Source organism: Sceloporus occidentalis, unplaced genomic scaffold (assembly GCF_023333645.1).
Source record: "Sceloporus occidentalis isolate IW3139 unplaced genomic scaffold, rSceOcc1.0.p SCAF_106, whole genome shotgun sequence".
Taxonomy (NCBI): Eukaryota; Metazoa; Chordata; class Lepidosauria; order Squamata; family Phrynosomatidae; genus Sceloporus; species Sceloporus occidentalis.
Window position 1 is genome coordinate 1183631 of NW_028317086.1, and position 72089 is coordinate 1255719.

The 72089-nt window shown below is 37.9% G+C and overlaps 1 protein-coding gene across 1 annotated transcript; it reads left to right on the top strand.

Moving 5' to 3' along the window:
* The first annotated feature begins 14099 nt into the window (after window positions 1–14099).
* LOC149283317 (LIM homeobox transcription factor 1-alpha-like) lies at window positions 14100–52429 on the top strand. The gene is made up of 8 exons (XM_089497728.1): window positions 14100–14175; window positions 17358–17544; window positions 43192–43424; window positions 47090–47253; window positions 48206–48283; window positions 49174–49249; window positions 49736–49903; window positions 52269–52429. The coding sequence occupies exons 1-8, from the start codon at window positions 14100–14102 to the stop codon at window positions 52427–52429; spliced, it is 1143 nt and encodes a 380-aa protein (XP_089353854.1).
* Window positions 52430–72089: the final 19660 nt, after the last annotated feature.

Consider the following 72089-nt stretch of genomic DNA (forward strand, 5'->3'; position numbering starts at 1 on the left):
CAAACAATCTAAATATATATGGATCTCACCTCCTCCTCACGTACACCCCCTCCAAAGACCCTCCAAATGTCCCCGAGACTCACGCAGAATGCAGGACATGCAGAGAAGGCAAAACAGTTGGGACAGGACAAAGAGCAAGGACCTCCCACAGTACAGAGCTCGGCACAGCCTCGCATCTCTTACTGCCTTTAAAGTGTTAAAGACCATAGCTCCCCCCACTGAAAGCACAGTGTAAACACAGCCTTAGTCCTCCCCACAGCACAGCCAGCCAAATAATCACACTTCTACTTTCCCATTAAAAGCTCACGGGAACAGAGAGAAAGCTTCCATATCTCATACTTATATTCCTGAATAAACCCACGCCGCTTGGCATGCCCTCTATGTTTGAATATGTTTATAGACAGTTAAACAAACCCACTCCATGCAATCCAACGCACAGGTACTCTGATAAACCATCATACTACATTACATATTTAACAAAAATATTAAAAAAAATAAAAAAATAAAGGCTATTTTATATTAATAGCTATGGATGTATCGCTCCTGGCTTGAAAGGCTTGTTTCTATAACTCTAATCCCCCTATATTTTTTTTGCAGTATTAAATATAATATTAAAACATTTTCTGATTTGCCATATGGCAGCGCTACTGGGTTTTTTTTCGTTCTGGCTTTTTTCCCCTTTATCTGCCATTAAGATTCATTTGTTTGTCTTTCGGTTTCATTTTTTGGTAATAGGATCATTTGGTGGAGTAACAAAAACCACGTGACTTAAGTGAAAACAAAACTAAAAGCGATTTATATTTTGAAAATAATTTATTTGATAGCTGCAGGATCTACCGGTTGCCAAACGCCACCTTTCTCAACTAACACAGGGATCTAGGTGGACTTCGTGGAAGATGCATCTACTCGGCGCTATCCTTCTCACGTTAATACTGGAAGCAGGAGGATCAGGTTGGTAACTTCTAATGTTTGGATTATTCGGGGTAATTCTGCCATCATATTATTTTCCCAAACGGACACTTTTTTCCAGTTAATAAAAAATAAGAACGTACAATGTGAATTTGCCACAAAGGTCCTTATATTGTTTCCTAGTTATATGAGGGATGGGGTTAGCAATGCCTTTATTTCGTGAAAACATATCAATAAATGTATATATATCTTGAATTTAGGAAATTTTTATGATCCCTTGTAAACCCTATCGTTTGTTAATCCCAACAAAGATTGTTTGTCGAAGCTCCTCTGTTCAGACCAGAATCTATATCATAAAAGACAAACGTAGAAGACTTCCTGTGTCCTCACTTTGGTTGCTAAACCAGATCTTCTCATAAGTGTTGATATATTTTATTGCATACCTGTTGCAGAAAAGATATGGGCTCAGACAGCGGTTAAAGAGCAGTCCAAGGTAAATTATTTGAAAATGATTGTGTTTTTTTAATTTGCATACAGACTTCTCGCGCTGCTCCTTTTCTAAGATGGAGGTCAACGCAACAGCTGGGTCTACTATTCTTTTGCCATGTCATTTTCCATCCTTATGGGATTTCCTTACAGACGGTAAAGTGTTATGGCAAAAGCAAAGAGAAGGAATGGAGGATCTTGTTGTATATTTCCAGAATGGACACAAGAAATGCGGAAATCAGAGCGAGGACTATGCAAACAGGGCCTCTATGCACATGGACTGGGTGAAGCTCAGGGACGCTACCCTGGAACTACAAAGTGTGAGGGTAAACGATTCAGGAGAGTACGTATGCTGGGTGACGAGACTACGTCAACGTCCAAGATCTTTATGCAAGCACAGTCAAGTTAGCCTCCATGTCGAACCAGAAAGAAGAAGCGATAGAGGTATTTTCATGCTATTTAATGGTCATAGCTGGGTACAAGGCAAAGCAACATTAATAAATATTCTTACATGAAAATGCAGGATTTAAAGTGAATTATCATTAATTGTCATCGAGGGTCCCGCCAGACTTACAGGGTCTTGCTAATTAAGGTTTACTTAAGCAACTTTTTGATCAACCAGAGCTCCATGTGACTTCTGGGAACACCTTAGATTAGATGGGTGGTATGAATGAAGGCATGCTCTCCTTTCATATGATTACTGCATAACTAGTAATAACCAAAAGGTTCTCCTCCGCTCTCTACAGATAGCCAGAGGCAGCTGATTGTGTGCTGGGCCCTGTATCTGCTAAGTCTCATTCTCATCCTCAGTTACCTGAACCACTGCAGGTCCCAGCAAGTGACCATCACGTCGACAACATGACACGAGCCATCATGCGCGATTCACAAATATCTCCATATATGCAACGTGTGCTTGAGCTGCTAGATTATCTGCTATGATTTAGAGTGTTTTTTTGAAGGTATGCAGCCTTTAAGTATTTTTCATTGTGTTTGGCATGCTTTTTACATATATCTTACAAACTATGGAGAAGCGCTATGGAGAATGAACTTTTTAGAATGATTGCACTTTTATACTCTTAGAGGATACTCTATAAAATACCGTATTGGCCCGAATATAGGCGGCACTCCCCCCCCCCATGCACTTTAGGTCTTTAAAGTGGGAATGTTGTCCATATTCGAGGTTTAGCGCAGGGATGCGCAGTTCGTGTTGCCCGACGCCCGGGACATGCAGCTCCGGACGCATTTTTTTTTTCTTTTTCATTTAGCCCTGCTACAGGTAAGCAGCAGGGTTAGGATCCAGACCCCCCACACCACTGCAGGGGACCTGGATCCTCCTCTCCGGCAGTCGTGGAAGTCTGCGAGATGCACGTAGACAACCTCCGCTGCCGGCACATCCGCTGGTGCTTATCCGTCATCGCACAGACGTCCGCCGGCCCCGCTAGACACCAGGGAGTCTGGGGGTGCATTGGTAAGTCAGGAGGAGAGGAGTGGCACTTCTAGGGGGCATAAAACATATCTGGGGGGCAGGTGGGCATATTAGGGGCAGAGTGGCATTCTTTAAAAATATTTTTTTCTTTAAAATAGCACCAAACTGTAAGGGTGCGGCCTATAATCCAGCCAGTACGATATTACTGTATTCTACTTGCACTTTTTTGGTAATAAACTCAACCAACACTCAAGGCACTCCTGCAACAATGTTTCTGAGATCCATTAAAGCAGGGGCGTCCAACATGCGGCCCGCAGAACCTCGAGGTGCGGCCCGCGTGAGATCGACAGCCAGGATCATAAGAGCCCTGCCGCTTACTTGTGGGAGGGTCTATTCTCTGCTCCAGTCCTGCCTCCTCTGTGGGGAGAACGAGGGAGGCCGCGCCCCCTGCTGAAGTCTGTGAGCGGCATCGAGAGCTGTAGTGCAGGTAAGGGGGTGGGGAAGGTTGTGTGAATGAGTATGTCTGATTGAGGGAATTAATCTGTGAATGAATGAATTTGTGTGTGTGTGTGTGATAGCATGGATGTGTAAGTGCTGGAACCTAGGCATGATGGGACTGTGATTGCTGTTAGCAATCACACTCCTATCATGCCAAGTCAGCCAGTACATGCTGAAACCTGGATAGCTGCCCCCCTTGTGTATTGATGCTGCCAGCAGTATGGGGTCTGCACTTACAGCCACCCTGTACCAGCATGTATTGGCTGACTTGGGATGATAGGAGTGTGATTGCTAACAGCTAACAGCAATCTGCTAACAGCAATCACAGTCCCATCATGCCTAGGTTCCAGCATTTACTGGTTGCCTGGGTATAAAAAGAGTGTGTTTGCTGTTAGCAATCATACTCCTATCATGCCAAGTCAGCCAGTACATGCTGAAACCTGGCTAGCTGCCCCCCTTGTGTATTGATGCTGCCAGCAGTATGGGGTCTGCACTTACAGCCACCCTGTACCAGCATGTACTGACTAACTTGGGACGATAGGAGTGTGATTGCTAACAGCTAACAGCAATCTGCTAACAGCAATCACAGTCCCATCATGCCTAGGTTCCAGCATTCACTGGTTGCCTGGGTATAAAAAAGAGTGTGTTTGCTGTTAGCAATCACACTCCTATCATGCCAAGTCATATTGTTGATTTTTTTTTGTCCAATTGTGGTGTGTACTTTTAATAAAAGTGTGGTTACACACTAAAATTGGACAAAAAATACAATGACCAGCCAACCAGTACATGCTGAAATCTGGGTATGCCTGAGATTGCTGTTAACAATCATAATATATAATTTTTTTGTACAATTTTGGTGTGTAACTTACTTTTATTAAAAGTGTGTGTGTGGGGAGGGTCACTTTCAGTTTCGGCTAAGTGAGCCCTGAATTTTCGGTTTTGGTCCAGAATTTTCATTTTAGTGCATCCCTAAAATAAATAGAACTATTTTATTTTTACTTATCCAGAATCCTGAATTTGTAGGCCCAGAAATCCCAGAAATCAGTGAGAGGAAAAGTAAAGGTTTTGTGTCATTTACTTTACTTTAATCTGCATATCTTATTAAAGGCCATATTTTCTCTCAGTGAAAAATGAGTGCGGCCCTCGCACGTATACAATTCTGATGAAGTGGCCCACTGCAGAAAAAACTTGGACACCCCTGCATTAAAGGGATACTCCGATGCCCCATGCAGCCTCACCAATGAAGAATGCATTTTAAATAACTTTAAGTACTTTAACAGGCATTGTTAAAAAAAAAAAAATGAACTTTCGAAGAAGCTGCAGCTCCAGTGCAACACCTCCTTTGGGATTCAGTTTTCATGCCAATAAATAGCCGGTCAATGGCAAATCAGTTGTAGCTCTTTCTGCGCATGCCCATAGGGAGTCTCATTAGACCACCCCATCCACAAACTCACTGCACTCGAACCGTCTGGTAGCGAGCGTACCACTGGGCACAGGCATTTGCAAGCGGGAGCACATGAAAATTTGGGGGCCACTCAGATACTGTAGACGTTTCAAACTTTGTACCAGGATATTTTTTAACCCTAACCCCAATATGTAAATTTTAAATACAATATAAGTAATCAATTAGTTTAAAATGCCATTTACAAATTACACAGGCAGCTGCGACAATTACTTAGAATACTAAAATATGATTCGGCCCGACCAGGAATAGGGTCTCTTTATAACACCAACCTTAAACACTATTGTTTCGGGGGATGTGATCAGATGTGTCTACAGAGACATAATCTAAAACTAGAGGGTCAGAGGCTTAGATGTAATGGTGCGTTACCTTGCTAAGAGGGTAGTAGATCAGTGGGACAGTCTCCCATACAAAGAGGTACATGTTAAATATAAATGGGATACGTCTATGTGTATCCAGAACTCCAGTGACTAATGACTGATTATGGTTTGAGTATTTAAAACAGGGGGAAAACCAGGTAGACTAAATGGGCCTAAGGGGTCTTAAATGGCATCAAATTCAATGTTCTATGTATGTTTCCCATTTAATGAAATAGAGAGCAAGCATATTCTGATTCTATACTGCACCATACCTACTCTTTTCAATGTGAAGAACAGGGGCCTTATTAAAACCCAGATATAGTAACCCAAAGCAAATAAGGCAAAGTAGAGCATCAAATACCCATAAGACCCTGACGAGGCCCCGCCCCCCGTGGAAGGAAGGCGAGAGGCAGCTATAGTGAATGAGACCAGCCCCTCCGTTATTACAATTAAATCCTCCCCACGCGAAAAAATTTAAATGCACGCAGACTATATCCTCCTACAGGTGCGGAAAACGCGTCACGGTGCCATTCTACGAACATAAACGCGATACATTCCGATAATATATCAACAACTCTCACCTTCCAGTAACCTTAGCGGCTCCCAGATACCTCTGTTACTTTGTGATCGCGTTAAACGAACAATAAAGTTCATTCAATCTTTTTTTTTTCAATGCAACTTTATTAAACAGAAAAACATTTTTCAACTTACTGCTGGGACAGGTTTTACTGACGATGGTAGGGATAGGGATAGGGATAGGGATAGGGATAGGGATAGGGATAGGGATAGGGATAGGGATAGGGATAGGGATAGGGATAGGGATAGGGATAGGGATAGGGATAGGGATAGGGATAGGGATAGGGATAGTTAGCACAGCTACAGCCTAACATGGAGGGTAGTAACAATGAAGTTTTGTATTGTTGTTCAGTCCCAGGTTTCAGGCACAGACTGGGTACATATTGGTAATATGGTGAATTCCACCTTACAAGCCGTAGAATAAACTTTAACAAAATCCCTGAAGAGCTGTCATAGATTTGTGACAGACCTCTATGTTTAGTATTTTTTGGTTGGTTTATTACTAGTAAAAGTTCCACAGGTTTGAATGAAAGCAACCAACGTAACATTATAGAACCATTTTTAGGAGTTGGTGTCATTTGTGTGAGCCTGCGCAGCTTTCCAAAAATAGATAATATCAAATATATCCATAACTGGTTTTCTTGCAAGTGATATAATGTGTTTTATATCTTAGACTTTGGAGTTGTCTGTAGAGTTGTGATTTAACTCCATGTCTAGAAAACTTCTGCTGCAAGAAGAGCTTGGATTGTCATGTATAATTTAGAATAATTTGTTGCATAAGCGCTGATGTAACGCTGGGGGATCTTGTGTACCCTTTATCCCTTTGTTGCATTTCAAGTTTTAAGTTGTATAGCTGTTAACAATAAACTTGATTGATGGATCTGCAATGACTGTCTGCGTTATTTCTTTTATTTTCTAAATAGTATATTTACTATGCCATTAAAACTGGAAATTTTGCATTTGCAGAAACAAAATTAAATGCATGTTACTCTTTGTCCTGGAACATCAGAGTCAATGAACCATGGCACACAGACATAGTATGTCAATGAAACCTGGCACACAGAGATAGTATGTCAATGAAACATGGCACATAATTGTATAAATAGGGTTCTATTGGCTAAAGGGAGAGCTGGTAGGAGAGTTTGCAGGGGAGTTGTGGTAGGCTTCTGCTACTGGCAGAGCTTAATTGGCTCTCTATAACATATTGTTAAATCAGCAAGATTTCATCAAAGTATCCTCACACATTGAATTATATTCTTACTGCAGAATATACTGAGCTGTTATGTGTACAAAACACCACTAGAGGGCAGTCATGTGTAAGGTTGTTGAGTCTTGTTACCGGTATAAATAAAAAGTGTTTTTATTTGTGTTGGCTGGCAAAGTTAATTATTTTAATGATGAATCGTATTACTTATGAATTCCCTTAAACCATGATGAAAACACACAAAATAATGTGTCTGCAGATTAGGGCCATTTGGCTCATTTATGCCTACTATAAAACCATAGAGCTAATTATATTGTGGCTTTGTCTTATGCCCTTATGTCTAACCCTATTACTGGGATATATGTCTTGCTCAGTACATGTCAAATAAGGTTCAAATGTGTGAGGTCTCTCTCCCCTTTATGTATGCTCTATAAGAGAAAAGCGTAAATAGTGAGATATTGCACTTATCATAAAATAACAGCTTTGTCGCTGACAGTATCAACATAAATTATACCCCAAATTGATCATTAATCATGACATTTTAACATGGATACAGTTTTACCTGCCCTTTAGCCATAGTTCTTTACTTGTAGTTCCACACATAGCCACTGGATGGCGATAGAACAACAGAGCCATACATACTGACCACCAGTGGACTTCCTAAGTGTCCCTTTGTTGAATTAGAATGATGTCTGTTAGACAGGACTTGACAAGCTTCCTGAACATGTAGTTGTTGTCTGCATGTCAAAGCCATTGATAACCTTCATAATGATGAAGATGCAACACTGTAGATTCTCGGGAGAAGCTACGAAAACGACACTGACATGTCACCAGAAATGAGAGGACAAAATATTACCCCTATGATCTTAGAGCAGATTAAGGTTCATTTTTCAAGGACAATGAATTACACCTAGGCATGAGATGTCATAAGGGTATTACAGCTTTTTGGTAGAGAAGGTCTTATAGTATTATATCTATTGATATGCCACAGTTTTAAGCCACTTAAAAAATATTCTCCTTGAAATACAATTAGTAGTGCCTTCAGTGAATTTATAGGTCCTATTTTTGGTTAATTTATTGGGAATAAAAATTATTGACTATACATTTATTACCAAGTGTAGTGATGGACTCCTAGCACACATGGTGGAACAACTAACTCCAAGTGGCTTATATTCTACAATACCTCCCATTGAATGGTAAACTGGAATTGGTGTTAGAAACTATATGTAGAAGATCTCTATGGAGAAGATTGCCGATATTGACAGCCTCTCCTGTTACCCATGAAGCTCATTGTTCAATCTAAAACACAGAGCCATCTTGTGCTCACACCCCGGATTATTCTATCTCAAGGGGATGGACCAGCAGGTTAAAACTGTACCATATGTGCTGTTCAGTACCAAGGACAGGGGTCCATTTATTGTGGCCTTCAGGTTCCACTGTATTACATCATTACAATTAACATGAATCAAAAGATTCACTGATTAGAACCAAAAAAGGAGAATTTATTTTCTTTCTATAATTGCCAGTTATTTTTTGTAAATATGGACAAATTACGCTTTAGTAAGTTGTAACTTTGCCAAACTAGTTTATGTTGCTTGTGGATAATGTACATTTCAACAAACTAAAAAGTGAAAACTTGCAACATGAGTTTTCCTTGCAATGCAACAATGTTTCTGTCCACAGAAATTGCTTTTCCAACTGAAGTATGTTAGAACATTTTAAAGGGATGGTCACATATTTTTTACATGTCTATTTCAGTATGTCTTTGTAGCAGGCAGGGGGTTCATGTATAAAAGACAACTAAGCCCTTCTCCTTTCAATGTACCAGCATGCTAGCCAATTTAGCTTGCCAGAGGCACAGACAGGTCACTGCTGGGTTCATGCCTTAAAGACAGGGGTGGGTGTTGAGCATATCAGCCATGTTATTCTTCCCTCCAGTAGCTCAAACACATAAAACAGGAACACATTTATTCTGCTGCTATGGCAACAACGTTGTTAAAACTATCTGCAACATTTTCACAAGTCACATGGCTAGAAACCATAATAATCAGTTTCTTTAAATATGAATAAGTTCTCTTCCAAGGTTTGGCCATGTTTTATTTTTTATATTATTTATATGGAGAAGATGGAATGGTAACTTTAAGAGGCAGATGCATTATTAGTGACTGAAGGGACAGGCCAGGTTTGAAAGTTGAAATCTTGAAAGTTGTGGATGGGCACATCATAGTAATAAACATTATGTATTAAGGTAAAAAAAACATCATGAATATATAAAAACTGACCCTTTGACAAATACATTTTACCCAAGCATGAAAAAAATAATAATAAAAAATAATTTTTCAAAGAAGTAAGATGTATTTGGGATTCCAAACCATCCATTATATTATTTGTAATCATTATTTTATGTTTAACTTTACCTGCCTTATCTATTTCATTGTAGTTAAAAAGTGTTCAGCATAATGAATGAATGTACCTACTGCCTATACAGATTGCCTTCTTCTTCTTCTACAATTAGGGTAATTTGTGGCTTGATGCTCTCTATCATATAGCCATATAAACCAGTGAGAGGTCCAGCCTTATTTCCCTTTTTATCTCTCTCTTTCTCCTCTTGTAGCTTTCCTATACCATCCCAATGTACAACACTACAGAATATGATGGCGCTATATAAAGCAATAAATAATAATAATTATTACAAGCAGCCTGCTTACTACAAAGTAAAGCCAGACACTAACCCACTCCTATTGCATGCTGAAACCACTTCCATCTACTGCTACAAGAGAGTTACTCTTACCCCCCCCTCCTTTTGCTGCAATTGCCCATACTACTCCCTTAGATTGTAAGTTCATGAGCCAGGCCCTCAAAAGGTATTTATGAAAATACCATAAGGCTAGACAGCAAACGCAAGGGGCAAGGCTCCCAACCAGATGTGTCTATATGTATTAATGTATATTTGTTGTGTATGTGTTAACTGTCCAATTTAATTTATACAGCACTGCTTAATTTGCTGGCGCTTAATAAATAAAATGTAATAATAATAATAATTAATGAATAATAAATGAACTGTCCTGGTAAGATTTTTTGAGTATATCATTAACTATTTATTTAAAAAAATGTCAGTATACTTCATGATACATGCAATGACCAAAATAATGTTATGTTCTTCCATCTAAGTAGATGTGTTTGATAACATGGTCACTTTAACAGATAGTCAATGTCATTTTAATCCTCATCAAAAATGTCCTAAATCCATGATTTATTTTCATTGCTGGCTGAGTATTATTCACCATTCCACCAATCAGTTGTGCTTATACACTTGGTCATTGCTCATCTACCCCTGGGAACTCTCCTGTCCCATATAATTAGGGTGACAGCTCTATACACTCTTTAGAAATGTCCATCATAAACTGACTATATAACCTTGCAGAGACTCTCTGTTGTTTCTACACATACACAACTATATACACACAGCTTCTTCTTTTACTGCCCAGATATCTGCCAAGTGTAAATCCCACTGCAAAGATGCATTGCTGCATTGGGTATTGGGCTCCTGCCAAGCAGGATCCAGTTTTGACAGTGCATGAGACAATGGTGCCCACCTGCTTGGTGGTGCTTTGTGTGGCTGTTAGCACAAAGGAATATGGGCTAGTATATGCATCTGTGTATCCCAACTATTTGGTGTGTGGCATCCTATGTGGTATCTTTTCATCCCTCTGTCCTCATTTGGAAAGAGCAAGCTCCATGCTCTTTGGTATTCTGCAAACTGTAGGTAACAATTTATGAAACTAATTGTAATAAATACATACTATGCCTTCTTGCATAAATAACACTTAATTTAACCTGCTTATGCTAGTCATTTCTTTCTAAACAGCATTCATTTGCATAGGTTTAGTTGAGAATTAAATAGAAATATACAAATATGTGTGGAATTGAAGTTTAGTGGCCTTACAAGCCAAAATGATGTCTATTACAAAAAATTAAAGGGACAAACTGACTTTCTATACTAAGTATGTACACAATTAATGTTATTTGTGATCCTCTAGATTGTGATATTGATTTTGTGATGCACTACTGATTATGTCCTGTTTACCCATTATACAGCGCTGCAACATGTGATGGTGCTATATAAAGTATCACCATGTTTTTATTTATGGAGTATATCACTAAAGTAGGAGTTTGCAGGAGAGCTGAATATCTATGTTTGATAAGTAGTGCTTTTGACTTGACAAAGGGAGGTGTATACTCTTAAAAGCTCGTCCTTAAAATGGAATGTGGAATGGAAAGGTATTATTTTATGTTGCAATACTCATATAATATTTCAGGTTTTTATTCCACCTTCACAGTGCTGGTGGAAAAAGTAAGTGAAACCTTGGATTTAATAACTAGTTGAACCTCCTTTGGCAGCAATAACCTCAAACAAGCACTTCTGGTGGCTGCGGATCAGACCTGCACAACGTTCAGGAGGAATTTTGGAACCTTATTTCTTACAGAACAGCTTAACCTCTGTCATATTTCTAGGATGTCTGGTGTGAATGGGGTAATTCCACAGCATCTCTAATGGGTTAAGTTATGGGCTCTGAATGGACCGCTCCACTTTTGTTTGCTTGTTAAGCCATTCTGTAGTAGATTTACATCACCCAACTTCTACTGAGATTCAGCCGGCAGACAGCCACCCTGACATTATCATGTATGATAACTTAAGAAACGTGGGCATTCATGGTCCCCTTGATGACGGCATGCTGTCCTGACCCTGGGGCAGCAAAGTAGCCCCAATTCATGATGCTCCCTCCACCATACTTCACTTTTGGGATGATGTTTTCATGTTGGTATATGGTACCCTTTTTATGCCATACGTAGTGCTACGTGTTCTTCCCGAACGATTCAACCTTAGTTTCATCAGTCCACAAACCATTTTTCCAGTAGCGCTGTCAGGTGTGTAATTGCTCTTTGGCAAACTTCAGGCGTGTAAGTATGTTTTGTTGGAGAGAAGCTCCATGGAGTCCAGCCGTGGACTCTATGCCTGGTCATTGTTTTGCATATGGTCTACTCATGCACAGTTCCAATGATTTCTTTAAGCCTTAAGATGTTACTCTAGGTTTGATTCAGTACAAATTCAAGAACACAGTAAAATAATAACTGTACATACAAAAAGTACAATGAATACTGTATGTAGTTTTGTTTCTGCTTCAGAGAGTATCTTGAAGTTCTTGTGTGTGCATTTCAGGATTGATTCACATGAAGATATAGAAAGGAATAAACAAAAATCAGGACATTCACAATAGACAATGTAAAAGGAGTTAGTTGAGGGGAAAGAAAGGTCATGAACAGAGCCAGGGGTGGGGCATGGAAGAGGACAGATAGAAGAAAGTGGGATTAGATGGGAAAGTTTAAAGACATCTTCAACAAAGTGTATTTGGGTCAAGATGGAGAACTGGATAAAGATGATATATCAGAAGGGCAAGGATATATAAACTAAAACGAGCTATTACATTTATTGGCACTATGGAGAAATAGGCAATAGAGGAGGAATGTCTCACTGAGGGTTCAGAAGTCTGAAAGAGAGAGGAAAGGCAGGAAGAAGTTAAAATATGTAAGTAAGGAATGGATATACAGTATGTCTGCCTGTGTAGTATTAAAGCAGAGGAAGGTCAGGAAACGGTTTTACCGACCAAGAGAGAAATGTGCCCTGATTACCATCCCCAGTGAGTGAGCAGTGGTTTCCTGGACTGCTCCTTGTGTGAAGCCGATGCTGACAGCTCTCAGGTACTTAAAGGCAGACACCCCACACAGGGAGATGAAGGCTGAGGCAGTTCCAGCTCCAGCCTCCCTTCCCAAAGCTCACAGACTCCAGGACTCTGCGTGGGCTCAGCTGGCTGGGCTGTGAGGAGTGACAGGTGTCAGAGGGTGGGTCACAGGACATCTCTGACAGCTACACGCCACGAATGGTCAGATCCCTCCTCTAACCTGTGGGGCAGTGAAGGATCCGAGAGAGAGAGAGTCAGTCCAACCAGCCAGGGAGAGAGACACGTCTCAAGACAGAGGCATCCAGCACATCGCATTCTACAGCACACAGCATTCTACAGCACACAGACCCTATACACTGCTATACAGCACACATCCTATATCTTCTGGAACCTTTAAGACAGGACCCATCCTGCCTACAGTATACCGCTGGGTAAGAATTATTTATGTCTCCTGCAATGAGCTGACTGATAAACTAACCTCTGATGTACAATGAGCCTTCTCAGTGTTAGAGTTTTAAGTACTAATCCCCAACATAGCAACTTATTGTATTGCCTATAACTAGCCCTAAATGCATAGAATCAATGTTTACAAGACATACATTCGCTGTCCAATTGTATTTATTTCATGCGAACACAACTATGTGCATGTGTTTGTAATATTATAACATTATAAGGCAGGGTTTAGATTAACATGCTTTCTACATTAATATTAAGCATTGCTTTCACCTATGGAGAGAGTAAAGTGTATTTCTTTGATAAATCTGGAGTCGTTCCATGCCTGTCTTGTCTAGATCTGTGTATTGAAATTTTGACAACATTTATGTTCGTATTTCTAAGAAAACTGATTATTATTTAAAACGCATAAAATTACGAATTTTCCTTTATTTCCCTCCTGTTAAAAGACATAACAATGTAGAATACATACTGGTGAAATACATCAAAAATATAATTGTATCTTCAGTATTTTTCTAGAAATAACACTAAATAATATTAAAATAGATTCATATTAATATAATTAAAATAAATAATATTAATATACAGTAAACAACAAAGAACTACTTACCATTAACTGTTAGGCATTTATATATGCAGAAAATAACCTAGATATAAACTAGATGAATTCCCAAAACTTTAATATTTTTTTATTATTATTTGTAAAATAGATTAATAAATGCGGGTTAATTAACGGCTAAAAGGATCAGTTATATAATCCTATTTGTTTGACACATATAGCAACAGTTATATATTCTATGTTGATAAAATATTGATATTTAGAAATATGATTTAAAAATGAATACATTTACAAATTGCATTTTTCTGGAAGCCACTGAAAGTGAGTTTGCCATTCATGCTAATTAGCGTGTAATCGCACAATTAAGAGGCAGAAATCATTGTCAGATCGACTTTCATTTGGTTTCTGTCTCTGTAGTTTGTCACAATGCTTGATGGACTGAAAATGGAGGAGAATATTCAGAATGTTATCGAAACATCGGCAGCTTTGTCCTCTCTATTTGGTAAGTTTTAACAGCCTTTGGTAAACTAGAAACACGTACATATCTAGATAAAATTCTATATTTCAGATGTATTTACTAATTTTATATTTAAGTGTTTCAATCAGTACATTTGAAATTAGGTTGTATTCAAGATGCAATCTAGAGGAACTCTTTCTAGATTAGACGTGGGTGTTCTAGATCAGTGCTATTTCTTCCCCATACCAGACCCGCTTATTATCGAGATTAATTTGTGTTCTCCGAATCTCATTTGAAATATAGCTGCTGCTTCAATATTCTAGACTAAATTCTCTAGATTTTACCCTTATTATAAAATATGAAAATCCCAAAGAGATTGTTCTATATTTCCTCCTACATAAATGTATTCTAGAGACACTTTCAATTAAAGAGCACATACACTGAAGATTTTTTTAAAAATATCCAGATAATGATGTACAGATATAATATTAGGTTTTATTTCAGAAATCTTTATAAACTGTTATGCTTTAAAAGTTAAATATAGGATATAAATAAATATAGTAAAATTCGTTTTTTGTGTGAAAAAAGTCTGATTTTATCCCATGGGATTTATTATCCTCACCATTTCCAATATCCACACTCCCCAGATGTTATTACTAATTAAATATTAACGTAAAATAAAATTACAGAAATTAAATTGCATTATAAATACAGCTAGAACCGTATAGTGATTACCTTTTTGGTAAGAGAAGTTCCAATTTTATGTTAAAATACTAAAATAAAACTTTTTTTTGCATAACCCCCACACACTGCATATGCATATTAAAAAACGATTTGAATCCTTAAATACATGTGTATGCTAGATCTATGTATTACATACATGTATGTTAAACTGATGTAAGTAAATACACATCAAAATGAAAAACAATGCATGTATTCTATTTTATAATGTACAGACCTTACATCACGCTTTTCCTGAATATAATAAAACGGGATTTATGCTAATAAATGAAAAATTTACTATAGTTCACATGTATTTTTACAGTTGTATCAACATGAAACAAATTATCAGAAAATAAACACAAATGCTGAATGTTCCAAAAAAGATAGGAATATATAGTTACTAATCACACATAAAATAAAGTGTATACATATGCAGTATCTACAGAACCTTCCATAGATAGGCTGATGGTGCTGTTAATCTAAAATATAGAAGTTTATTTTAATACAAATAGTTTACAATCAGGTAACATTAATGTAATTTTAGCCAAAAGACATAGTGTGTATTTATTACACTCAGTGATGATTTTTTTTTTTATAAATTGTAACCTAGATTAAATAGAAAACCAAGGAAAATGGAAAGTTATATTTTTCAAATGAGGATAGACAGATGGATGTATATGCAGACAGATATAAGACTGAGAGATAGATAGAGAGATAGATGAATAGATAAATAGATAGATATACTTATTGATTGGTAAACATATATGATAGATAAATAGATAGATATATACCGGTAGATAGATATACAGATAAATATGCATATCCATGGATATAGAGAGACCCATATTAATAAAAGATAGATAGATAGATAGATAGATAGATAGATAGATGTTTACCCTGTGAGGATGGGGATGATGTTCTAATTGATCGCTTGGAGTGGATCTAATACTGTGCTTTAAAACTCAGGGATTCCAGCTCTAATTATTACCCTATGTCTTCTATGCAGGGCATTATTCACTAAGCATTAACTGACATTTTGGATGCAAGTGGAGTGAGAATTGCATCGCTCACCCCTTTGGCACTGAGGGGGTTACATTAATCACGGTGTATAAAGTCTATGCCCCTCAGCCTCTCTGTCTGTCTGTCTGTCTTTCATTTATGGGAGTTATTAGAGTTGCCCACACATAATTAAAGCTCCTCGGCTAGGTTAGGAATCGCACCCCGGGCTACAAAGGAGCAGATTTAATAACGATGAGGTTAACCCCTTTTCTCCTGGATGCCTTCGGGTAATACGCTGTTAGCTTTCATATTATATTTTTGGAGGAGGTTCAGTCAACCAGGACCAGCAGAATAAGTTTGATCCACACATACTGAGCTGCAGGGATCCATATTGTATGTATACTAATAACTGAGAAATGCAATGCCTCCTGTGCTCCTATACTGACATACTAATTATAATTAACTTAGAACCGTGCACTAACAATAGCTAGAAATAAAATATAGAACGATCTATCATCTATTTATCAACCACCGTATATCAATCCATATTTGTGTCTATGATTGACAGCAGATCCCACTGAAAACAAAATTAGAATACTATGACACATCTATCTATCTATCTATCTATCTATCTATCTATCTATCTATCTATCTATCTATCTATCATATATATCAATTCATATATTATCAATCTTTTCTGTGATTGACAACAGATACCATTGAAGTGTTAAAGTGTAGAAAATAACATTTTAATGCTAAGGCACGGCTTCATTTATCTATGATTGACACCAGATCCCACTAAAAAAATTAAGTTTAGAAAACACAATTTGAACGCTAAAATAGATCTTGATAAAAAAAGTCAGACACTTTTTATTTGAAGCCCATTTCAGCAGTTTTACTGTTTACACTTTTATATTTGAACTTTCCATTGACATTGTGAGTAATAACTGTGAATGGTTAGATTCATATGTAAGTAAATATCATATGAGTTAGAATAATGAGTATTCTAACTCAATATTGATCCATCCATTGATCCATTAAATGGGAGATAATTTATACCTATATATAACAATTATATATATATAAGTATATATACACTGTGTATATATATATATATATATATATATATATATATATATACGGTGTATGTATATATATATATATATACAGTATATATAATATATATATATATGTAGATATAAATATATATATATATCGAATGTTATTGCAATGATTGTTGATGTTCCTTGATTAGTAGCATTGTCCATCACTTACAGGCAATCGGTTCTAGATATTTTTGATAATGTTTAATGATTGTTCATTTGTGTCTTTTCAAATTCCCAACTATTTTATAGTTATAGGTTAAGCCTTTAAATGTGAGCTCAGTGCACACCCCACTGACTCTTCTTTTCACAATTTATTTGGGCTCCTGGTTGTTGATCAGACCAATACCTATTAATGTAGATTATTGATAATTATTGATCATTGTTCCCCTGGTGTTGCAGGCCGAGGTTTGGAGCAGAAATGGGTGTGCGAGGGCTGTGAACGTGTGATCTGTGACCGCTTTCTCCTGCGGATAAGTGACAGCCTGTGGCACGAACAGTGTGCTCAGTGCTGTGCGTGTAAAGAGCCCCTGGAGAGCAGTTGCTTCTACAGAGACAAAAAGCTGTACTGCAGGAACGACTATGAAAAGTAAGTGCGTAGCAGTAACAGTTGTTCTAGTGTACAGTTGCTGAGCGTGATGAGATTGGTAGCAACAATCACAAAAATAATATATGGTAGGACGAATGACGTGCAAAGAACCCACACACATTGGTGCAAGTAAGGTCACTTTCTTTTGAACTAGAATATTTCAGAATGTAATAAGAATATATATGGAAATATTCCCAAAAAAGAACAAATCCAGCAACAGTTATAAACAATTAATACATGAGATCCAAAAAGTGAATAGTCGTAACAAAAGTGCAGCCCTTCTCCCCAAAACAAGGTCCCAAACCTTTGCTGATGGGGACAAGGCAAATGCTTGAAAATGTGTTTATCGTTATGCAATAATATTAGCAAGGCTTTCCAGTATGACGTCATATCTGATTTGTATTCATGGTAGTGAAACTATAATTTGTTGTGTGATTGAAGAACAGTTATTTGTGCTGTGATATTAAGTGGTGACAGACGAAAGACTACCACATACCACCGGAGGACTGGCAAGGGGGGGGCAGGTGGGCATTTGCCCTCTGGGCTGGCCTGATTTAAAGCTCTTATGCCACTACCTTAAACAGTTCTGTGTGCCTTATAGAAATTCTACATAAATAGTCACCAGGAGCTCTAGATTATGGAGGCTGTTAAATGGATTTCCTGCGATTACTGGATTATTTTATGGATTTTATATGGATGATAATTCTGTGTTTTGGACAGGACTGGCTAGTGCACATGGGGAAAATGCTCGCCAGATGTGTTTGGGTTACAACTGGGCCATGTGGCTTTATTCTATCATGTTTACTTATTTAGGAGACCTTACCCAGGACCTTTTTGAGATCTTGTAATCAATGTCCAAAAGGCTACACAGCATAAAACATTTTATAGGTTGTGACGTAACTGCTGTGGTGTCAATAAGCATTAGAGGATTCAAAGCAGTAGCAGGGTAATTCCCCATCTGATCAGTATGGGTGTGTAGAATATCTTACATCATTTATATTGTGAGAGGTTCCTCCCGTGCTTCTTTTATGTGCTTGCTAGGCAGTCATTTTTGGTGAACTTTTGTTGGATTGGACCAGACAATGTGCGTTGACCTTGTTGTCTGCTTCTTGTTGGTCCACCTGCCTGGGAGTATTTGTGGACTGGATTCTGCTAGCCCTCCAATGACCACTAGTCAAACTTAAATTATTATTATTATTATTTATATAGCACCATCAATTTACTCCGCACTTCTTACACACATAATATTACATAGCTATATTAAAGGGGTATGACTAGAATTGACAGACTAAGACAAACCCATACATTATGTAAAGAGGTCCCTACTCACAAGCTGTAGGGTCCTTAAAAATCCTCTCCTCTGTACCATCTACAAATATATATGATATATGGTAGCATGTGGATAAGTCTAATTTTCTAAGATCAAGGGACCAGTAGTGAACATGCATGTAATATTCTCCCAACAACAAAACCATCAAAAAAACAAATACTATGCCATAAAAATACATTGGCCTCGTTTTATGATTATTTTGATATGTCAGTGTGACATTAGCTTATCGATCTGTGACACTGGATCTAAGTATCACTTACGTATTTGTTAGCAGAGGCATAATTAGTTGGTCACAGTACAAAATACTTGGGTTGTGGGTATATTCTCCATCTAACAGTTTCCACTGTGTAATCTAACAGGGAAAATCCCTAACTGGGCAACCCCAAGCTGTTGGGTAACATCTACACACTTATCATGGTGGGACAGATGCTTATAGTTCCAGGTAATGAAACAGGGATAGTTATTCGGGTGGGTAAAGAAGTCACTGATGGGGACTCTGGATCACAAGCATTTGTATCTCTACACACCCGGATCACCGTTACTGCCTCATTTACACAACTTGATCACCACCTATTCTTTCTTTAAATGTGGCAAATCAGGTATGTATTTTTGACAAGAAAGATATGTCTAGGAATAGACTATCCTTTTGATAACTGTCACAATAATGAATGAATAGTAATGTTTCTCCCTAGAAAAGATAAGCTTTGGTACCTAGGGTAGAATTGCAGATTCTTACATGGTACAATCAGTATCTTAGACTAAGGTTGGATATAGTGTAATGATTTCCTTGATACAGGCAGAAAACGATAATGATAAAAAGAGGACATTTGCTTTTCCATAGTTTGCAGTCTGTTACTATGGTAACCACAACAGCTAATCCATTAGACAACAATAACCAACCAACTTGATCACACAGCTACAAATGGTATACACTTTAGAATGAGGCGTCATCTGGTCATGGCACATTTTATTAGTTCTACAAATTACATAAATATTGTATATATAATATATATATATATATATATATATATATATATATATATATATATATAGATATATATATAATATCCAACAATAGTTACCGGCACTCCAGGGACTTCTTCAAATAACTACACGAAAAACTCCAGTTTTCTAGTCAACGTTTCAGTCTATTTATTGTAGACTTTCATCAAAATATATTAAATAAAGTCATTTGCAAATGTTATAACAATTTCTTCAATTTAGAATACTTATATGCAGCTACAGATAACTAAATCCATCTATCTATCTATCTATCTATCTATCTATCATCTATCTATGATCTATCTATCTTTCTTTCTGTCTATCTATCTATCTATCTATCTAAATATCGTATGTATTTGTTTCTTCTTTTATGTTTTAAAAAGGAATGTCACTTGCTTTCCCTCCCACTACATATCTGTATAATGTATGCCTACGGAGATGTCAATAGTTTACCTCCTGATGCTTAGTATTTCATGAAATGTTCTCTTTTAACCCTAGCCTTAGGTTGGGGTCCTTTTGCTCGAGGGTTAATTAGTTATTTGGACTCGCTGCTCAGAGGGATCCAGAAAGTTATTTCTGGAATGTCAGAGCGGGTCATAATCAGATACCCCTGCTGGGTTTCAACTTCTGTCATTCTCAGTATCATGGGGCAAATGCAATGTCTCGCTTTGGCCACCGTGGTTCACTTTTGGGTTTAAAGGTCACAAGTGTTTCCAACTTTTGGAGAGATTTGTAGCAAAACACGGTGATGCTTAAAGTTCATGATGCCTGTTTGACCCGGCTCAGTGGGAGAGAACTTCTATAATATTTGTAATCCTTTATATTTTGCCAGATTTATGACATATTTATATATATATTGTGTCAGGTTGACAATATTAATTGCCCCCAACAATAAACACCCAGTGCAATTCATGAATATTAATAAGGTTGGGGCAATTTGTTTCCATTGTTGCATGGACATAAGTCTTCTCTAATACAGAAAGTTGAATTTGGTATTCATTATTTCCCAAATAAAAAAAACTCTTAAAGGGAACTTTAATAAGTTCAGTGGCCGACCAGTGACAGTGCCCTGGTGCCTGGATAATGCAGAACAGGGATCTAACAATATCCACTCTCAAGATTGTAAGCTTGCGAGCCTGGCCCTTTCCACCTAATGTATCGGTTTGACTTAGTATATTGTCGGCGGTATATAAATAAAAGATAATAACAATAATATTGTTTTTAGTTACAAAATTGTGAAAAGATTACAAATAGACAGCCAATTAGGTAAAGAATATCAAGTGCATGAACAGCCAATCAGGCAGAGAATATCAGATGCATGCTGGCATGAATTATATTCTGAGCACATCAAGCCAGCATCATAAACCGAAATGCGTAATTAAAGCGTTTTGATAAACTGAACTTTTAACATGATATGGACTTTTATATATATATCTTGATGATGGGGTGTGCTGTGACTCAAAACATCAATTGTTTTTCTGTACCCTGGAATAAATTCATTTTTAAAGTTTGAAAAAGTCCTCCCTATATTCTCTATGTATGTATATATATATATATTTATAAATATATACATTTTACTGAGTTATGTATTTCTTAAGGTAATATAAAAAAAGTTAAGTAATTGTAATTGTTGCTCTAAACATTGGGTAAAATATATAAGGCTTTGAGCATTTCAGGAGTCACCAAAGCAATGTTACTCCTTTTTTTGCCCTGGGCTGTGTGGGCCATCTCACTGTGACCTTCCACTCCCTACCGAGGCTCTCATAATAACCCTCTCCCCACCTTCCTCCTCTTTTTCTCCAAATTCTAGTGACTAATGTGACTTTGTAGAGACTTTTCTGTGTGACAGCGTGACAAATCTCATTTAACTAACTATCACTGTCTGCGCATGGGATTTTCTGGAGCCTCCCCACATACCAGGAAATCCACTTAGCATTATTCATGAGAAGAACATCACACTAGTTAAAGCTCATGGCATAATACAGGGAGCCCAGGAGCAAAGGAAGGATCACGGAGAAAGGAAGGATCCCGGGATTTGATGTTAAAGTCTGAAATGTTCTATAAATTTATTAAGTATAATTCTATGACAAAAGGAGAGGGCCATATAGCCACAGAAGTCCTAAAAGTGGTGTTCAGACATTTACGCAAAACAATAAACATGTACACGTATTTCATTTCATTTGTTTCAATGCTAGATAACACCGTAAATGTCCGGTCCACCATAAAATGCCAAGAATGCCAGAGGCAAGTAGATTTACAGCAAAAATGGAAACGGTAGGGCCAGCGGGGTAAATAGTTTTGGTTACTTTTTGGGTAATGGCATAGAAGTGTGAGAGATCACTACAGTTGTGTGCACATAGGATTTATTGAGTTTTGCATGATGTAGATGTGTTTGTTAAGATTTGTTGTTTTGAAGCCACAATGGGCTCAAGGGCCCGGTGACCCTAGTACCTAGGTTACGTAGCCAAATAAATGTGAAGCACGAGCTTAAAAAACAGTGGGGTCTATCTATTCACTAAAGGGAGCATTCGCAGGAGAGCTTGCAAGAGAGTTATAGTTTTAACTCCCTTCAATGCATAATTGAATACTATGCATTATATATGACTATCCAAGATCATCGACCCTCTTTTTAGTGAATAGACTCAAGCGAGTGGTATCTAAAAAGAGTAACTTTGGTGCAAAGTTTAACACAAAGGGGTTCCAAAGCAATATTCCTGTTGATTGGACCATTCCATTAGTTGCTATGGTGATAGAAGTAACTCCTGTACTGTTACCTGTTGGCAGGTGTAACAGTTGTTGGACGATTCTTCATCAAATGCCACGTAATGATTCTTTCCGATATGTTCACACCTTTGGACTGCTTTGATCCTCAGTTATATCTACTGTCTGATCTCTGCTGCGAGCCTTTTTATTTGCGCCGTGTTACATGTCAGATCTCGGGACAAGCCTCTAAGTGCTAAGAAAAAAAGGTGTTACTGGCAGATGCCACAACAATTTCTGTATGAAATCTCCCATCTCGGGATACCGTGCCAACTGTGCCCGGACATGAATACATTTTCCTCGTCATAAATCTTTAAAGCTGAGTTATTAATGTTTCCTATAGAGCTAACGCTTTAATAATTACGAAGGATGAATTGCTAATAGATCTAAGAAGAGCATGCTGGATTTGTGACCACTAATGGACTCTGTATAAATTTGTTGGGCTGACGTATATATGAGTAGAAGAGGATGCATTTAATTCAATGTGCATTTTGCTTTTTAATTCTTTGCGTGAAAGAAGAAAAGTAATAGGGACATTTTGCTCTTTAATTATCTACATGTTGGTAGAAAAATAATAAAATAGTAAACGTTTGCTTCTGGAAAAATGTTTTGTAAAGTTGTATTTATTTCACACATATATAAGTAGACTGTTTAAAGCTGGACTTTATCCACAGTTTGCAAGATAATTAGTTTCAAATCACTGATTTCACCATGTAGTATGAAGGATCCAACATAGCAAGGAGGGCTGGCAAGGGGGGCACTTGGCCTTTTCATTTGTGCTAATTGCAGTTCCACGTAACGCCACCAGGGTGTGTGGAGCAACAGGTACTGTGGAAAGCACCTAACCCTGACTGGATCCTTTTTTGCCTTCCCCTTTTTTGTGAATGTGTGCAGGACAGTGATCAATAGTGCCCACTGAGCATATAGTTGGATGCTATATTACTGGGCCAGTTATTTACAAAATAACATGACACATATGTAAAGTTTTTCCTCCACCTTTATAGGACTGGCCATCTGGCAAACCGATCAAATGCCTTGTGGCTCGGTGGCCAGTGGTTCTGCACACTTATCTTTACTGCCACCTTACTTGAAATCTGGTCCTAGAAAATGTACCATGTTGCTCACCTGTCTAATGCCATGTATCAGTTCATCCAGCTGCTCATTCAGTCCTGTTTGATAAGATTGATGGGAATTTTCTAACCTTGGGACTTTTTAATGATCCAGCAAAAAGATGTAATTGGTTCTTATAAGGGTTCTTAAGAAAACCAGCACTTGGAAAGAGGTAAAAATATTCGGAATTTAACCTGACTTCAAGCAGGGATTTCAACTTTAATATACCCAACAGAAGAGATCCAATATGCAAGCTCAGATATTATTATATTATCATGGAGTCTGCACCAAATCGGTGTGACCCTGAGAATCTCACCGTTCACATCAGACCCTCAAATTGGCGGAAAAAAGGTCACATAACTCTAGAACGTATTCTAGATGGGAGTAAGCACAACAGCTATAACTATTGCCTGTCTACTTGCAGATTATTACTTGGTATATCTGTCCTTGGAGAAAACATGAATAATTAATTATTTCCTTGTATGATCTGGGCCTTGAGATTAAAAAGAATTGTATCCCCTATAAAACCTTTGAATTGGTAAATCTACCAAAATATAATGTTCCCAGTACTAAAATACTAAATATCTATTTATGTAACAATACAGTAGCCTATTCTCTTCATTATAAATAAAAATACAATGCAGATTAAATATCAAGAGTGCTAAATGATAAAAGCGGTGCTATAACTATAGCAACCAAATAAATGGTTGTAGAGATTTGCTTTAACACTTTGTAGGCACATTTCTCTTTATACATATCCCACAAGACATGGTTGTTGTATTTCACCATGTTAGATCATGTGAGATTTAATGTGTTACATGAGTTTTCTGAACCACTGCTGATGCAGGGGTATCTTGCATGATGTTGCCTTAAGAAGAATGGCTACCTGTTTGGATATGATGTTTCAGCTTGATACTGTTCAGGGTTAAGTTCTAGACTCATGGGCTTTGACACGTTGGTGTTATATGTTTCACCTGGACTTTCTTGGGATGATGTGATAGTTCAGTCACTTCACAATTAGTTGCAGGAGTGTGGAAGTGTTTACCTGCTTCTGCTCATAGATCATCTTCCGTGTTCTTGCAGCTCCCAGCAGTTTGCTGTAAGACATGGTGGGGTTGTGATGATTGCCCTGGGCGGCCACCTGTGCACAGAATCTTGCAGCTCCAAAAATGGCACACCTAGGACTAGAGACGATCAGTATGTTCCGAGGAACCTAGAGGAGACAAGTCCACTTTCTACTTGGCCAAAATAATTCAGGACTCATTAGTGTTAGAACTATTGTTTAACTGTGAATTCCATGATCGTTGACATGAGGCTATTTGAAGATGATGAGACATGTAGTATGGTTATAACCAGAGGATTGAGGATACCCTTAGTGTAGTTTATAGGACAGGCTCCATCTTATTTGTAGTTTATTCCAGTAAGATTTAAGATTTTATTTGTATGTCAAGCGAAGTGCTACATGACTGTGTGAAAATCACATTTGTAAGACACTTGGGCCTCAATATGCCTAGTATTGGCATGTCATAGGATACCACCTTCATAACAACTAATCCAGTTTTAAGTATGTGCAATGTGGTCAAAAGTCAGGAGTTATGTATTTTGTCAACTGGATATTTTAGCTTAAAATTTGGTACATTTTTATCCTGATTATTAATATTTTGATAAGTATTCGTCAGTAAGTATTCAAAGTATCCTTGGTATCTTTGGAGATGTCACCTTGATATCCAGAGTTTGGATTGTTTAATATTATCTATCTCAGCTGTCGCTACTTACAATAGGACTTTTCATTTGAAAGAAAGACCCAGAACCCCCTGACTGCTAAGAAATCATCCCAAGAGTTAGCATAACCTGGAGGCAAGCAAGATGAAACAAACAAGACATTGTTACTGGCTTAAACTGATGGAGCATAGTGTCTTCTACACCTGTGCGCAAACAAAGAGGAATCCAAAAACTAAGGAAAGGTGGTGCAGGGTCTGACAGAGAATAAAGGAACTCACCAATTTCTTAGAGTTAAATGTTTTATGATATTAGTTCATGGAACATTACATTTAGTAAATGAAGCAATTTATAGATAAAAAAATTGCTCTTGTTTTCTTACCCTGTGCTAAATATCCATATTCATGTTGAACCTAGCTTAGTAAGTGGAAATGGGTTTGAATCTCTAGAACTGTTAACAAATACACCAGACAGTTATATTAGCTCTATCACATATTTAATATTTGACCAAAAGTATGTAGGCACCTGACCATCACATCTATAAGAGCTTGCTGGACATCCCATTTCAAAACATTGGACTTGGCCCAAATTTGCAACTTTAAGAGCCACCACTTCAGTCAACGCTTGGCATTGCAGATAGTGACCTTTGGCTTGTGTGACCTGCTTGGCCATGGATTGGAAACCCATTTCATGAAGCTCCCGATGTTTGCACTGATGTTGCTTCCGGGGGCAGTTTGGAACTCTGTAGTGAGTGATGCTACAGAGGACTGACAATTTCACTTAAGCAGTCGGCACCCCCGCTTTGTGAGTGCACGTGCTCTACCGCTTCACTTTTTATACACATCCACTTCACAATAATAGCACATATAGTGGATCAGGGCAGATATTTCACGAACTGACTTGTGGCAAAGGTGGCAATTAAAGTCACTGGGCTCTTCAGCACGACTCATTTTACTGCCAAGGTTTGGAACTGTAAATCTTGCATTTTTCAATGTATGGAGTTACAGAATTGACAATGTTTTTAACTCACATTCTTTATAACTCCAACGCTGTTCATTTTATGGCTAGGTCCTTCAGGCAGAAAAGGGGTTAAGACTTTAGACCCAGTAGATATGCAGAATACCCTTTTCAACAACTAACCAGTAAGACTGCTTTCCACACCGCCTCCATCCAGCTGTGTAACTCCTAGTCCTAAACAGAGTTGCAGAGAGTAGTCATTCTGCATTACCTTGATTGGATTAATGAGTTTGGTAGATGACGAGATATCGTTCATTGGACATAACAGCCTGGGGTTAGTGACATACCTGAGTGACACCTCCAACCCCCTCAGTTTAGTCAGCACTCCTAGGCATGTACAAGTCTCTAATGCCTGATTAAACCTCAGGTGTCATGTCCAACATCATCAGAATCTTTAAAAAAGGGTACTTTGGAAATAAAATGTTTTCCTTGGGGCTGAATGTTGTTTTGGAGACAAATGTTTGTTCTTTGTTCTTAATTGGTTTATATCAACTTCATTCACATGATATCAACTTGTGAAGCCACCATACTTTCTACTTCCTGGAGTCCAAACCCCAATGCTTCATGGGGTATATGTGGTACTTGCTTTTTAAGGGAGGCCCTCCATTATAAGTTGGCTTCAGCTGGTTTGTGACTCTTTGATATCGTGCATCCAAATTGTGCAGTTTTAATGTGTACTATTTTGGGCCTAGGAGTCTTAGGGGCATGTGTGTGGCCACGTCTACTAGTCTCCTTCTGGATCTCACAATTATTTGAGTCCATTTAGTTTCCTTTAGATACATAATGTGTTCAGATCAAAAAACTCCTGGCAAAAATGTTGTTTGACTTGGTTACAGGACAGATTTTATAAATATTTCTGGTGGCAAACTAACAATTGTCCAACATCAGGAGGTAAATGAGAGGATCATTTATAGGGAAAACAAAAGGGAATTATGCATTCATCTAACTTGATCACAAGCAAATGTTGTGGATCTACTCCTCACATGATGCTGTGCTGGACATGCGAATATACCTATTCCTCTATGACATCTTCAAGCATCAGGGGAGTTGTATTTTCACAAAAGCTGTAGAGTTTCCCAGTGTTTCCACCTAAAACATCATTCATCAGCTTAAACGGTACCCAAAATATTTGAACTTTACGAGACATATAAAGGAACCATTGCCTGTATTAAAATAATAAAGCATGCTGATTTCTAGTGTTTAAACACAAACTCATACTGAAAGTCCCTGAACCATAGGACATACATTTAAAATCCGTCAAATGCATCTCAATGATATTAGGGGGCAATGTATAATGAATGATATACTCAGCTAGCACATGCAATTAAAGTACATGTAATGACCGGAGAGTCCCTTTAAAGCCCTCTTTATACTAAAAGGCTCAATATAAGGCTAGATCAGATTACCAAAGTGGTAGTTAGTATTTTCAAATTGCTTGCTACAAACTAACAGTACACCTGAAAGCAAAAAGGGGGGATTGGCAGCAAGGGGGTATGAAAAATGGCCAAGGGCCATGGGGATCAGGAGAGTGAGGACTGGTGATTAATCCTCCTCCTCAAGACTGTGAATGATGCAGTAGTCTTTTAGACATTATATTGTATTGCACAGATTCCATATCGCTGTTACAATCAGTGGAATAATTTAAAAACATAATAGGGAATAATTTAAAAACATAATAGCAAACTGGTACAAAAGGAGAAGAGGGTCCGGCTCTTACCATCTAGTCGGTGGTTGAGGGAGAAGTGAGGCAATAAGAGAGGACCGCTTGGATAGGGATGAGTTGATAGGGTCCAGATGATCTGTGATGGTTGTTGGTGGTTCAGATGGCTTGATTAGGACGATGGCTGAGAGTGTTAGCAAGAAAGGTTGTACCCTTCTCGAATAAGGTGGGTTTTCAGAGAGCTTTTGAAAGTCGGGTTTGACGGAGAAATTGTGACAGTGGTTCCTGGCAAACCACAAAGCGTCCACAAAAGTTGTATCAAGCATGTTTGGCAGCATATAGACTTTACAATACTGAATTTTACATACATTTTTTAGAGGTGACTTAGCAATAAATAATTTATGGTTGTCATAATTAGTAAAAGTTTTAGACATACCAATACAATTTATGAAAGAAGAAGAAAAAAGTTCCCATACAAATTACCCTAATTTTATAATTTTATGTTTTATTATATCGGGTATTTATAGGGTATCAAGGGTATCAAGATAGGGCTGTTTTGTACATTTAAGAACTAAATCATGTTAGACCCCCTTCTGAAACCCCTTCTATAATGCTACCGTTTTGATTTAGGTAGGTGCTCTTGGCTTCTAGCTTTAACCTGTGAATATGTTCTGAATCCATACTAGAATCTGGCTGTTAATTTTGACACTGCAGGAACACATTTAGCAAACGGCTTCTACATTTTGACAAATAAATCCAGCTTAGAACGCAAAGATACAAAACCAACACTGAGAGGTTGCCTGAATACTCGAGAGCTCAGATATGTTTTAACCCTTTTTGGTGCCTTTTTGGTGCATGAGGTGCAGACCTCATGCTATTAAGTTTATGGTTCCACCATAGTCCACACCCTGTCTGCAAAACCCAAAGGCTAAACTGTATCCTTAAAGCAACATTAAAAATACAATTCTTAGGACTGTTCAATCCATAAACCATTCCCAGAAAATAAGTGACATTTTTACTTTTTTTTATAAGAAACACTTAATTCTCACGTGACAAGCACCAAAAGGTTGTTGTCATAGGGGTTAAACTTTCAGATGAAATAATAAAATGACAACTCCTCTGCGTTAATTTACCTGGCATCCTATAGAGTGCAATTAATGTTTTTTGTATGTTGAACAGCACCATTAATAGCATATGGCCCCCAAGCGTCCTTGTTTTACATCAATATTAAAAATTCTTTAAACTTTAAAGAAAGTCATTGGTTGCATCAGGCTTATTTCAGCAATATATTGCCACATCAACAGAATAGGTATATCACAGAAGGGACTGAGCCAAGATTAGAGACCTTGACTGTAGATGTGTTGGTTCCTTCTTGTTAATATGGCGTTATGGCACGTTGGATAACTCAAGCTTCTTGAAATGTTTTGCCTCATTCACATGGGAGCTCTCCACTCAGCTCTCAAAAGCCAGACATATAAGTAGTTCCGTAATCTGTAATTCCCAGAGCAGTCCTTTGACTGTATGCAGGAAAAGGTTTACATTAAAATGGACATCAAATATTCATCACCCTGGTCAGGTAGTCTAAAAGTTCTGATGTAGCAAACGTGAATAAAAACAAAATGCCCTAAGCACACAGGACTACAAAGCGAGACTTCCTTAATCTCTTTTGGTTAGACCGTTGTCTGAAAGGTCATTAGATCAACTTGAAACATTAGATCAACTGATGCTAGCCAAGCTGCTTGAGAGCTGGAGAGAAGAAGGTTAACCTAGCGTCACCGACTGTGGTACATGGCAGGACGAAACGTGCCCCTGACATTATTACTACTATGTGCAAAAAGTCAACACCTCTTACCCTTGTAGTGGTGACATTGTATCAAGTCGAACACCTTCGATTACAAAATGTAATACAATGTAAAGTGGATACTGGTTTGTTCTCAGTCTTTGGGGTTTTGATTGTAGAGACAAGGGGTTCATAGGGATTGTAAAGATAATATTGTGGAAATATAAATACATACGTGTGTCCTGGATGATTGTATGTTGCAACAATGCCACCACCCATGGAGATATTCAACACTGAGAAAAGAAATTTGCTCCAAAATATTGTTTTGGTATATCCCAAATTTTCCTTACTATAACTAAAAGGCCAGCAGTATACAGTCATATGTTACAGCCTCGAGTATTTCTTTTTATAGATAATATGTGATATTTTGGGTTACTTTTCCTGCTAACTACACTGAGCTGACGCTTTACGGCAATGCTAATGAAGTCTGTTTTGTCATAGACTTTCCTTTGTTTATCACGGGCAGTATGGTAATAAGAAAACAGCAATTTAAAAAAAAAAATATTCACAGTTCCCTTTAAATATGACCTTGAGCACAGCAAAAGTACCGGAAAGAAGGTCTTCGTGGTTGTACCGAGTTTAGCCACTGATATTACCACATTTGTTTAAGTTTTAACTATGGTAAAACTAGTTCATAAAAATGTGATACAAAATAAAATCCAAAATCATAAAAAAACACGTATTAACCCGTGAAGTGCTATGGTCCTTATACCCTGCCTAAGCTCTTCTAATAAGGCTCATTGGCAAGATGAAATTGTATTTAACTTTCCAGCCAGGGGCTATAATTGGTACAATAAACAGAAGCTATAAAAACTAATTGAGGGAAAAAAGGTTTATTTACAAAGCAGGAAATTAATACAGCCATAAAAAAATGAGCAAGATCTCCATATGATGATTTTGTTAATTACAGAGCAAATATTGAAACAGACAAGGGTAATAAAAATCAGGGCTAAAATGTTAATAAGCATCAGTTCACGCATGAGCTGCTTTGTTACATGATGTGCAGACTGTTCCACGGGGCCTTTATTTGTGATGAAACTAATTTTCTCTTGGCTGCATTTGTATGTCCAGGGGCATATTCTGGCCTACGCCGATTAGTCCTTGGGGTGCAGGTCCAGGGGGATACCTTAAAACTGGGGGCTGATCGCCTTATTTAATAAATCACTGGCCCATTTATGCTATGTAGGCTCTAACCAGCCAGCGTGATCTCCATAGCATGGTGTATTTGTGATGTGTGTGTTTAAGAGGCATAGCATTGGGATATGACACATGGGGACATGATATCAGCAGGGGTGACTTCTGGGGTTCCAGGGCTAGGGGACCTCCAGCCTAAATACACCACAGTGCATGGCTAGTGATCAGTTAAATGCAGGATCATTAATTTTACATTTTTCCCTCAATTTGAAGGAAAATCTTTTCCCCAGAAAGGAAGAAATGTTTCCTGAACACAAAAACTGAATGATATGTTAGAGAGAAAAAAATAATGATGACAGAAGGTATAATGGAGAAAGTGTCTTGCGGCTGTCAGGCTGTTCTCAATGTATATATTTATTTATTTTATATATTTATAAAGTATTTATTCTAAGGAACTGTCATAGTACATCTGGTTAAAAGAATAACATGACCTGTTTGACAATTCAGTTTTTCATATTTAAGGATAGACTAGACTAATTTTTGTACACACATAATCAGGATAAGATGAAGAAATGTCACATTGAGATTTTTAATATATTATTGAGTTTTCTGGGTTGTGGGTATTAATTTACTATGTGATGCTTCTCAACACAGGAGTAACGGTTGCTTTCTCTGTACACCTATGAAGATATTCGATTAAAAAACAGCCATTTCCAGCTACAATAGTCATTACCAACATTAACATATGCACTGTATTTCTGATCCATTTGATGTTATTTTAATGGGAAAAAATTGCTTTTCTTTCAAAAACAAGGACACTTAAGTGACCCCAAACTTGTGAACAGTAGTGTATAAAAATGTGTAGATAGAAATATATAAGCTAAATAAGACACATGTTAGGAATTCATCATCGTTTAAGATGTGTATTATATAATTATTAGACAGTCAAGCAGCAGAAAACTGCTATGAATTAATATATATATTAATTAATGTATATATATATATATATATATATATATATATATACATATATATATTATTTTTTGGGGATAAAGGTTAGAAAACCTGTTGGTTCAGAAGGCTTGCAGTTACTAATACACAGAAAATGGTTTGGCAATGGTGCCCGTCCTGGGGTGTATTATTGCCCCATAACTCTTCTGATATTAAATTGTTGCAATAAAGAGGCTACAATGTAGGCACACCAGGAAGAAAACACAATGTTAGCCATGGACATGATGGGAACAATACACATCCAATGATGACACAATGGTTACAACTATAATACAAATGTAACACTGGGACTGAGAAAAGAGAGGGTTCAACCCCATGACTGGGAACACAAAAGAGTCCCTACTGTGTGCCTGGCAGGGGCCAGAGTAATGGCCGTGCAGTCTTAATAATGAATACAAAGCCAGTGGCAGCGCAGACATCAGTTATTAGAACATGAACAACCTATAGTATAGAACACATGCAACATCTCAGCCCTGGACTGCCATCAATTATCTGGCCATCGCTATGACATACGTTCCAGGCCTGACTTCAAACTGTGTCACCGCCATTTTCTAGTTAAGGTAAAAAAAATTCCTGTTGTCCATAAGACAAAAGCTGGTATGTTAAAGGTTTAAGGCTGATATTTAATTATGTATCTCTTCAATTGTATCAGTAGTAGGTCCACCTCAAAGTCAGTGTTATCGCCTGTGCAATTATAACTGTCTCAATGATTTTTATAAGTACCTGTGGCAGGATATTGCATCTGTTCAAATAATAGACATCTGTGACGTGGATGTAACATTTCGATTTTTCCCCATGTCTGCCTTAGTGCTCTACAGAAAGTATGACTATATTTTCTAATTTCTATTAATATTACTTATTTAAAGAGCAATCTGTCATCTGTCTTTCTGTATGAGGTATACATACATGGTCAGTAGGGTACCTAGCATTATTTGCAAAGTAGGTTTCTATTACTTGAAGCAGAAGAGCAGAAAACTTACATAAAGCTTTGACTAGATGTTCCTCAGTTCACAGTTTCCCGGCATCATTAACAGTAGTAAATCATTGTTTGATACAGTTGTGTCGCCTTCCCTAACTGTACTTCCGATAGTAAGGGGAGATATCTGTTTTACAACCTTAGGAGAAAAACAGCTTCGGTTGACATTTATAAAACCCTTCTGCAGTTTTCAAGTATTCAACCTTGTAAGTAAAAAATGGGAACAGTGAAAACCCGTAAGATCTGTGCACACACTGATGGTGAAAGTGGCCTACTAATTCACCATCCAGAAGTTGACTCCAGCTTTCTAGAGCTTCTTCTCTGATTTTAGTGATTACTGGATTTAGGAAACTGCTTGCCTCATAGCAGACTCAAGATTCCCACTATTTGCCCAAACTCAAAGAAACTGTTTCTACCACCAAATTACCGTATTTGCTCGATTATAAGACGACCCTGATTATTAGACGACCCCCCAAATCGGAATATTAATTTAGGAAAAAAAAAGAAAAAGCCTGAATATAAGACGACCCTATAGGAAAAAAGTTTTACCAGTAAATGTTAATTCATCTAAACTATTTTTTTGTAATAAAAGCTATGATTGAGAAAAATATTTTGGTTTTATTTCCTTCTATTTTCCAACCTGCCCCCTAGTTATGCACATCTGCCCCAGAAATGCCTTATACCCCCTATATGCCACTGTGCCCCATGGTATGCCTTTTAACCCTATATGCCACTGTGCCCCATGATATGCCTTTTGACCCCCTATGTGCCACTCTGCCTCCAGAAATGCCTTATACCCCTATATGCCACTCTGGCATTTAGAGGGTTAAAAGGCATATTATGGGGAAGAGTGGCATATAGGGAGGTTTAAGGCATTCAGGAGGCAGAGTGGCGTATAGAGGGTTAAAAAGGCATTTCTGGAGGCAGAGTGGCATTCAGGGGGTTAAAAGGCATTTCACAGAGCACTCTGCCTCCAGAAATGCCTTATGCCCCCCATTTAACACTCCCCCGGCCCCCCCCAAACTTACTGGGGCTTCTGACTTCCCTGTCATGTAGCCGGGGCAGCGTGTAGATCCCACGCACTTACGCTGCAGCCGGAAGGAGGCGTGGCTAGCAGCGGGGGTTGTCTGCGTCCTTCGCGCAGACCTTCCCCGACTGTCAGAGATCAGAGTTCCCCGCACCGGTGCAGCACCGGCACCAGTGCGGGGAACTCTGATCTCTGACAGCCAGGGAAGGTCTGTGCGATGGACACAGACAACCCCCGCTGCTAGTCACACCTCCTTCCTGCTGCAGCGGAAGTTGTCTACGCGAATCGCGTAGACATCTACACGCTGCCCCAGCTACACACTGGGGACTCAGACGTACCGGTAAGTGGGGCGGGGGGGAGGAGACAGGAGGATCCAGGTCCCCTGCAGCTGCGGGGGATCTGGATCTTAGTTGTCTCATAGTCAGACCTATTTGAGGTCTGATTATAAGACGGCCCCGATTATAAGACGAGGGGTATTTTTCAGAGCATTTGCTCTGAAAAAAACGTCGTTTTATAATCCAGCAAATACGGTAATATTTGTGAACAGAGAACCTGCCGAAGTGTGAAACAGACTCCATATAGCCTTACCAATAGAGAATCCATATTAAATTACTTTAATATACATTCTTTACCTGTTTACAAAAAACAACAACTTTCCTTTAGGAAACCCATTCAGATCCAGGGATGCAGTGCATTGTCCCTTCTGAGGACACGTTTCATGTCACTTTTAACTACTTGAAGCCACCAATCTATGGAATTAAAGTGCTCTCATTGTAATAAAGAGGAGTGCTCTCTGCACATGCATTTAGAGGGTCTCTTGATACCCCCTGGATCTCTTGTGTGAAAATTTAGCCCTGATTGTTTTCACATTCATACGTGACAATCTATGGCTTCTCCTTTTCACATTGATTTCATGCTGTGTCGACGCCATCTCCATCTGACAAAATGTTATCTTTAGAGGCATATGTTATCTTTTTCCTAACATAAGCAAAAATTGCATCATTTTCTTTTACTTTTCATAAGGAACACACATATTCTTGTGGTGCATATACATTTTATGAAACAACATTATATTTATAAATGAAGTAATTATATCTAAGCCCTCATAATAAAAGTAATGCGCTGTGTTAGCATACGTAGTCATTATTAGCTGCACTTTTGGTCAAGGTGATAATGGCGGCAGAGTAATCTAAAATTGACCTGAGAGCCAAAGCTGACCTGGGGCATTCGCTGCTTTGACATCCATGACAAGTTCACATTGAGTTTAACCGCAGAGTCAAGTCTTTATCAGGGCTATAATGCACATTCGGAGATACGTCGATTTGCCATGAGCTTGAGCTACTATACTTGAATGGAATACAATGGCAAAGTTACGTGTTCTGATATCTGACAGGTTGGGAAATAAATGGACACGCTAAATGGAGAGAAAATGAAAGCCAAAATTGGAAAATATAAATTGGAATTAATCGTAATGATAACAAGTGATTAGATGGTTTTTGGTGCTGGAAAGTTAGGTTTGATCTTTGACAGTTCCTCAATAATTCACTATTGCTGTACTTTATTAATCAGCAAAAATATCATCATCATCATCATATTACTTAGGAGGAACTTGGTAACATTAATTTGTTTCTATTTATCTGGTTTACACCACAGTTTTTTGTCTAGATAAGTCCTTAAACCCCAATCACAGGGTTCATAAAGTGGAGCACTTATATATACGTTTAGTATCGGAAGATGTCTGAAGATACCTTAAATGTTAAGACAACAGTTATTAATAAGTGCAGTTACTGGTTCTTTGAGGTCTTGATTAGTTTAAAATAAATCTGTCCATTACAAAACACTAAAGGGTTTATTATCTCCAAATCAAAAATGTCACTGTCAAGAATACAATACGAATCTCTGTGAATAGACTAGTGAGACACATCTCGTCTCACTAGGGACTATGCTACTATCCGTGAAGTAGTACTATGCAAAAAAAAGGCAATGTCTTTGTAATTAATGGGAATTATGAATAATATACTTTCAGGGCATTATGGTGTGTAAAGAGCACTTGCACTAACACGTTTTTGTAATACAATATGGATTGTGTGTATGTAGTACAAATATGAATTTAAAAAAGAGTGTAAACTAAACTAAAAAAAATACTAAAGATATGCATATAATCCACTCTACAGCTGCCAACCTAGGAAATTTATCCCAGTCAATCCGGTGAAATGTCACTCATCGCATATGATTCCAGCCAGTCTTATATAATGCACTTTGGATGTTTTTGGCAGCAAGTAGGATTCATTTTCTCCCATAACCCCAAAACTGTGCAGGAGTCAGAAGTCCATTAACCCCGTTCAGGATTCCTGTGAACAGAATGTTGCAAAGTAATTGCTTTCTTGGTATTCAGGGACATATTGGATGGCATATTATTTCACACCGTTGAGATCTTATGGCCTTCAACATAAAGGACATGTGACAGAAATGGAGAAATACCACCAAGACTGTCCCAATTAATGTCTTTATTCCAGTGTCAGCTATGGTTGGCAAGAAACAGGCGCTGGATGAGTTTGCATGATAAAAGTCACCCCATTAACCCTTTCATAACAAGAGAGGGAGGAACTGTTAACGTTACTTTAGCCGTATAGCTCTAAAAAAAAAAAAGGTTAAATGTTGTGGTCAAGTGACCCGAACAACACAAACGCAGGGTTCGAAGCTGTCACAGCATGAGCAGTACACATGATTGAGAAAGCCCAATGATTCATTTTAGGAGCCTGACATGTCCGTGGGATTGATAGGGTTACTGTCGACTGAAATCTCCATTACATAGCAGTATGTTGGGAATCAGCTTGCTAAGCACAGGCTACATTGGCTGCCTTTGTTGTGGAGCCTTGTTAAGTATTAACTAGAGAAAGGCTGTGCCCGGCCTACTCCATGGGAACACTTTATCTCCTCTTCACTGGAGCCACAGCCTGTGGTGTTTAATTTTTCTCTCTCGGTTGGGCTGCAGCCCTGTGCCGTTCCAGCCAAAAAAAAAAAAACACTCATATTTGAGGAAGCTTAACTCTCCCTTGGTTGCCAGGTATTAAACGAAAACTTGTCTGTCACAGGAGGAGAGGGTCAGGGGGAGAGAATAAGGGGTCATGTTAACTGCTAAGGCGAAAAACAAACGGCTGGTCAGATGATCACGTGAGGCTACTTTGAGCTACGGAACTGGTACCTGGGCCTAGCAAAACACAAGAGGGATGTGCAAAGATACGACCATCCCTTATGCCTCTGCGAGGGGTGCTATAACCAGACGCCCTTTTTAAGATTGTTTTAAATGATTTCCTATCTCAAGATACAATAACTTTGGGCTGTGAACAGTTTCTAACCATGTTTTACATGTTATTGTAGGAACTCTAGCTTTCATTCATACAAACATATCCATATTTTGAAAGTTTACTTAATTTGTTGTTACTGGCCAGGTCATTGCTTCCATATAATTATCTTGAATAGATGGTACATTTTTGCAGATTAATTTTAAAAGGTCACCTGACAAATATTCGAAACTTCTGTAAAGAAACATTGTGAATGGTCATTTGTGAAAACCTCAATATTTATAGATATTTACACTATCTTTAACTTGATGGTTATTTTTACAGAAATTAACTTTTTTTTTTACATTTACGGAGATGGTAGTAGACAAGTGGAGCAGCTTCCCAGCAGAATCCTAATATAGTCAGGGAATTTAAGCATGCATGGAATAGGCATATGGCTATCCTGAATCTAAAACGAGACCAAGGAGTGATTACATTATTGTGTTTTTACATCATGAAAAATGGGAAGACTAGATGGTCTGATGTCAAATTCTATGTTTCTGTGTTTCTAAATGCAGTACTAGGTGTCTAGCATTAATTGTATAAATCTGATAAATGTAGCAGTCTAAAAAGAGGAGCAAGATAAAAATAAACAGGCCTAATCTTTCCATCATAGCCACAAGTCATGTTCTCTTGACTCAATCCATGGATAACTTGGCCTGGTCTACAAAAATTAAAAGTAATTCCTAAAACCGCCATGCAGCTGTTCGTACTTCTGCCCAGGGCTCTAAACACAGTCACATTTTTTCATCCTTATTTCTGTGGGTGTTTTGTACAATGGATAATCCCTTAGTTTAATTAAAGGAAAATAAAAACACAGGGTACGTTAGTCAGACTATTGTTGGGTTTCTGGAGCACAATGTCAACCTGTAACTTCTCAATGGGTGGGAAGGTGGAGCAATACAAGAATCAGTAAGGTCCATGTGTTCAATCCTCTAATCCCATTCCCTCCTCCTTCCATACTTGACCACTTTCCCTGCTGTGAGTGGAAGGATAAAGACAAGCAGTTTACTGCCTACAAAGCAGCCCTAGAGATAATGGGTAAATTAGTCCTGGAATTTTACTGTTCCAAGGATCTGAATGAAATGCACAACCAGGCATTGAGATACTGGGTGCAGTACAAGACATGTCTAATACACCAGGAGGAGTACAGGAAAAGAAAGATATGAGAAGGACAGCTAGCCAAGCACAAGATAACCGGATGCAGTCAGGATATCTGAGTGTGTGCATGATACAAGTAGGGTATAGCCCAATTTACTTTTAATGTTCCATATAATATTAGACAATAAATATATTGTCATTCAATAAATATCCATACATCAATATATTTTTTCTTGGCCTTCTAACTTACAACATATATAAATGCTCTACAACCAGACCCAAGTCAAGCATATATTCTGAATGACGTTAACTGGGAATACGTACATGTACAATAATATTAGTCTTCTAGGTCGGATGACAGTGAGAGAGGTTTATTATTTAAAAATGTACACTCCATGAGATATTATATTTATGTTGATCTCCAATAATATCAATGTATTATCTTTGGATTCATTTGTATCTACGACTGTAAGACAAGAAAAGACACATGCCAGAAGTGGACAATTACGGTATATCAAAAAATGTTAATGGCAATGCCATAGGGATGGCTATGGGGAAACGCGTGTCTGGTAAATTTTGATTTATTAGTTTATGAGAATTCTGCAGTCCTATTTTGATTTCTAGGCATAGGTGGATTGATATTTTAGAAGGCTATCACATGAAATATAATTGTATACATTTTATTTACTGAAATTCATAATTTCATTTTACATTTTTATTTTAAAGAACTGTGATCCAGGGCAGAATACATTGTGCATGTACCAAAACACATATCTATTTGCCTATTTTATTTTATGTTTTTTAATGAAATCAATTAATCAATCAATACATTATGTTCAATAATCAAGTGTTTGCGAATTATGGATGCCAAAGTATATAACTAGGAAGAAACAGAATAGTAGAGTATCTGCCATAGAAGCTCTCCCAAATTTACAAGTGCGTTCCAAGCACATGTCTAGGGACTGAAGTGTGGTCCATAGAAATAAGGCTTTCTGAAAATGATGTGAGCAGCGGTCAGCTATAGCTGGAAGGATTTGGTGTGGCCTGCTTTGTTTCAAATGCTTGAAAAAATAGTTCATACACATTGCTGCCCAATAATATCAGCATACTAACTCTGTACAAGAGTTAATAATACGCATATTGGTGAGTGTCAAACCCACTTTAAATACACACAGCTATACTTAGCCGAAATCACGCAGCCAATTTCTCCATGTAGGTGTTTAATGCTTTAATGTGCTGTCTAGCCACGATGGCATCAAATGCTGAATTACTCCCAATTAGTGCAAATGGTACATATAATTAGATCACAAGCTATAAACAGCCTCTGTGAGGTTTACAGAGACTACGGTACCATCTGGCCAAGGATTGTTACGTTTACGATTTCATATCTATTTTTAATATGTCATCGCAATCCTGTCTTCTAAACCTCAGTCATGATTACACTTAGTAAAGTTGTAATATGGGAAAAGTGTGATGGGCATCCAATACAAATAATGGTCTTTATGAAGAAGGCAATTAAGCCACCTATATTGAAGTTGGTATTTCATCTGTGGTATACCAGTTGTGGTCATGGTGTGGAGATTGTTGAGACTCAGAGCAAACCAGTGAGCATTCCTAAGGTATGGTGTAGCAGTCTACTGCTTTGAAGGGCTAACACAGAGTTTCAGTGTATTACATGGCCTTGTGATCAGGTATCTTCAGAGAAAATAATTGTCCTTCATTGTTGTTTACATGGTAGGTGCATATAGATGAATACATGTGTCTATCTAAAGGACAATGTGCCGCTTTACCTTTTAGTTTGTCTCATTTCTGTATACTTGTGTTTGCACTCTATGGAATATGACTATATTCTCCCTCATTGAACAATCTTGTGTCTTGCTCATTCAAGGAGTGTTCCTTATTATTTGTCAATTATTAGGACTGTTTCCTTAATTAGGTTGTAATTCAATTTATGGTGACTAAGGGTTCACTATCAGCAGAATATTGTATTCCTCAGGATGTCTTCTCCATCACAGGAGGAAGATTTATCATTTTATGATTGAGAACTCAGTGTAGGATCCTTAAATCCCCAAGACTAAACCTCAAATTCCATAATATAATATTGTGGCTTAAATAGAAATGTTACAAACCCAGTGATTTCAGCTGTACAGATGATCACAATTACACTTTGAACAGGAACATTTCTTAAATATATTTCCTCACTATTAGATTATTCAGTGTACCCAATACTTGCTACAGTCTGGAAGCGAAAAATTAATATATATAAGATATATTTCTTAAATGGGTAGACTAGATGGGATAAATTGTTCTTATTTGCCCTCCAGTTCTATGTGTCTTTATCATGAAGGACAAGTTGAAGAATGTGGAGGTATTACCACACGCCTAGCACATGGATAGCTAAATAAACACAGTAATCGCCAAACACTTTCTGAACATGTATGCCCACCATGTTAAAGATTGACTAGCCAAAAACACAGAATATGCCCAAGACACTCATAGAAACCAGCTAAGCCTTACACTGAAGATTAGAGGTTCCTTATTGCTCCAAACCGAGCATCATTTACTAGATACCTAGTTCTTAAATGCAAGCCACTCCAGGACAGTACATACTTACATATTCGTCCTTTCTGGACTTATATTCCCTTGCAATGCCATAGGGATGGCTATGGTGAAACGCGTGTCTGGTATATTTTTATTTATTAGTTTATGAGAATTCTGCAGTCCTATTTTGATTTCTAGGCATAGGTGGATTGATATTTTAGAAAGCTATCACTGTTACTTAGCCTTATAGGAACACACTCAGGGGCCTATTATCTATTCTAGATTTATAGGGCTTAGTTATTAGGGCATTGTGAGCCATATCCTATGAAACTTGTGCACTACGTGTGAGATATAGTTAGGGACTTCCCTAGACATTGTTGATACTATATAAGGTTTTTATACGCTGTTATTAACGGTTACGTTTTAAGGGTTAATTTTCAGTTTACATGTTCTGTGAGACAGGCATTTTTTATCATCTTTACCAGGGAGGATGCATGGAAAAGGGGGACTGATTAAAAAAAAGTGCACAAGGTCCCTAGCATTTGGAGTTACACTACTGGATTTTAATCAAGTTAAAAAAAGGCAATTGGAAGTTTCTCCTAGTTTAACAAAAAGCAACATTTTAGAAAAAAAATATTATCTAGCTTCCTGTGTCATAAACTTTTTCTTCTGCAATTTCATCAGGTGTGTCAGAATATCCATGCATATTTTTATCACTCTAATCATATGCTTGTCCTTCAACGATTACATTTCGTTTTTCGACCTCAAAACATATTTTTTTTTAAATATATTCACGCTTGAAATAACAAGACATGAAGGATGACTTTTTTTATTGCAAAGACAGGTTTTGCACATATTGGCCTTGGGATAAAATGTTAAAATAATTAATCAGCGTGTAATTTGCTGTCCTGCTGCAGATTAAACAGCTGGATGGGATCAGGTTCTCTAATAGTTTACTTGTGGGATGTGTATGGTTATGCAGCTATAAGTCAGAGGCTATGCTATGTTCACCCGTGTTATTCATGGGTTTAAGCTGATTAGCTCAGCTCGGAGCTCTTAATGAACTGTGTACACATTGAGTACGTTCAGTCCGGAATTGATACTAGATGTGGGAGAAATATGCTACCATACTTTGCTTTTACGTCCGCCATGTAAAGAAAAAAAAAAAAAAAGGCTATTTGATGGTAAAAACGTTATTAACGTTTTTATTAATACTGATAAAAATACAAAAACCTTTGCAACAAAGACAGATTGAATAAAAAGCTCAATAAATCTCACACATTTCAAGGGCAACAATATGTTCTTTACCATATTATGAAAACACATAACTTATTATTATTATTATTATTATTATTATTAATAGATTTATATGTAAAATAAGATCAGTAAGCTTCCCCCACTAAGCCGCTTGCTACATAAAATTCCATCACAAAACATCTGAGCTAATAGAAGACTAGGTAAAAAATGGCCACTATTGACACTATCCCAGCATGTAGACACATCTTATAAATTTTCATTGGGATGTGCCTAAAAGATATGCAAAATTAAAAATAAAACAATAAAACTCAACACTCAGTGAATCAACGTGTTTATTCCACCATGTGGCTACATTTGATCCAACTGATCTTTTTCAAAGATATACAAAGATCATCCCTTATACTTTACAAATTATTTCTTGCATCCAGTGTATTTATATTATTTTAGAGCATACATAAATGCTATATATATATATATTGCTGACGTGTCTGGAAAATCAAAACCTTCATGGAAATCAATTCTGTTTTTAATAACAAATGAAGCATAACAAATTGTGTTTCTCTCATAACATTTACACATATTCACTTGAAATGTTCATGCCAATATGCTTCATCAGAAAGTGGGTTTTTGCCTCAATGAGCTTATAATAAAGTTTGAGAGTTTTACATCAGGAAGAAATTGACATAGTAGATAGCCCACCAAATTCTATGTTTCTATAAAAAAAATTAACTCTGCACCACATGTAAGACAAATTGAATACCAGATTTAATTAGAATGGTACATAGATTATTGATTTTACCAACACTTTTTACCCATAGGTTGTTTGCAGTAAAATGTGGGTCTTGTCTGGACACCATCACATCCAGTGAGTTTGTCATGAGGGTGCAAAAAAGTGTCTACCATTTGGGCTGCTTCTGCTGCTGTGTATGTGAGAGGCAACTCCAGAAGGGCGATGAGTTTGTTCTGAAAGATGGCCAGCTTCTCTGCAAGAGTGACTACGAAAGGGAGCGCGATCTACTCAGCCTGGCAAGCCCAGCAGCTTCTGACTCAGGTATGTCTGTCCTGGCAAACCACCGCTAGGAAATTACTTAATGCAATCCAGCATTTGGTGTTGGATTTTTAGAGAATCATTACATTTTCCAAGCGATATATATATATATATATATATATAATTATATATGTTCCGAGGTAGAGGATGTGTCTGTGACAAGATCGGAATAGCTCCCCAACCAGCCTTTACATTCCCTGCCTTTTGCAAACCCTGGCAGAGAGGCATTGCCGGTTATTGCGCATGCAATCTGCTTTTGGAGTATCCAATGCATCGAAGTATCAAATATTGGATGCTGTTGGTTTCCCCAGGTCTCTGCTTAGCCAGCAAATCCCCCTCCCTGACATTGCTCATTTTGCAGACATTTAAATATTTTACATGGTGTTTATGGTGACGTATATTTATGTCACTGAACTTGAAGGGGTTAGTCTCTGCTGTAAAGTGTTGCTGTTTCCACCCTCAGTCTGTATAATTGACTATCCAAAAACAACATTGATATTTTGTTTGCTAATTAAAGGTGCTTCTGTGTCGGAGGATAGCGCTGGACAAAAAAGTTTTTATTTTCTATGTTTAATAAAGTTCTAATCAGTATAAAGCCTAATTCAACGTAGAAAGTGCCAATACGATTGCCAGACAACATATGGATCTCTGTAGTGACCACTGCCAGCTGTACTATGCAGATATGATATTTTTGTATGCAGCACACCACCCCCTTTACACTTCTCTCTTATGTCTAACTTTCAAAGAGCTTTTTATAGACAAGAGGACGAGAGAAAGAGAGCATAAGCTAAACCCAATTTTATTGGAAAATGCAGAGAGGGGGAAAGTAGAGCCACAGATCCCATATGCTGAAGCTAATCTCCAAAGACCTTACTTCAATTACAGCTTCTGTCAGCTCCATCACTCAATCCTATGTAAACAGCACCAACTAAAAAACCAACCCCATTTCCAATTAAGTGCCGTAACTTTGCTTCTCCCTCTAATTCCCTCAAACCAAAGAAATAGTGATTAAAAGGAGAGAAAGAATCTGATCAGTGCAGTTTCATTGCAGAGGATGCCCCTCTTACCCCTCATCCCATACTTATGATAAACGCCTTTTGTACAATATGGACTGTAGAATTGTGGCGGGCCTCCCAGGGCCAGCTCAAGAAAAGGTCACCGCAGACAATATGTTTACAACTCCACACTCAGGACTAAAGGAAGGGGGTTAAGGCTTAATTAAGTACCACGTCTAGTGCCTGAGACGTTTAAGGATGTTGAGATCTCACTAATTAAAACTAAGTCTCTCCTTGTTGAATTTGCATTGGTTTTATTAGCTGTCTACATTTACTGTAAGCCTCGGATTCCTTGTAGCAGGTGGCGGCAAGCTGGTGGATATTAGGGTCCCATGTGTAAGCAGTCCCTTGTGTTAGAATGTTTGATCTTGTTCTGTATACTTCATCTACTCCCTGTTTTGTTAGGTAGGCCTTTAGATTTAGGCAACCTCCTGATAAAGGACAGTCGGTCAATATGGCACAACCCAGTTAGCCACTTTATATAATCCTAGGCTTTTCTCCTGGGACACAATGAGAAACTGAAGAAACCAAATGGACACGGGGAATCTACGTTAACTCTGCCCAAGCGTATTAAATGCTTGAACTCTCTATGATTTTCTAAATGTCACATTATAAATATATCATAGAAGGTTATAAAATTTGGACACACTCTGGGTTATTAGCCTATTTTATTTCTCATATAAGTACAAGGCATCAAAAGTTCACAACATTTAGGTTGAAGATGTCATGGTATTCGAAAAAATAGAGCAGTTTATTTTAATTCTCTATGACTATATAGCATACTAGAAAACACAGACCCCCTAACTTGATGGACCTTTGTCCTTTTTTCAGCACCCCTACATCGTGCTATTGCCTGAAATCTAGTGAGTTTGCCAAGCCTGCTTCCAAACGTAATACCCACAAGAGTCCCTTGGATATATAAATTAGCTCTTTTAATCCACGTATAATTTCCTTCTCAAATTGGCTGTAATGGCTCTTTAGAAAAATATATTAATGATTTATGCTCCATTACAGGTAGTTCAGAAACTAAAATATTAATCTGTTTGGCAAATAAATCTGACATTCTTAATCAGTTCCATGCAAAATATGTTTCGCAGGTTTTATTTAAATAGCTCAATGTAAAAATTACCCCAAATGAGACATTAACCCTATAGACATACCTGAGCACTTTCTAAATCAGCTGACTCTGAGATTTTAGAAATATTAACCCTTTAACAGCCCATCGAGAAGATTCTATGTTGTGACTAGTCAAATGTGTTAACCAAATGGCTCCAATACCAATCCTCGTAGAACTCTTGACTTGACATTATTTAAAGATACACTTAATCAAGTCTTCTGCATTCAAGCATGCATATTAGCCATAACATATTAGGAGCAAAAGCTCCAATTGGGAGTCTTAGATATGATCCTGGCAATATAGAATAGGAAGGAATCAGCTCCAGACTGTGTGACCGTGAGATTTTGTCCCTTTATCCTGAGACCCTGAGTTTGAGTGAAAAACTCTGAGACTCTGGGTTATATCCCAAAAGTATATAGGCTATGCCTATAGAACCGGGAATCAAATGGTCAGTAGGTGTATCACCTTTCATTATGGGGTCTGATATGACCAAATTGTTTGTTTTTGCACAATTAATGTATTTTAGAGGGAAGTGACAACCCAATAAAAAGTAAAGATGAGGATAGCTGTTCCTGTAAGAAACAACATGATATTCTTGCCTAAGCCAACTATGCCTAGGGTGACAGGTCTGAGGGGGAGCCCCTCTAACACCAAATCAGTGTCAGTCTTCCCTATTGGGCCTTAATAGGTGGAACACAGGGTTGTGATGTCATTTCCCAGTGCTCAACAGTATGGACAGTGGCCTAGGGCAAGGCTGAAGATAAATACGTCCCTGATAAGAACTGATAAGGGATTGCAAATTGCAAACAGAACAAATAAGCACAACTTCCAACATTTGCACTCTATTCAGGAAGTCCAAAAACCTGGCCTGTTTGTGACCCTCAAGTCACACGCATTCTAATTACTTGCTTACAGTGATTTTTATAGTGACGCCATATGGTACAAGTCTACACAAAAAGAAAGGTTGGAATGCAGCACTCAGCAGTAAAATGGTGCACGAGCCAGGGTACCACCAAGTCCCTCAATAAATCCCAAATAAAGAAGCAAAGGCTCAGCACTCAAATGATAAGGTGAGTTTATTTCACGCAGGCAACGTTTCGACGCACAGGTCTTTCTCAAGGCTTGAGAAAGACCTGTACGTCGAAACGTTGCCTGCGTGAAATAAACTCACCTTATCATTTGAGTGCTGAGCCTTTGCTTCTTTAGATGGTACAAGTCGACATTATTAAATGTTAAGCTCATCCAGACCCACAAACTGTTTCTTGTGCACATGGGAAGTAAACTTCTTAAAAATTAGATGCGACTTCTGTGGGAGTCTGCGTATCCCCACATTATATGGTGCTTTAATATTTTTAAAGAAATAAAACTTGCGCTACATGCAACAAATCATGATCTTAAAGAGCAATTAAGGGGCATAATATTAAGTCCTGAGCAGGAATAATATCATGGTTTTCATGGTGGTTGGGCCATAAAAATGTAGCATTTTCTTATTTTAGGTAAAAGTGATGATGATGAAGATGCTGGGAAATTTGAAGATGGTAAGGGAACTGAAGATGGTAAGGACCAGAAACGTCCCAAGAGGCCCAGAACTATCTTAACAACACAGCAACGTAGGGCTTTTAAAGCGTCATTTGAGGTGTCCTCCAAACCATGCAGGAAGGTGAGATAACACCCCAGCTGCTATCTAAGCTCTCAGTTCAGCAACAAAATTAATTATACCTGTAGGAGATTAAGACTAAATCCTAGAAAGAAAGAGATGAACTGTTATAATGGAAATACTTTAAACTTATGTCATGAATGAGGATATTTAAGACTGGAATAGCTGTCATTCACCACCATCCATTTAGAGACTGAGATAGATAGCAAATGAGATCTTTATCCAGACACACAAATCATCAAAAACAACAAACTTCACTCCTTACGTGAATTCAATATCCACTTGGAAGTACTTCAAGTTATTCAGAAATTACATAAATAGTATACTTATGTCAGGTAAGAATGAGCATCATCTATATAACATCAAACTGGAATAGAATGAAAGTGCAATATAAGCAATAGGATGAAACCTATTGGTTAAAAGAAGAATGGAGATTAATTTGTGGCTTAAAATAAATAATTTAGAATACAGATCCAATTCAGAAGTGAGTACCTTAGAGGATTCATAAAAGTTTCCAATAACTTCTCTAGCCAGCAAGAGCAGGAAATCATATGGTACATTCTGAGAATCGTAGTGGTAGAAACTATTCCAGATCTTCCATAAGAACACTGAATATTATCGATGTTCCTCAAGTATGTCATGAAGCACTTTCGGATAGTTTTGGAAAATTTTATACAGAAAATAAAATAATGACCTCAATGAAAGAACTTTAAAACCTATTATCCATAGAAAGCAAAACATTTGACAGCAAAAAATCATTCAGCCTAACATTGGTCCTTTGGACTCTTGTCTTGTATTCAGGATAGCCATATGTATATCTCATGTATGCTTTAATTCCCTTCAACCACCCTCTCTAAGTAACAAACACCAATATATTATCATATGACTCAGTATTTATTCTTTTTTGGTGGATTTATATATATAGTGACACCCATGTTATTTTGTATGTGTGAAGGTTAGAGAGACGCTGGCTGCTGAAACTGGTCTCAGTGTAAGAGTGGTCCAAGTCTGGTTCCAGAACCAAAGAGCAAAAGTAAGTAACCAAGTACAATTATGGAACTCTTAGTTAATTAACTCAGTGCAGGAGAGTGACCATCCAAAACATAACAGAACGTTATAATTGGCATTGGTAACTTGTGACCAGTCTTTTGGTTGTCCCAAAAGCTTATGTGACTCTACCGTGGCCCAATTAATTAAACACTCCCTATATTAAGAGATGACACCACTATATAAGAAGATTATTAGGGTCCTCTTTAAGAGAATATGGGAGCAGTGAGACACAGATTCCTTACAAAGTTATAATCATCATCATCATTAAAATCGTGGAACCCTCCACTTTTGGTCCAGACCTTTAGGAATCAGAGCCTGAAGTTGTTTCAACTCTACATCCTGCTGCCAGGGACCAGTCCTGTGACATTTCCAGTCATTACTATAATTTATTTTTTAAAAACTTAAATAGTAACTAATTTATCACTTGCAATTGACATGTCATACACACAGTTTTTTACTTTTTACTCCTCAAAACCTAAAGCCTCCTATGCTAATATATACATGATACAACTGGAGTGGAAGAATGTGTATTTCAGTTCTCTTTCCTATAAAATAAAATTGGGGAGGTAAAAACAAATAGGAAAATAAAAAATCCCTAAGAAATATATTGGGTACAGTTCAGGACATTAAAATGACAATTTTCATTAGAAAACTACAACTACCACATATAATAAAGGAAATGTCTGTTTGAGAGAGCAATACCTCCAATACTTCCAATGTTCTGCTTGTAGAACAGCCTCCACTAACCTTCTCAATCTTGTTGACCAACTCTATGTATCAGTTTATAATGTACAGTATTTATATATACAGTAGTTTTTTGTTTTTTTTTAAATTCCAATGAAAGATTTGAATGTTCTTATTTAATTATAACAGATGAAAAAGCTGGCAAGAAGACAGCAACAGCAGCAGCAGCAACAAGATCAGCAAAACCCAACACGGATACCTTCAGGTGATAACATCTCCAGAATAATGCTATTATATACTTAGCAATGCTATGTACTTAGCTCATCATTAGTAAACATGGAACCCTGTGTCTAGAGAAGGAGATGTAATCAGTACACACCAAGTCAATTGTGATCTTCCACATTGCAATACAATGTACTGTATCTCATAAAAATTGATTTCTGTATGTGTACGCTGCGCAAAGTGTCTATATTACCGCTCTGCTCTCTCCTGAACCATAAGACCTCATGATTGCTGTATACCGTATTTTTCTTTTATAATAGCACAGAATTTGTCGACAGATTTCTGGCACAACCAAACTTACAATTACTGGCACTAAGACATTTGCTGCAGTGTGCCAGAACTGGATTTAAACCAGTGTAATTCTGTGATATTATACCTGCACAATACGTTTCCTTGTAAAATATGCAGTTAAGGTATAATGTTACATTGTGTTACATTCTTACGCTGCTTTTTTGGTGGTTTTTTTTAGCTCAGACACATAATTCCGGCAGCACCAGTATTGAAGGCATCATGAACGTTTTTACAACGTTGCCTCAACAACAGCTTCTCTCCATAGAGCAAAACATGTACCCTTCAGACCCCTTCCAGCAAGGACTTACTCCCCCACAAATGCCAGGAGATCACATGCATCCATACGGTATGGTATAATCTCAGAGAAAATACTATCTCGGTTTAACAAGGCAACTTCGGGTCTGCATGTAAATATATTACTGTTTTATGTTAGCCCCTATGAGGTTACAGGCTTTATATATATATATATATATATATATATATATATATATATATATATATATATATAATGTATAGTGTGTGAATATATATATATATATATTCACACACTATACTGTCTCAGCATAGTGTTTAAAAGTATGTTAAAATATACGACCCTCTCAGAATTATTACATAGTTGTAGTTACATAGTAAATTCAGCCTATCCAAATTGCCCCTATGAAAATCAATCCAAAAGAAGGCAAAAATACCCTTTGAGTTCCATCATAACTACACAGGCAGTCCAATGAATCCTATGAATTAACTACTTTTAAAATACCATGTCTACCTCTGAATATCATTTCTTGCCAAAAAAACGTCCGGTTTAATCTTAAAGACCTCCACAGTAAATTTTGTCACCAACTCTACAAGCTGGCATTTGAAAGCTTTACAGCCCTTACTGCGAAGAACATAACATTGAATGTATTCGCACTTTATTATTAGGTCACCTCTTAGGTACTTTTTTCTAGAGTGAAATACAGGTAAACTATTGTACAACACTCTATTTGATAATGAATATGTGTTTTCACGATAAATATAATCCTTTCTAAATTGTTTAAGCAGGGCCCTACTAACCTTTGGTTTCTGTAAATCCAAACTGTTATGTGATGTGAAAATAGTTTGCCCACTGTACAGCCAGGGCCGGCCTTAGGGGTGTGCGACCTGTGCGGCCGCACAGTGCCATGGCAACAGGGGGCGCCTGCCCGGGACTTAAATTAAAACATCATTTTTTTTTTGTTGTTTGTTTTTTACTTTATTTAACATCCTCCATGTTAAATAAAGTTTTATTTAGTTTATTTATTTAGTTTTATTTAGGGGCATAGTGAGAAGGGGCAGAGGGGGGAAGGCAGTGAGAAGGGGAAGAGGGGATAGATAGTAAGAAAGGGGGAGAGGGGTTAGATAGTGAGAAAGGGGGAGATGGGTTAAATAGTGAGAAATGGGAAAGGGGGTACATAGTGAGAAAGGGGGGATGCAGTGAGAAGGGGGAGAGGGGGTACATAGTGAGAAGGGGCAGATAATAAGAAGGGAGGGGTATATGGGGAGAGGGGGTAGTGTGAATGCGTACGAGAATGAATGAATTAATGTGGGGATGAATTGTGTGAATGCATACGAGAATGAATGAATAAATGTGTGGATGAATTGTGTGAATGATTTGTGAGACTGCATTAATGAATATGTGTAAATTATTTTGGGATGGGGGGCGCCAGAACACTTAAGGCTGGCTCTGTGTACAGCACTATAAATGTATTAATCACTAACTTATCAAACAGTCCAATTTGTGGTATTATTTGACATGAAATATGGAACCTAGAGTACTTCCAGGAAGGGGAATGTGGTAATTAGTTACACAAAAGTTATTAGCATATGAAGCCTTACCATATTGTTTTCTACTTCTAAGCTTCAACTTCTCTTGGGTCCCTGAACTCTCCTGTGCAAGTTTAGTCATGAGATGAACAATACCAATATATATATATATAACAGGAATCCGATATCCATACATCAATGTGAATCCACGGTGCTAAATAGCACCGGGCAAAACATTTTGGCCATATGTAAAAATCCGTGGAAAGTAGCACGTTCCGTCTACTGGAATATTACACCAATGTAAAACACAATGTCACTTTACAAATACAAATTGTCAAAATGAGCACAGTTTGTTATTATTTGGCGTTTAGAGTGTATTATTACAGGTAACTCACTCTGCTATTTGGAATGCCTGTTGGTAAGGTTTCAAAATATTCGACTGAATAATTTGATTGTTCTCTGTCTTAGTAGTTCGGTCAGGGGAGATAGATCTTAAGTATCAGAAATATTCCCCATCAGAAGCAAAATAAACCTTGGTGCATATTTAGTCTACTTTATGAGTAAAATATTAGCTTGATCTTGTATTGGAATTTTTGTGTCCAAAAAGGTCTATGGTTTCACGTTACCCTGGATCCTGCTATTCAGATGCTGAGATTTCTTCTTTCGCAATAGCTTTTCAGTCGGGAACAGAATTTCTATATGACTCCATCTGTTTTTGGACTATAATTCCCATCATACAGATCTTGTCTGGCTAAGCAAATGTAATTCCTGCCTAATCTTATAGCATATTGTACGTTATCCTGTAGTGTGTTATCAACACCAATTACATATTCTGAATTCTGAACAGCTGGTTATAAACAAACAACAATAATAGTTCTAATCCTATATGGAATATCTTTCTCATTCTGTTTTGTTTGTTTTTTTTTAAGGTGGAGAGTCGCTATTTCATGATATGGACAGTGATGATGCTTCTCTTAACAACTTGGGGGAGTGCCTTTTAGCAGCACCCGAAGTGGGATCAATGCAGGCCCGAGTGGGAAACCCAATTGACCGTCTATACTCCATGCAAAATTCATATTTCACCTCTTGAGAAAACAAGTTGGATGCACAGTATTACGGCTTCTTGTCTGGAAACTCTGGATTTCTGTTGGATGCTACTGATTATGTCTGATTTATAGCGATTTAAGTTAAGTTTCTTTTAAAGGACGACATTGTTGACTTGTCAAGCCACATCTCTCGCAGGCTCCTGATGCCTAAGGATTCCGATAACACAATTTCCTTTGGATTATACCAACTGGATTGAAAAACTAATAATCATGTTGACAATGAAACCAGGTGTGGTGTGAGATGTTCTACATTGCATGAATGTGAGAAACCTCAACTCTACTGGAAATCTAAGACTTTCTTTTCTTTGTGTAAAGAGCTGCTACTGAACTTGGACTTGTTCTGTTCCCCACATTTCAATTTGTAGGAAAGCTATTCAGACTATGTACGTTGTAAAGGACAACAAAGGGTAACCTGTATATTCTCCTCTCCTATAGCAGAAGACATAGGGCTCATATGGGTCTGTTTATTGATTAATATGAAAAGATTGGGTGAGCATGTGGTGCTGTAGCCCAACAGTCTGGGCCTGCATACTGAACAAGTCATACATCAATTTACTAAAATACCCACGAAGACTCAAATCACATGTTCTGCTTTAATCCAACCAAGTCCCTGAAGTTAATCAACCATCATGCCAGATGACCATTCTTATTTGTCAAGTACCTATAACACCACTAGATATAATATTAAAATGGCATGTTAGTTAAATGCAGAAGACTTAATTACATGCCCTAGTGCCATTAGAAGTGCCCCGAGGAAGGTTAAGGAAGGATTTTGCCTGTGTAACTGTAATACCCATTTTCCTGACACAAATTGTACATGGAAATGTTGTTATTTGGAGATATTTAATGTTGCACATCTGTGCAGTTAACTTATATAAAACGTAGATTAATTCTTTTTATCTTGTTAGGATGAAAAATGCAATGCTGGCATACATGATATGCCCATTAAATATATCATATTTTGTGTTATTTTACATGTTTTCATATCACAAATATTGATTTAGGCACCTGTTACTAAGAACTAAGAAGGTGTCAAAGTAGAGACTACATCTGTATATGAACATTTGCTGATTCGGGTTCATTTATTTAATAAAATGGGATTTGTGGATTCTTCTGGTCATTAGTAGGTTTCACGTTTAAAAACAGCAACAACATTTGATGACAGATAATAATCATTTGACCCATCTGGTCTCTTGATTTTTCACAAATGTACCAAATATTTTTTTTTGTCTCATGTCAGCCTTCTAGTGGTGTGTCCTATTGGATGCCCCAAAGGTAGTAGAACTTTGGCAAGTTTTATTTTCAGTGTTATAGAGTTAAACCAGCCAAACTGAAACCAGATATAGTCTACTGGGTTTGAATGAAGCAAATAAGTCTTGTTGGTGGTGGTATAAATAAACCAACATGCTTATAAATTACTGACCAGCAAACTTACCCACAAATTGGAACATATTGTCAAAAACCTGCATTCCACTTTTTGAACGCGCAGTAACCACATGACCCGCTGTAACTATTGATGCTCAGAGTTTAGAATTCCCATAGAAACACTCCAAAATCTTGTGGAAAGCCTTCCTAGAAGAGTGGAAGCTGTTATTGCTGTAAAGGGGGACCAACTACAGTACATATTATTGTCTATGTATTTAGAATGCAATGTCAGCAAAGTTCCTGTTTGTGTAAAGATCCGGTACCCCAATACTTTTTGTCCATATAGTGTAGCTGACAACAAGCCACTTAAAACGGACTTTGGGGACAGAAACCTCGATTTACAGCATTGTTTATATTCACTTAATTGGAATGACACAACACATGGTATATGTTCACTTAACTGGGAGGGGGCAAGGGTTAGAGAAATTCCCACAGAAAACATTTTTCTCCTCCAGCATAAAATGTAGCTCTGTATAGAGTAACGTAGGTTAGCAAAAACTAGGTTTTATCTCATTTTGTGCCAATTAACATCTTTTATCTGCACATCTCGGGCTGCCGTTGTTGTCAGCGATGGGACGTTTTGGGTGGCTTTCCCTGCTCAAACCACACTGAGCTGATTCTTTATGGCAATGCTAATGAAGTCCATTCCAAAATAGATTTTCATTAGTCCGAGTGTCCAACTGTCTGAGCTATACCATTGCTTACAAAAACTAGAACTGTTATAAAAAGAGAATAGCACAATATTACAATTATTAGATGCCAAATATAATAACTACTTGTACAATTTCAGTCTCTTCTGCAGTAGAACTTTTTTAAGCATCTGCCCAGTTTGCTGGTTTGAGAGCAGAACATTTCTGTAGGGTTAAAAATATTGGGTTTAGGAATGAACGATGAGGCCTCCTGATCTATGAATGGAGGTCACATCTTTACTTTAGTCCTGTGGTTGTGGCTGGATTCCAGGTGACACCTGTTCTAAATGTTCAGATAAGGGGTAGTGGATCAGCCAGCGCATAAATTAGCACCTGATGACAGACTTAACTAGAGAACTGACCTGCACACAGCTTATCTTCTCAGCACGGGGCGGGGGAGGTAAAAAGTGTGGAACAGAACAGAATCTTGCAGTGTATTGTTCCGTGTAAAATAAGCCCACAATTAATGGTCAGGATTTACTAAGTAGCATTACTTAATACTGGCTGCACGATGTTCTGTGTGTTACTAAAGTGTTGTAGGTATTCGTCAAGTAAATATACCATTTTATCTATTCTAAAACAGTACAGGGACCTAAGGAGTGAGACAGTCATAAGTTTTAAAGGAAGTTAAAGTTTTAAGCAAAGTTTGTCTGTATGGATAGTAATATTATAAACAAATGTCTTAAGTTAGAAATACTCTGTTGTAGAATGGGCATACCTGGGAACTCTCCGGGTTTGTCCGGCGATTGCCGGGTGAGCGCTGCTCCTCCGGTTCTCCGGGTCAAGACCCGAATCCTCTGGGTCGTGGGAGCGGGGTCTTGACACGCCCTCTCCCCGCCCATTTTCTTTTTTAAATGGGGGTGTTTCCCACTGCCGTGTTTCCCGCTGCAGCGGGACTGCCCACTGACATCAGCAGGACTGCCCACCGACATCAGCGGGACCGCCCACTGATGTCAGTGTGCAGCCCTGGCCGCGTCCCGTAAGGGAAGGCTCCAGGCAGCCGGAGCCAAGAAGTTCCCAGGTATGAGAATGGGGCATGACCATATTAATAGGCCACATAAATTCCATATGCAGCTAAGGAATTATAGGAATGATGCTTGGTTCATTAACCTCATTGGGATAGCTGGAAGCTCTCTGTATAGAGTGCACAATGTAATTCTTAGTCTCTGTTCCTTTAAGAATGACAGGTAAAAGAGGCATGGAGCTGCAGCTTCTACCCAAGGTAAAAATGTTTTTTAGTGCTCGGGTGGTCATCAGCACCTTATTATTGCGATATACATGTAAACTACATAGTGTCACTGGAGATAACAATATATTGTTTTTGAATTCTTACAAACATACAACACAAGGAATCACATAATCCTATCCTTCAGTTTACTACCCTTCCTTTAAGTTAACTCCTGCTTAGTAAGGTATACCTTATTAGATAAGGTGTTGGCAGTTCCCTGACAATACAGAAGTCAACCCTAGTCCCGGGATACAAAACAGACAACAGTTGGCACCAGCCTTCCAGGGGCAAGCCCAAGCTATTGGCAAGCCCAATAATATGGTACCACAAAACATTGTGTCCTGTCCAATACATAATTGCTAAAGTTAGGGTGTAACTGTTACCTACAGCTTTTCTTACTTTAGAAAAAAAGTGGCAAAATGTAAGACGGCAAGTAAAAAGATACACAAAAAAAGCCTCTGGTAGTGGCTTAAAATGTTTAAATCAAAGCAGACAATAACTATCCCCATGACCCTCTTGCCAGCCCTCCCTTAAGCCCTATATAGGTTAATAATCACAATAAAGGACCCTGATATCCAGAAAACATACAACCATATATGGCAATTTGATTTTGACAACCCTATGTTCCCACCCAATGACAAAATCAATAGACTTTGGGAAAGTTTATGTCCTCGTCAGGCTGTGGTGTGGAGAATGAAATCTGTTGAAGCTGCCAGCAGTCTAAAGACAATGTTTCCAAGTTACTACACTGTAGGTGAATTTTAAGATAAATAATACATAATATGATTAAGGAAAGGTAGCTTAGAATAATGTGCCTACAGAGTCTAAGCTATCTATATTCAAAAAACGGTGGTTAAGAGATGTCCTTATTAATGGTGTTACTAACAATGTTTTCAATATCAAATCTAAAGGGTAGGGAATGTAAAAAGAAGTTTCCTACTCCTAAAATTGGCTCATATTGGATGACCTTCAAAATAACATAATGTTTTAGGGGGCAAAACGTACAGAAAGCTCACAAAAAGTTGGCAGTTGCGACATAGAACTATTGTCCTATGTTGTGCTATCTGACATTCATGTTATTCCATTGGGAAAGTTAGAAGCAAGGGACAATGTTATCTAGATAAATTTCATCGTGTTTTGCAAACAGTGTTATACCCTATACAGAAGCCTGTTGTTTATGTGGCCAAATGCTATTAGTTCAGGGATATTAGCTTAACCATTATTATTCACTTGTTATGAAAAAACATTAAGAGCGGGATTAAAATTTCCCAACGCTAAGGTTCCACTAACTTTCAAAAGCTTTATAACAGAGCCGGACTGGTGATGGCCAGCAAGCCCTACCAATTTAAGACTGGCAGCCGCCTGATGAAGTCAGTGCAGCCGACAGCTGGATACGCAAAGCTGCATTGTATTTTCTTCTGCTCACGTATTGTGCGGCAAGGCATATCCAGCTGCTGGCCACGTGCTGAGTATATGATAATGTGGGCCAGTGGCCCACGGACTTTGTCAGATGGCCAGTCCTGGGCCTGGTTTATATATGGGAGTTATTGACAGTCTTGAGAGTCAGACAGATCCCTGTGATGTCACTTTCAGCTTCTGGTTTGGGTTATAGTAAAGGGATTATATTTTTTTTGTTTATATATAGTACATAGCCAGCAGATTTTGTAGCACTATTACAATGGAGGACAGTGAAAATATTTAACAAAGAATTAAAAATTAACAGTAACTTCAACACGCATTAAGACATACAGGTGTAGAAGGACAAGAGGGACCTGCACTTGCGACCTTAAAATCTAAAAGATCAGTCTACTGTGGTGTCATCAGAGATTTTGGTGGATCAGCAATCTGAATGTATTCTTCTTCATAATTATAGTATGTGATTTTTCTTACCTTCATTCAATCATTCCATTTTACAAGAAATGCTTCTCATGGATTGACCACATAGAACCATCTCTGCTTACCTATATGGTTCTTGAAGAAAAAAAACTGAGCTACAAAAAAGTGAAATATCAATGTTACTTATCTAGCGAGGAGACTGACAAATAACACTGGTAAGAGATTACAGACCACCGTGTTCCTTTAAAGATTGACAAGAAGAATTACTATACACCGTAGATAGCAAGGTGAACACAAAAGCTGCGTCACAACAATGCAAGTGATCAAATACCACCATGAGGTAAGACTGGGGAAAAAAAACATATTCAAGACTTTCAAGGGGAAACTGTGAAATAGATCCTATTTCTTGCTGTTTGATTTGTATTCTTGAAAACAAGGGGTTATTCATTCCATAAGAACCGTTGTGCAAGGAGTGTTCAGCCGTGCATTACATTTATGCTAAAAAAAAGTATGTCCCCTCTCATTCTGCACACAGCCTTGGTCTGAAAGATGAACTCAGATTAATGCCAGCATTGAGATAGAGAATAGCAGGTGTACATCCTGAAAGCCTAAATTCATGATCATCATCCAATCTTAAATTGGAGTTTACCTCTCCCTTGATTCAAGAGGAACCTTAATAGGTGAAAAAGTTTTTTTATATATATATCATTTTGACCATTGAGTTAGAAAAGTCAAGTCTTACAACAGTGAACGTTAACCAAGATCAATTCCCAGTCCATAGGAATGGCTGAAGGTGTGGAACTGACCAGGGCACCACATTATTTTCCTGGTCTTTGTCACAAGGCTATGGAAAAGAGAAGATGAGGGTGTAGCAACATGGCAGGAAGATGGGTAGACAATTTTTCTGAACAAGGACAGTAGTGTCTATGACTAGACTTAAAGAGGTCTTTGGCGCATATGGTGCATTTAGGGCTAAGGGCAAGAGAACAGAAGAAACAAGATCTGTCCAATGTAATATCTCTCCATATTTTACTGTTCGTAAATCTACAATACATTACGTTTATGGAATGAGAACCATATGTTATAAAAGGGTAATAGAGGAAAATGAAATGAGGTTCTCAGCTTATCATACATTTCAAGCTGCAATTTTCACAGCACACACTCGTATTGTGAGACCATAAAAAGTATCTGTCTGTCTATCAGTTTGCATTAGATTTGAACACAAGTTAAAAGGTGTATTCTGATGGAGCTGGAGGACAGCATTCAAGCCCACCTTAGATTAAACACTATTTGACCACGTGCAGGAGGCCAGTTCTAATGTGATAACATCTTGCCCAAAATAGTATGTGCATTGTGCACCTCCACAGATCCAGTTACTCGGCACAGCCTGGCAGAGCCGGGTTCAAGCTGGGGATGACTAGTCAGACGCACTAAAAGGTTTTGTTATTGAAACCCTAGATGGAGCATGCCTGCCGGGCCCTGCAGGGGCTTCTTTAAAGCACAGACAGATTCATATCATTCAGAACTCTGTACGGGAACTGCTGTCCATTTGGGCAATGGACAACTCACTCGCTCCATTTGTTGAAACCTGAAATAACTTAGAACATCAGTAACTCTATAGTCATGTACCCATTAATCTGTAATTGAAAATATGTAAACGGTAATGGTAGTGAAGAATAGATATACAAAAGATCTCTTTATAAAAGAGAAGGTGTAAAAACCAAAGGCAAAACTTATACATGCGACTGTTCTAGATGTAGAGAATGCTCTGTTGACATTTAATGAGTTAATGATGGTGCGTGGGAGAAGATAAACCCCTCGACAGTCGCTCCCTTAAAGGTGAATGATTGCAGGTGCGGGTATGTGTCCATAAATGTTACAAGAAAAGCATGAGTTTAGGCTGGCATTACATGCCACTATTTCAAGAAGAAAACATGCTTCTGCTATTTACAGAAAGCATACTTTCTTCACCGAATACAAGCATCAAAGGTAATTCAATGTGCTGAAATGACTATAATTATTCCACTCAAAGTACTTCTCTTAGCATCTGCTATACAAAAAACAAGCTGTAACCACCACATACCGCCATCTCTCTGTAGCCTGCAGAAATACAAAGCAAAAAAGTGTGGATTCCCAACAGGGGAACAAAATAATTCAATGCTGATTTTGAGTCCAGCATGATCGTATCAGTTCATTTCGGTAGTAATGATGGTCCCGTCAGGGGTGGCACTTATATATTGCCCCTTGATGTGTCACGTGAAGTATAAAAGAGGAAATGTTTTCAGCATGGATCATGTAAAACGCCAAGCAGACAGAAGCTGGCTGTCCGCATACCACCGCTGTCTAGCACATGGCCAAATCCCTGACATTCCTGTGAGCTGGGCCCAGGTGCACCATGTCTATGCTCTCCTTATGCACACAGTAGCCCACCTCAGAGATAGGTCTGTCAAGGAGACAAGGTGCCTTTTGTCCTGTTCTGGCCAAAAACGAACTACAGATTTACAAACTATTCCAAAACATAACTCATCCATTTATTGCTACAACACTGTAACGTCTTTCAGATTAAAGAAACCTTACTGAGTTTGATTTTATTGTAAAGAGTTAATCTGTATTCTTGTTACTGATTTTATCTTGACACCGGGGACATTGTTTATCAGTATCTATTTTTCTAATTGCGTGAAATGATCTGGGGATGTGATCAATACTTAATTCATATAGTTATATTTCTGTGGCTACCTAAAAAGTGAACTCCATTTTGTTTTTTTATTGTTGGTGGTATAGTTTTGTAGTCAGTACCTAGCGTTGTGTGCTTTGTAGGTAGGTGTTAGGTGAAGCTATGTGGATTTGCCCTTAGTTCCTTGTTCCCTTCGTGTGCACGGGTTGTTGTATCTTCTTTCTTCACATCTCTAGCATCGTTTTTCCAAGCCAGACGTCCGCCAATTGGGACAGTACTATCCTGTGCTGGCACAGGACGCGCCATATGTGAAGCTGCGTATTGCCGAAAATAAGGCTGGATTTTGCCTCCTTTTTGGCAAAATGCATCTTTCGTATAGGATGCCAGACAACATTTCCATTGTCGGTATGGGGAATGCATACAACATTTTTGTTGCAATGTTCTGAGCTCCAGGAGACTTTCAGGTCACAAGCAGAAGTTCAAAGATTACCACAGGGTATTCTCTATGTGTTATTAAACCCCAGTGAGCATCTCCTGCAATGTACTGAGACTGAAGTCTAATTTATACAGGAAAGTAAAGCGAACCAATGAGTATTAAATCATGATTCACTTATATAAAAAGATACAACTAACATGTATATCCTATTTCTGACGCACCACTATGGACACTGGATATATTGGCTGTTTCTCTGGGAAATACTGGAACTAAGGAAAACAAAACATTATTGTATGTTTTTTTAACTCATCTCCTTCAAGTAATGAAAATCTACTTAGGAACCCTAACGACAACACAAATATGTCACACACAGGAGGGATAGCAGTGGAAGTTATGACGGTCCCGCCTGAACAGTCATAGTTTACCGGGAGTTAATAGGAAGTTTACTGCCACCTGCAGGAAGTCAAGAAATGATGTCTATCCTTACAACGTTCTGGTTACATTTTTTTATTAAATTTGTGATTCTACACTAGAATCATTTTATATGAGACACACACCTGGGCTCTGTATAGATAGCAGTAAGGGTATTATTATTACGTATTGTTTTATATAGCGCCACCGTACTCCATAGCGCTGTACAATGGGATATCAACTGCTGATTTCTGCAAATGTGTATAACCAGACCTGCAACCTGTTTGTTATCATACGTGTCTATCATAGTGTCTACCACACATGGCAAAATAACTATATATTTGGATGTTTTATGATTTGCTGTTGCAGCTACTTGGCACCGGGCTAAAAAGGTGGTGATTGGTGTGCAATTGTTAATTTTGGACATTATATATATATATATATATATATATATATATATATGTGAAATAGATACATTTCTGATCTGTAATTACCAAACAATAGCATATTGGGATAGATACAGTGGAAGTATACACAAAAATGTTAAATGGCAAGATAAATTGCTTAGAACTGGAGCGGTGCTGAAGAGGTTAATCATTCCTTTTTGAAGCCCCGCTGGACCTTTCTGGCAGCAGCTTAGGTTGTGAAGCTGTGGGTTCATCCACAGTTCAGCAATATTCTGCAAATCTATTTCACCCTCTGTCTCATTCCAATGATAACAGACATAATTGCACCTCAGATCAAACCAATGATTAGACATCAATGCTCTGGAGCTGCAAATGCAGCAGGGCTCCGATCGACGGTATGGACACCGTGCTAGAATACAAAATATTTGTTTTTATCCCTATTTTAGTGATATTTCCCTTACGGCAAGGGTCCTGTACGGTGTCGATACAGTGGTTGGAGTGTGGGTGCGTAGGTTCAGTGTTTAAGGAATGCTCTGTGCGATACTTAGATAAGGGATCAATAGTTGCAGCTCAAACTGAGGCATTAGGGGGTCTACACAGAGGGTCCATGCATGAGTTTGATTAGTACCCCAAGTTTGTGACTGACCCCCTGACACTTTATATGTCCCTGTTGTGAAGTTGTGGAGCAGAAGACACCTCTTTGGATGCTCCTGTGTTTACTGACCCCATCGGCAGGACATGATGTAATAACGATACACCATTAATGAGGATGTGGCCAGCACTCAAACATAAAATAGTGACCTGTGTTATACACAATACACAAAAAAATGTTGGGGTCTTGTTTCCGTTACCTTTATTTAATAGATGTCAGAAAACAATTTAATAATATCAGTGGGCATTGGGTGCCCACCAAAGCACTCCACTTTATTACTGTTACTCATTGTTGAAGGATTTGAAGCTCAAGTATTAATGATCTGCTGTAAGGACAGCACTATTTCCATTGATAATTGACAATTTATGGTCAGATATGAAGAAAAAGATACATCATCACTTTGAATCAAACATTGCTGATCCCCCGTTCATCTATCTGAACAAAATAACGGTAACACTAGTAGGACCATCGTCTTCTGTACTGCAAATGTGTGTTAGCCTTGTTGTGCAATGTCAGTTGTAATGTTGTTCATTTTCACTCTCCCTCTATTGTAATAGTGCTACAGAACCAACCGTTGCTTTATAAATAAATGTAATATAATCTAGTTGGGTTTATGGCACTTAAATATCCAATACAAAATATTCTTAAAAATAGACAAGATACGCTTACAATCTACCACAATATACATTAATGTCTTGGTTATAATGCTCTTCTTCAATACACATGCTTCATTTAGATTGAAAGCTGCAAAAAAAACTTTATATCAAGATCATTTTATTTACTACTTGAGCATAAGACACATCACCTCTTTAAGTCTTGAATTATTTAAACTTTAAATAGAGACAGAGGAAAGAAAAAATGCAAGAAGAGTTTGTTCAATAAGCTAATTAAGGCAAGGATGAAGTAGATAACACAGTAAGCAAAGAATGAGGATAAATAAAATAAAACATTCATATGAGCCTCAGCCCAGAGACTTTAATACATTGCCTTTTAATAGAACCTGGCACACAGACTTCCCAACAAGCTTAACGCCAGGCTTGTCTAACACCGACGATAGCGACTATACTTACCTCAATGACCAAACATAAGAGGCAATATGGAAACTATACAGTACTGGGATGACAATAGAATTTGGTATGACAATGAACCTCATATTGTCTCTATTGTTACTATTTGTCCACTACGGCTCATATAATTATAAATTAAAATCAAAATTAACTTGGTTGGGAAGTTTAAAGGCTACACGATGCTCATATACATTGTCAACATTATTATAAGCTTCTGCTATATATATAATTTTTAACATCATTTTAAAGATTCTCAGTAAAGCCTGCACTAAAAATGTTTAATTGTACATTAAACATCTGATGTTTAATGATGTAGGGAAAATGTCTTATTTATTCGTTATTTCATTAGGACAGTGCCAAGAGTAGGACTTGTTGCCTCCTAGCAAATTAATAATAAATGGTAGCCCTGACCAGGAATAAACTGGTCCACAACTGCTTTATCACTCTTCTCTATATAAAGACAATAGGGGTTAACAGGTTTAGGACAGAAGATGTTGTTGTGTATGATTTTCTTTGCTACTTTACATATTGTATAGAAATGATAGAGCTGAAAATGCTCTGTTATTATTCCAAATTAATAGGAAAACATAGGATGGGTTCTTTGAAGTGAGCTGCTGAGGCGAAGCCCGTGACATCAGAGAGATGCGAGATAGCCACAGAACAGTAAGGCTCTTTCATTTGGTTTCGGTCCAGTCCAAGCCCCTCTTTATAGGCTCAGGATGACAGACATGTGGCCGGCTGACCTCACTGCTTTTCTATCACTCTGGCTGGGGTGGGCATTGCTCAGAACAATCCGGCATTGTGCACAATATGTGCAGGTGAATCCCTACGGCTCATTGGCTTGAAGCGGAGTCTTCATCCACCAACGTTGTGATAGCGCTTGGGCATGAAGCTCTGTCTGTAGTGTCATGTTAAGATGAAAGAGGATGAAAGACGTTAACGTGTCTTTGGGAAGATTCTCAACTAAATGTAGTGAAACTGAATACTTCTTAAGGGTTTTATGATTTAACTGCCTGAGTGACACTTTACAAAATTTAAATTTAAATTCCTCAGTGAGAGACAGTACTTCACACTCAATATACAAGCTTGTATTAACCATGTGTTACTATAATGTCTGCTGAACAACCGCATTGTACCTACAAGAAAGATAATATGTACAGCACTATATACTGTAAATCACTTCTTTTGCTTCCTATTTTACTTGAGAATTGGTTTTCTTGGTAATTACCCAATATGGTGGGTATGGGTGAATGTGAGACAGCAGAAATTAAAGAGCCATAGCCCAACCTAAATCACGAAGTATCGCCTACTCTGTGCATAGCGGCCCAGAGAAATCCATTGAGAACCATTTTACTCAATCGGAGGTTGTGCTCCCCGTCTATTCCAGTTGAGGCTTTGATATGGCTTTTGGTTCTTCTATATTCAATAAAATGTATCAACTTCTACTAAAGACTCGATTTCCTTGGGGTAATATCCCTTTTATGTCTCTAAAAATAATGCATTTATTTACCATTGTAAGATTGATAGTGAACTGGGTAAAGATAGTGTCAAGGAAAAACAAAAGTTACCTATGGGAAGATGAGTTGGACAGCTTTTTTGTAATGTATTTTGTTATTACAGCTGTGATCAGACAATATTGTTTAGTTCATGAATCATGCAAGAATATGTTACGACTTGTAAAAAAAAAAAAAATCTGTATGTATGTATATATATATATATGTATATAGTAATACATAATTATAGTACATTGATTGCTACTCAAAACATATAATACATAATTATAGTACATTGATTGCTACTCAAAACATATAAAACAATAATAAGTTGGATTTAAGGAAGGGGTTTTTTTTTATTCTTATTTATTTTGACGTGTTACCAGAACCGTTGATCACAGCTGGAATGCCATTGTCAACCTATCAAACAATGTTTCTATTTCACCCAAGTACTGATACCTACCACTGATACTTTCTCGTAGCAGAAGCAGGTTTCTGTCGATAAGCTTGCCCAGTTGCCGGGACAATTCAGGAACAGATGACATGGCTGCGGGTGGCGCTGTCCCTTCCTTGAGATGAAGAGTGGATTTCTTTAACTCGATGTGACAAGCAGTCCCAACCCAGGCTCCCACAGAGAAATTTTAATTACTGTACAAGCAACGGATCAGAATAAAGACAAAAGACGGAATACAAGGAGGCTTAATTATTCCCAAATTCAGTTTATGTTTAATTTGAATGCTCTGAAATAAGAAACCAAATTGTTTTGTAATGAACACCGATGGGTGATAATGGTGAATTAGCCTGACACTTGTATCTTCAGCAAGTTTACTCAGAGAACCGATCCTTTTAACCAATTTATTATTAACTTTTATTAAAGTTAGCTAAAACTTAGCTATCACTGAAGAGGTACACAATCATAATACTGGTAATTATCCAAAGTGCAACATCAACATTTTTGTGTTTTTGTGTTGGACACAAAATGAAGGAAGCAGAATTTTTTTATAAGATGCTAGGGAAGTTCTAGTATGTGCAAAATATTTCATATTTAACTTGTATATATACCTACAAAATTGTCACCAAATATTTTCCATCACATCCGTTATAATACATATTTCAGCATATTTTAGCAACAAGGCACAATTTTGCTTAATGTACAGTAGACCTTTGCCTACAATACCCCATCCAGTTGTGACCCCTAAGATGTCCCCCTGATGGTCATAGAAGCTATCTTAGGACCATCAGCAGCTTTCAGGAGCCATTTAGGGGTTCTGGTCTCTGAATAAACACAGGATGGGGCATATTTTCTTGATTTTTCTAATGGAACATACACCAAGCTGCGTTCCTGGCCAGTTGTCCTGTTATGCCAATTCCCAGATAACATAGTGGACTGTCCACTAACTGCTTGTTGCCTTTCTTAGAAGCTGGAGCTCGATGTACTTTGTAATGCACAATATCTTTGTGAAAAAAGGAGAGGGTGAATCATCTGCCAGTATTATCGGCAGCTTTTAAAAACTTGTGGCATTATGTATGCTTACTTGATCATTCACATTCCCTGCTCTTTCTTGCATACATGTTATGGCTCATTCTTTGTTTTTACAAATAAGCCAATTGATAAAATTTGATTGTATCAATTTGGGAACCAATAGAGTCGGTCACATGGCCTATAACTCCTGCGGAACTTGGCCTGGGGAGATCATTGGTCTCCCTGCTCCAAGAGTTAAAGGTCTGTATGAGCAACTCTATTGGTCGCCGGCAGGGAGCCTCTCTGCTCGTACAGACTTTTAAAATCCTGATGCCACAACTTGGCTGGGGGTGACCACTGGTCTCCCCGCTCCAAGAGTTAAAGGTACATACGAACGACCAATAGAATCGCTCGTATGGACCTTTAACCCTGCCCGCGACCAATAAAGTCGTTCTTATGGTCCCTTTAACTCCTAATGGCGAACCTACGGATTTCCGCTCCCGTTAACCCCTGCGATGGTGCGTAGATAAGGTAGGCTAGATGGGGAAGGGACCAGGGAGATTAGTAAACAAAGACGAACACGAAGATTCTTCGTGTTGTGTGTCTTCGTCTTCATATATGTTTTGCCGCCGCCATGTTCGTATGTTCGGTATTCGAGCTGAACAACAAAAACACACCTTCGTGATCGTTTTCATGTTCACCCCAATACAAATGCACAAGTCTAGTTATTATTGGTTTTATTATAATTATAGTGCAATGTCTGTCTGTACAATACAATGAGCCTACCGGTAGTACATGTTTACTAAGAACAGACTTATATGAATTAAAACGTAGCCCTACTTGAGAAAGCCTATGCAAGTGATTTCATTAGAGGGTGAATAAAATATCCGATTAGAATGCCTGACTTTAAAAATCACCCTTTTGAAAATAAATCTCTTTGTGGGTGCGTGGCATTATTTCTGTGCCAGCCATACATACAATGGCTGTACATTCTTAGGTTAGCACTGGCTCATGCGGTTCTTAACACAAACCCGGCATTCCAAAGCACATGGGACTTTAGAAAAGCTGGTAGGAATGTGTTTTTTTTTTGTTGGTCATTCCTCATCTGTTGTCTCTGGAAAACGGTGGGGAGCTAATTAGAACTGAGGTGTAAAGCATCCGATTCTCCTCTATTTCTTGGCCCAGGAAAGTGCCTACTGAGCACACTCAGCACATGGACTGCTGCTCAGGTATTTCCAAGCTAATAATTAGGTTATTAATGCCCCGCTGTTTGATGGCCTCCGTAGAGCTTAGGCCAGTTTGGCTGTACTTTCCCAGGAAACTCTATAGCCGCCAGTCCTACTTGTGGATGAAACCTTAGGTCTGGGGGATTCAAAATGAACTTATTAAATTCATCGTCAGAAACACAAAATGTGCTGTTTTCTATAAATTTCTTACCTTACCACAATAAGTGCTAAACTCTGTCACATCAATATAAAATATGAAAACTTAAATCACATAAATGAGAACTGAGGAATACACGAACAGACAGTCCCTTTGTGCTTCTTTCCTCCCTGATGTCCCTCTTTTCTAGTAGATCAGCTTGTTGGGTAAGACTGTATCACAGTGTCTAATAATAATAATAATAAACTCTAATAATGAGTACAAGAACATAGGACATTCTGTTTGGCAGTTAAGTAGTATTCAGAAAAATGCACTCCTTTTCTTCGAAACTTAATGGGGTGGCTTAGCGTTTACCGTAAAACAAGTGAACCTCTTTGGCTCATTTCTAATGTTGGGAAGAACACAAATTCACACTCTCAATGCTAATCACCCAGATGGGCAGAAAATTTATTAAAGGAAAGATAAGACATTGGTTCTGTTATTTTGATCACAGCATTTTGTAGTAATGGTGGGGCAACCTTAATAATAATTGGTATGCCATGATCAATTTCAAACTCGCACCATGCATGTTGGTCTAGTGGACAGGGGAGAAGAGATCTCTGTCTTGGAGGATACAGATGTCTTCTGAATATGTTTTTACTTTTGGTAACAATGATGTCTAAGAATACCCATAATCATATATCGTAGCACCCTTACCCAATACAGGAATTGCATTTCACAGACACAGGGGAGACGATATATATAGGATAGAGATCGGCGTTGAATCTAAACGCATGAGCAATTTTAATTAACTTCAGAAAAAGAATGGCACTTATTTATTGCACAACTTGAGTTAAACCCTGCTACTTTCTAATGTGTGATCTGTAAAGCTGATTCTTATGGAGTGTGAAATTCTCAAAAACTAGGGTATTTTTTCCCATTTGCTTCCAAAATAGAAAACGTTTAAATGGGCAAAAAAATATCCCAGAGATCTAGAACATATAATACTAATTCTCTGAGTCATTACATAGTTTTCTAAACAATCCAAAGTATGCATAGGACATTAATTGTGGTGCCCACGGAATCATAAAGCAGACAGAATAGTATTGCTGTTTACACACCTTCAAGTGCCGTGCCTGGCAGTCTCTAAACAGCTGGCACGGATGTCAGATACGATTACTATTAGGGGGTAAGAAATGACACCCGCTTGGAGTTCCCTGCTGCTGCTGCAAGAGGACAGATGTGGGGAGCAGCACATGCTCACACATTCATCCCTTCCTCTAATTAATCACCTCTCCTGCAAAGTGATACAGCAAAGTCCCTGGCTATAGAAGAACATCACTAGAGCCATATCCCTGTGCACAGGATCTTCTGCAGCAACACACGTTTCCTCCATATGTTATCATCAGTTATCTTTGGAAGGACTTCTTTATTGGACCGCACCAGGAAATACAGTCATCTAATGACTAGGATCACTTAGGCCATACATACATATTAACTATTAAGTACTTGGGGTTAAAGGGAAAACCTATGGGAAATGATGTTGTAAGCAGGTTATATTTTCAAGTAAAATACTGGTACTGTGCTAATCGTGGGACACATTCAATTAAATAGCGCAAACACTCATTAAACAACATTTTTATTATCTACATAAAAAATTATATCAACATTTGATTCCCCCCCCCAAGAGATCTTTAAATGTAAGGGGAGTGAGAAGAGGGTAGGGATTTCCATACATCCAAAAATTATGCGGTTTATGGAATCAATATGTGTGGCAAATTTTTGTAAATCTGGTGGTTTTTTAAAAACAAAAGATACCTCATTTCTGGCCACCTCATAGAACTGTAAAGAATTAGGTTTCCCACTTACTTACTGATGCCCCATGCACACAAAACTCTGGCAAATGCTAACAAACTTTTGCCAACTTCTAGCAAAAGGCACTAATCTGGGAAAGGCACTAATGTCCTTCGCAGGTTGTCCATAAGAGAATCCAGATTGACAACCTTGAACATCAGCTCTGGACATTTACGCCAGGCATTGTGAAGGCAATTGGGATATGTGTAAGATTGGTACATTTAGATGTTTTTGGTGAATATTTTGAAACCACTGCTTATGTAGAAGCATCTTGGTTGCAGTTTTACTTTTGTCCACATGGTGTCAGCATTGCCATTACAAGTTGATTAATTCTTACAGTAACTCTTACTGTATCTCTTACTGTATTTTATTAACACCTTTTCCTGTATATTTACTGTCAGATGCAAATATGAACATTACCAGTTATTGTGCTAAGGAATAGTGGTTTCTGTAAATTGTTTATTTGGAGGAACAGACTTCAAATGAACAATGACTAGTTACCGCAACTTTAGCTTTTCCATCCACAAAATGTTAAAAATGTCAGAGATATATGAATATGAGATGAAAAGAATGTCTCACATATTTCAGAAAATGCTTAAAAAGCAATATATAGTTGAATTATATAAATGGACATGGTGAGCTAAAACATTGAGAGTGTCCCTTATGGCTGCTATCCCTCAAGGCCTTTTGGTAGTTGACCAAATATTGCTTTTTGAACAATCTAGTTGATCCTGTAGAGTCCTTAAGAATCATGTTGAGAACCTACATATCATCAATGCCTACATTTTATATAGTTACCCGTATTAGTGTTACTGACGCATATGTTGGAATATTGATGGATTAGCGGTCTTTCCCTACTTGCTTCCTGAAACAGTAAGATACATCACCTGGAGTGAATGTAATGGAGCTCCTAAAGCGGTCACTACATCCCCATAGTCCTTTATAGCTTAAAGAGCATATCTACTGTGTACAAAAAAGAAGGTGTGGAGAATCCTTCACTAAAGGCAAGAGAAGCCTGATACACAATGTGTGAAATGGCTATATGGGCCAATGATGTGGTGGGCTTCCGTCAAATTGTATTTTTAGAATTGGCGTTTAAATATTTTAAGGCTAGGAGACCGTCGGACGGGGGGGTGTAGAACATTTCATATCATGGGTGCTTGGTCATTGTAGAAAGCAGCAGAATATATCTTTCTGTATACATACACTAAAGATAATATAATACCATGACATTTTTTTTAATGTGTTTCATATGTGGTATCCCATTCCCTACTGCTTCTCTGGTTTTGCTTATGTTTCTTTTCCGAAATATATATAACGTTATATATAATATATAATATAGTGCACAAATTGTCAGAAAAAAATCCCTTTAAAATGAACTTAAACTTTCAAACACAAATCTATTCAGATATCCCCCGCAGCGCTGCTTCAGCACTTAAACTTTATTGGATGATCCCCAATGGAACTAATGTTATAGTCTTCTTCAAAAATGACTCGGCCAAGGAACACGATGATTTTTTTCCAACATTGGCAGAAATTTCTGTGGGAACTCACGAGGGGTGTGTGAACACACATTCGTTTTGGAAATGAGTACTTCTCTTTGTAAGGAATGATATTGGCCAGTAGGCACTAGGCAGACATTTTACTGTGGAAAAAGTAGAAAAGTTTAAAATGGCTTCTTCTGCCCTCCCTGTGTGTCCTACATAGAAACACATTAGGACCAAACTTGGTTGGAAACTTTAAGAACTGCAAGAAATTGAGAAACAGCCATATGATGCCTGAATGCCGTGATGGATTGCGTATCTGGTTGGGTTTTAGAGGCCCTACTGGATGTCAAGATCAGGACTGGACTGAGAATGTACTTTACTTGGGTCCTTGTACTTTATTAGACAACAAATAACGTATATGTGGTAGCCGGTTGGATATATGCAGGTGTCGTTGTACACTAAGGGAGCAGATCTGGCTCCCGAGCAGCAATACATGTAAGTGAGCAGCACACCCTGGCATTGATTAACCAGGATTGCCTGGTCAAGATAATCTTTAGGTCACACAGTCACATAAACTGTCTTGGTAAAGCCACACCCATAGTCCAACCACACCCTTAATCCGCCTCCAGCCACACCCCTACAACAAAAGTGTCCATCTTTGTGTACATCTATGTTTACAGAGTACATTAAACACTACGTATTAGAATCTTACCCTATATCTATACTATGGATGGGAGCAAGCATAGTCATTCCTTGCCCTCAAGATCCTCATGATTATTCCTCCCAAGTTATCTCTCTCCTATCTAGTTGCTTACCTTTATTGATTGGTTGGGGTCGGTCTTTGTAAAGGTAGGCAGGGAAAATGTTCAAAATAAATGAATCTCAAAATCTTTAATTATATTCCTCTATAACACAATTACACATTAAAAAATACAAATCATAAGATATAGGCTTGTTGAGAAATATATTTCATTATACTAAAACAATTGAAGACGGCATTTACCCTTTACGTCCCACACGCAGCGACACAAATCTCAAACTAAAAATAGCTTAACGCTGATAGACTATTCCTGCCTGTCAATAATCTGATTGCATATGGCCTGTTAGAACCATTCTGTAATCAAAAAAATTGAGAACATCTCGATCCAATTGGATTACACA

What these genes read in the sequence shown, in the direction of transcription:
- LOC149283317 (XM_089497728.1), top strand. Translation starts at nt 14,100, where the DNA reads ATGCTTGATGGACTGAAAATGGAGGAGAATATTCAGAATGTTATCGAA. An exon ending in TGCAGGAACGACTATGAAAA is followed by an intron (nt 17,545 to 43,191) that starts GTAAGTGCGTAG and finishes TTTTACCCATAG; the next exon opens with GTTGTTTGCAGTAAAATGTG. An exon ending in CCCAGCAGCTTCTGACTCAG is followed by an intron (nt 43,425 to 47,089) that starts GTATGTCTGTCC and finishes TTCTTATTTTAG; the next exon opens with GTAAAAGTGATGATGATGAA.